General features: G+C 40.1%; 1 protein-coding gene across 6 annotated transcripts; it reads left to right on the top strand.

The window, feature by feature from the left end:
* The first annotated feature begins 9,237 nt into the window (after positions 1 to 9,237).
* On the top strand, positions 9,238 to 39,592 carry GPAM (glycerol-3-phosphate acyltransferase, mitochondrial). Of its 6 annotated transcripts, none has more exons than XM_056494698.1 (22): positions 9,238 to 9,363; positions 10,519 to 10,674; positions 12,044 to 12,174; positions 14,089 to 14,211; positions 16,740 to 16,813; positions 19,668 to 19,781; positions 20,974 to 21,123; positions 21,835 to 21,931; positions 22,911 to 23,047; positions 24,324 to 24,423; positions 25,156 to 25,368; positions 25,736 to 25,849; positions 27,788 to 27,873; positions 28,808 to 28,923; positions 29,690 to 29,760; positions 30,872 to 31,136; positions 31,633 to 31,775; positions 33,101 to 33,178; positions 33,964 to 34,104; positions 34,779 to 34,968; positions 35,077 to 35,135; positions 36,298 to 39,592. In XM_056494698.1, exons 3-22 carry the CDS (start codon positions 12,073 to 12,075, stop codon positions 36,412 to 36,414), a joined length of 2,490 nt encoding a protein of 829 aa, XP_056350673.1. In that variant the 5' UTR covers positions 9,238 to 9,363; positions 10,519 to 10,674; positions 12,044 to 12,072; the 3' UTR covers positions 36,415 to 39,592. The 6 variants fall into 6 exon arrangements, with proteins under 6 accessions (XP_056350673.1, XP_056350670.1, XP_056350674.1 ...); XM_056494695.1 differs by having other exon boundaries at positions 10,516 to 10,674; XM_056494699.1 differs by having other exon boundaries at positions 9,239 to 9,363; positions 10,516 to 10,674; positions 33,967 to 34,104.
* The last annotated feature ends 22,779 nt before the right edge of the window (positions 39,593 to 62,371 follow it).

Below are 62,371 nucleotides of genomic sequence, written 5' to 3'. Positions count from 1 at the left end.
TTTGAAGGTACTGCAAAGATAGATACTCTTTTTTCAGTTTAGAATAGAGATGTGGATAGCCATAACTGCCTGACTTTAGGCACACCCTGTAACCTAAGTTAACCTCTGAGATGAAAGTACTGCCTGTAACAGTTTTAATTAAAGGACGCTTGTAAACTTTGTGCACTAAAAAATGGAGTATGTTCTACCCCTGTACTAAATTGAGAAAGTTGCATTACCCTGGCATCATGAAGACAGGCAGACATCAAACTCTTAGTGTCTGAACAGTGAGTGAAAAATGGGATGAGAGCAGGAGAGAGGCCCAAGTAACCTCAGTGCACAGAAGTACCTTGTTTGCTAATGACATGTTTGTTTTAGACCAAAAGTTTATTATTGCAGCCAGTAAAGATATGAGTTGAATTGCACACACATTTTCTGGCAGCGTTGATCAAAGTTTGTATTAACAGGTTTTGAAGGATAGAAACTTCACAATGAAAATCCACTTTGTGGCAGACTATTAAGGCTACCAGCAACAGAACTACCAAGCATCTCAGGAAATGGATTTAATACCAAAAAAAAGTTTTCTGCAGGTAGAATTTACTTTCTGGCACTGCTTTGATGATTACTCAAGATCCTGTCTGTGCCATGGATTTTCATCTGCTGGTGGTGTTTGCATTAAGTTGTGTAACTGCTTCTTAATGCCTGTTACGTAAGGATGCATAGATTGCAGCTCCTGAGGTGTCCTGCTCAAACCACAGCTGATAGTGTGAGCCTGGTTTCAAAGGTTACTCTCAGCTGAATAAATTTTACATTCATTAAGTCCTCCCTGCATAAGTTAAGTGCTTGGTTAATACACAAGTGTGGAGTATAAACTCAATAGGGCTCAGAAAGTGCCTGTGGTTGTCCTCTAACAGAATAGAGAAGTTTTGGGATATTTGTACCATACACCACTGTGATGCAGCTTTCCTGGTTGATTTTACCCCAAGGATCTCAGGCTATATAAGCTGAAATACAAATAACATGTAAATGGAGAGGAGATCAGAAGACATAGTCAACATTCAAAAGAGGGATTTTTAATTTATTTTATATTAAGTTTACTGTTTTAGCCCTTTTATTTAATTTTAATTAGGCTAAGTCAGGATCTGTACTGAGGAAAAAGTCTAAAGATATCTTGGACATTGCACTAAATACAGAATGTAGCATAAAATGGAAAAAGTTTAAGAGAATGGATATGAGAAAAGGAATCACAGTTTAGCAAAAATGAAAGTTTAAGTCTAAATCAGAAGGATTGTAGACACAGTTGGAATTTAAAATGTTTTAGCTATAACATTACCTCCTTCTCCATACTTAATTTAACACCATTCTAAATGATTCATTTGAATTCTCATAGCAAACACAAGTTACATTTAAGGCACTTCTTCACTGGAGGGCTCCATCAGGATATATTTTCAGTGTGGTCCTCTGAAAATGCACACCTTACTTTGTACGGAGCCTCTTAAAATTCTGAATATTTACTGACCACAGGGATATCACATATATCTATGGTCAGGAAACATCTTACATAGAGTACCCAGAGGAACAGAAAAAGCAGAGAAGCAAAGACAGAGTGTATCATGCTACTGGCCACAACTTTGCAAAATGGCACACAGATTCTTTAATTGTTCTGCTTCCAAATATTCTAAGTACAGACATGGATTACTTTTTCTCCACATCTGTCTTTTTATGAGATTTTAAAATGCCCAGATTAGAAAATAAATAATATTTCAAAATACATTGGCGCTTATTTTGAGGGCTGATCAGAAGCAGATAAGATATCTATGCCAGTCCTTGAAGTATTAGTTAAAATATAGTAACCAAGTTATTTTTAGTAGCAGGTATTGCTTAGGTAAACAAGCTATGAAATTTTACTTCATGTTTCATCACACTGGGTGGGATTACTGATGGTACCTCCTGGCCATACATACTAATGATCTACCAGAGGAGCTGAAACTGAATGAGGAATGGTCAAAAATGTCAGATGATGCCATGATGTAGGTTGGACTTGAGGCTGATATTTGCAACATAATTCTCTTGGAAGATTGTTCCAGAAATTACTTGTTAAGTGCACAGGAGCTTTCTCCAGTTTCCAACCTGGCCTCCCAAGTACAAACTTAATTAGCACCTTCTAAACATGTGTCATGTAAGAAATACTAAACACTAACTATCCATAAAAATGTATCTGAGAAATGTCACAGGTGCAAATGAACAGAAAGTTCTTTTGTGAAAAAAGCTGGTGGGGAAACACAGCTGAGCTTGATTGAGGAAGTTCAGTTTGATCTCAAGAGACACCACAGCAGCTCAAGACGAGAAGAAAACTTTTTGCAAGGAAGAGCCAGAGGCAGATGCATGCCCAGTATATTCTAACCACTAAAGCAGTTTTCTGAATGCACATTGAAAGTGCACTTGTCTGCTCATTACTTTTGGTATTTCATAATATAAATATAATATTTATAATTTATTATTATCATCATAATCATATTTACAAACTGGAAGAGGAAACTTTGGTGAGATATTAGGGAAAAGTTCTTCATGTGAGGGTGATGAGATATTGGAACAGGATGCTAAGTGAAGTTGTGGATGCCCCAATCCTGGAAGTGTTCAAGGCCAGGTTGGATAAGGCCTTGAGCAATTTGGTCTACAGGGACATGTTCCCTGCCCATGGCAGGGGGGCTTGGGACTAGACAACCTTTAAGTTTCCTTCCCAACCCTTAAGATTCTATGATAAAATTACACCAGTATAGCCAATCCATACCATTAATTAAAAAGTTCAGCCACAAAATGCAGAGTGGTTATCAGCAGCTTGCTAATGTTTTCCTCAGGAGAAATAAGACACTGTGGCTTCAGGAGGCTCCTCTTCTTGTCTTTCTACCTGATTTCTATTGCCTGTTAACATCAATTCTAATTTACCTGAACTACTTATGCTTTCAGTAAATTATGCTGATAAACAGGTGCTCAAATTTGCTCAATTTTTTTATGCTGGAAGAAATGTTTTTTCTTTGTAGCTTTGTGTCTCTGAAAGACAGGGTTTTTAAAGCCAATATCTGATATAATCTTTGCTTGTACCTCAGGTTAAGTTGATAGCATTAAGCTGATGACAAAGGTGCCAGTCACTTCTCTCTCTCTAAAGACCTGGCTCAAAACATCCCTGTCCTACAGCCTGGGGTGCTTTCCTTCAGGAAATATCTAGTCTCTTTTTGTAGATAAGGGTAAAATAAACAACAATCTTCCAGAAACCACTCTTGCTTTATTCATCCTGTGGAAATAATGAAAGGGGAAAGTGTAGTAAGAATAAGGTAGGCATGTATGACCCTTCATTATACTAAATCTGAAAGAGCTGTAGGGTGACTTAGCCCACAAGCAGCTTTATGCATCCAGCCTGTCATGCTGTGACCCATGTCATTTTCCTGAAGCAATGGCTGGTCATGTGTGAAACACCAAGTTAGTAATATGTTCTGTTGTTTTATAAAGGGGAAAAACAGGACCTGCAAAAACATCATCTCTAGAAAGAGATTATACCCTTTTCAAGGCCTCTGCCACTTCAGGTGAATAACCTGCAATAACTAGGAAATTTAAGAGTTTAGGGTATACAAATAAAAAGATTTCTGTTCTCATGAAGGTATAAGGTGAGCAGAAAGTATTAGGTTATGCTTCAATCAGTGAAAAAAGCCTGTGTAAGATATTATCATGATATGAGTTGAATATCTGTAATTTAGTAACTGAAAAAGTATGCTTTTGCTGGGTCAATGGTATCAGTTTGGTCAAATGATCACCCATAGTTTTTGAAATCTAGCATTGCAATACAAGTTCAATGGTTGGCTGGATTTTAGGACTTCAGGACATTTTTCTGCAGTTCCCAGATGCAAGAGACACATAAGTGGGAGTGAGAAAAATGCCTTTGTTTGGGAAACACACTGTGGGAAAATTGCTCAACATGATTCGAGTGTCAGAATTGGAATGTAACAACTGGTGTAGCCAGATTAGTGCAGAGAGAAGGCCAAAAGCAAAAAACTTCTTTTTGTCAGGGTTTTTAGTTAATTTTGTCATGCTGAGACAACATTTATAGTTTACTTTTTGTTGATTGTGTCATAGATAAAATTTCAGTTACATAAAATAAATTACATATATCTATGGTAAACTAAAGCCTAGAGACCTTCTATTTTTTAGTGAGACTGACTTACAAAAAAGAAATATATCTAGACATCTATGGGGATTTTTAGTTACTTTGTGCTTTTTGCAAAGCAAAAAATCAGTAAATCCATTTTGTTTGCTTGGATAAATTGGGGAGCAGCGAGTGTTGCCCTTTGGAGGTATCTCTCTGCTTATCTGTATAAGAGATAATCACATAAAGGATTGGAAAATACTGAGAATGTAAATCCTTCATTGGAATATATGGCTGACTGCATCAGGACCATTGCATCAGAGCAGAACTGATGCCCAAACAACTTTCATAACACTCCCAAGTTGTTTCAGAAGATGCCTCCAAAATTCTGTGAAAATTTCCCAGTTATCAGGTCTTGTGTCTTTCACAGCAAAGGCATTAAGATTCTTCCAGTGTCACACCCAGCAGTGCCTTGATTATGGTCCCAAATACCTGAAAATGAGGGAAGGGATGGGATATCACTTGATTAAACACCTGGCTGGGTCACACAATCTGTTGCAAAGCCTCTTGTGCACTGTTGTTGAAAGAGCTGTCTGTGATCCCAACTTCCAATATCTACAGTACTTTACAAGATGTGACAAATTCTTCTAAAGCCAAGAGCTGCACAATAGAGCAAACCTGAGCAGTGAAAAGTGCCTCATTTTGAGATACTGATGAAGCACTTACCTAGAACCTCATAATAATTAGGGGGTTTGTTTTTCTAGAACAATTCACAGTTCTGTGACTCAAGGATGAGTCACAGCAATTTCACTATTTTGTGATTTTTCTATGAGAGGCCATCTTTTTCCAAATGGCCCATACTGCCCTTCGCTCTAAGATTTCTCTGTTTTCTATTATATTCCTTGGTTTCATTTTTGAAAGGGTATAAAGCAGTTCTGGATTCCTGGAGAGGGAACTAGATTAGAAGAAAGTCTTTGCTTTTTGCAGAGAAATTGACAAGTACAAGTTTACTGAGTTTGACAATAAAGTTAATAGTGAAACTTGAAATACCTGCAAATGCAATGTATCCTTTAAACACCAGAGTCCCCTGCACATACCAATTCTTAATGATTTACAAATAGATAATAATTTGGAATACCCAACAATATTTAGGGCCTATATGCAGTAAATTAATTGCTTCATCTGTTGTTTTTCATGTATAATCAGCTCTTGGAGAGAAAGCTTTGCAAATATCCTCAAGAAACAAAAGAGGAAAAGTGTAACCACCCTCCTAACACATCCCCTTTGCTCACAGCAGCAGGGGGAAGCCTGCATTGTTATAGCAGATAATTGCTCAAGGCACAAGTATGGGAAAATCTTGTTCCAAATTCTGCCACTCTGCATTGCTAAATTTAAAATGGTGGCAAATCCCTTTGGATAGTTAAGATTTTCTGATTTGTACAAAACACAAGTATGTATGTAATTTCTTGATAGAAAAATAGTGATAAGGTTGGAAGTGTAAAAGTTAGTTACACTGGTTTTAACCCAGTTATACTGGATCTTTCTGTTAGAACAAAAGAGCCTTTTTTTTTTTTTTTTTTTTTTTTGTACTAATGTGAATAACAAGTTCAAGGGAAAAGCTAGGAGCAGCTTGGGAAAAAATGCCCTTATCTTTTCAAAATTACAGAAACATAATATATTACATAGGAGAGAGTCACTGTACTCTGAATGAATTTTCTATTTGTTCTCAAGATAAGGGGGATGAAATAGAAAAGAAAAAATCATTTGTCTTGAAAGGAGATATAAAGTATACCCAAACCATTTTTACATACAATCTTATCAGTCCATTCCGTGGCCACTTGCCACTCTCAGATGCTCTTAATATATTGTACACCAAAGGCAATACTGCTGACACTGAGTTCTGCCACTGCCAAACTGCATATTCATTATTGTTCATAGTCATGTGAGGTCAAGTTCGGTCACTGCAAACAAAGAACCTTTGTCTGGATCTTTACTCCCTCCTCACACAGTTTTTGGTTTCCTAACTTTTGTAATGCTCCCCAAGTTGCAAGTTTCTTTTTAAAGAGGATGCTGTGTACTCTTTTGTAAACATGTCTCCATTACTAAAAGTGACATCATGGGAATCGCTGGAAATGAGCTCAGAGAACAGACCCAGGGTAAAGCCGATGTAAAAAGAAGTGCCCTTGTCCCTGCTCCCTCCTCCTCTGCACAGAATCGTCCAGCAAACAGGTACTTTGTTGAACTCCACTGGAAGCTTCATGAGGAATTTAAACATAGGAAGGACTAATCATTATTTTAGAAAAAAAGAGTCCTGCCAGCTCTTTCTCCTCTGCAGGCTGCTATGCACGAATGTGGTCAGCAGCTTATTCACACAAAGCCAGGGTTCTGCTTGTTTGCCATCATATGCAAATCACCTCCCTGGACTCATTGGCACGGCAAACACTTCAGTTTAAGGACTTTAAAAAGACTGATTGCAAAACTCAGGCATGCTCCCGCTCCTACTGAGATCAGTGGCAAGCCTCCCATTGGCTTCAATGGAAGCAGGATAGAATCTCCCTTTTCTGGAAGCAAAATCCAGCAGTATTTGCAGCTCTGAAGGTCTGTTCCTTCGGGGCATTCCAAAATTTTTCCCATTTGCTTGATTCCATGGCAACATAACATCACCATCAAGCTTTCAATCCTGAAATGAGATTTTACAACTAAGCCTGAGGATTTATACAAGTGTAAAAAGATCTTGCTCAGCTGCAATTCCCATTAGACTAATTCAGGATCTTTTCCAAACGAGTGACAAAATTATCTCTGTATTTATTTTACAATAGGCCAAGAATTTTTTAAGGTTAGAGAAATGGGAAAACTGCTCCACTTTCATACAAGAAACATTCTTTCATTATTACACAGAATCACAGTTTAAGTAAAACACTGTATCTGTTTGCTTTTCACTGTATCTGTTTCCTTTTCAAAACAGTCTAAAGAATAGCCTAAGCAGTTTTCTCATAAATTATACTAAAATCAGACTCTAGAGACTGCACAAAATTATGACAAAGCCATTGAGACTTTTCTTCTGATTTTTGTGTTACTTATATCACAGAAATAACTCTTTTGCAACCAGTAAAAATATACCAGTGTAAAAGCATTCAATGAAAAGACATGCCAGAAGTTCCATGTTAGGTTTTAATTGTACTACAATTCATCTTTTATAGAAGGAAGCAAAGCAGACAAGCTGGCTTTACAGTCAGTGGCTGAGAGTTTGCTTGGAGTTACACCATAGCACACTGAAAACAAGTGCCCTCTTTGATCCCCTATTTTCATGAGTGGAAGGGGGGAAAAATCAATGTGATTCCACACCTAGAGAAGGTTAAGTTGTGTGTAAGCAGTATTAAAGGTCTTTTATAAGTACCTACTAGGAAGTTCCCAAATAACAACACAAGTGCAGTGAAACAATTAAATTATTTGACATTTGTAAGGATTTTAATGGCATTATGTTTCCTGCATTTTCTTAGACTCGATATCTAAGCATTCATTGCCATCTGTTATATTCAGTTTTCATGTAATCCAGCTCTTGAATCATCTCCTCCACTGTGATTTCTAAGATGATTCAGGCTCTGACTCCCCTCATTGCATGTAGACTCACGCTGGAAGCAATGATGAGGATGTGGGCTGCAACATTTTATTGGGACTTTGCTTCTGTGATCTGCTCCTTATACAAAGAGAGTTACAAAATCACAGGAGGTAATACTGGATTTCACTTTTCTGTGTGGAGTTCTGAGCTTCCCCTTTTGAGGCTTTCAACACCTCTGGGTCAAACACCACACAACCCTGAGTGTGGGATTTGGCCCTGCTGCTGGTCACCAGATCAAAGACAGGTGTTTCCTTCTCTGACCTCCACTAAGGTAATGAGATGTGCACTGAGCAAGCAAAGGGAGCACAGATGTGACAGTAGCACTGTGACTGTTGGTGATACACAGACTCCTGCCTTGGCTCTGATTAGAGAAGCCCCCACAAATTTTCTCTTAACTGCAGCAGAGCCAGCTGAAAGCAAAATCTGCCTCCTTTCCCAACTGATCTTCAATAAATCACTCCAAGAAAAAGTTGATGTCAAGTCAAAAGCTTTGTTATAAAGCTGGACAGCTAAGGGCTTGTATTTTAGAAGTGGCCAGAGATTCTGGGTATGTTCCTTTGCAAGACCAAAACTAGAAAGTGGGTGTTTGGCACTACTTCACCAGCTCTCCTTCACCAGAACTGACATATTTGGAATTCCTGACACAGATTATGAGAAAATGGGATGAAAACTTTACTATGTGAATGTGCTCTAAGAAGTACCGTTACAGATTGTCCTTTCTTTATGGAAAAGTGATGTTTTAGAAAACTATTTGATATACACAAATATTGGACTGCTTATTGAACAGAAATACAAACTTTCTATGAGTTGTACATTTCACTAGCTCGTATGTTTTTATATTTTTAAATTTGAAAGTTAGGTGTTTTTCATTCCAACATCCACAGTGCAACAAAATATTTTTCCTTGCTGAAGGAGAAAAATTTGGACTCAGAATCCCTTCTAACCCACAAACTGCATAATGCTCTTTGTAAACTACCAGCACTAATACTCCAGTGGTATTCCCTGGAGGCACTCAGTTGTGGGAACTAGAGCAGTTCCCCTATGCATGCAGCAGTTAGGTTTCTGTCTATCACATCTCACGCCTTTTTGTTTTATGTGTGAAAGGCAATTGTAATTCTTACTTTACAATTCTCATTTATAATAATTTCAAAACAACATATAGAAGGAAGACCTTAAGGGGAAAACTAACTCCTTGTGCTATTTAAATCTCTGAGCAAAGTATTTGCATTAGCATAAGCAGTATCTTTTATTATGTCACTTCAATACTGTATTGCACTGCTGTGATTTGGACAATCAAAGAAGAAATGTAGGCACGAGCCTTCCTGCCGGGCTGTAACTCAAGCCGCAGAGAAACTGTCTTTAAATAGCCCAAGAATGCCAAAGCCAAAAAACACTCTCGCCCTTGTTTGGTTACATGCAGCAATCTCGATCAACATTTACTTTTGCGCTCAGTAAAAGGCAAACTGGTACCGCTGCAAGGCCGGGCAGGCAGATCGATACCTGTCCCGAAATTTCCGCAATTGTTCTCAGCGGCAGCTCTGAGTCGCTGCAAACCCATCTGAATACCATTTCACATCACTTTTCCAGCGTTTCTCGCTGGGCAGCTCAGATTTGAGAGTTACGAGCCGTGAGTCGCTGCTCTCTCTCTGGGCTGGGGCGGCGGGAGCGGTGTTGAACCGTGCGGTGGCGGCGGGCAGCGCTGGGCACGGGCCCGCGGCGGTGTGAGGGCAGGGCTGGGCCGGGCATGGACCCCGCGGCGGTGTGAGGGCTGTGGGGGCAGCGAGAGACCCGGGGCCAGGCAGGCTGGGCTGGGCATGGACCCCGCGGCGGTGTGAGGGCTGTGGGGGCAGCGAGAGACCCGGGGCCAGGCAGGCTGGGCATGGACCCCGCGGCGGTGTGAGGGCTGTGAGGGCAGCGGCGGGGCCCGGAGCCGGGCAGGAGCCCCGCGGTGGTGTGAGGGCTGTGAGGGCAGCGGCGGGGCCCGGAGCCGGGCAGGAGCCCCGCGGTGGTGTGAGGGCTGTGAGGGCAGCGGCGGGGCCCGGAGCCGGGCAGGGCTGGGTTGGGAAGGAGCCCCGCGGTGGTGTGAGGGCAGTGGCGGATCCCGGAGCCGGGCAGGGCTGGGCTGGGAAGGAGCCCCGCGGTGGTGTGAGGGGTGTGAGGGCAGTGGCGGATCCCGGAGCCGGGCAGGGCTGGGCTGGGAAGGAGGCCCGCGGTGGTGTGAGGGCAGTGGCGGATCCCGGAGCCGGGCAGGGCCGCGCTGCGGGCCGGGCGCTCAGGAAGTCGCGTCAGGCGCGCCGCCGCGGCGGGCCCGGCGGGAGGGCTGTGGGAGCAGCGGAGCCCGCGGTGAGCGCGGGCTGAGGCCGGCGGTGCGGGCGGAGCGGAACAGAACAAAGCGGAGCGGAACAGAAGGAGGCGGAGCGGCGGCGCGGTGCGCACGGGGCGGGCGGCAGGCGGGGCGGTGCTGCCCCCGGCGGCGGGGCGGGGCAGCGCAGCGGCTGCCGCGTGGCGGGAGGGGCGGCGCGGCGCGGCCGGGGCAGCGGCGGTGCGGGGGCGCGGGCCGGCTGAGGGGCAGCGCGGGCCGGCCGAGGGCGCGGGGCCAGGTGAGCGAGGGGAGCCTCGGCCGGCCCCGCGGGGCTCCGGGGGCCGCTGCCTGCCCTGCCCGCGGCTGGCGCCCGCCCCTCGCGGCGGCCGGGGTGGCGCGGGGCGGCCCCTTGGCAGCGGCGGTGCCCGGGGCGCTGCGCACCCCCCAGCGCTCTCAGCGGCACGGTTTTATTTATAGCAGGTGTGGTGAGCGGCGGGGCCGGAGCCCGGAGCGCTGCCGAGGGAGCCTCGGAGAGCCGTGTGAGCCCGGAGCGCTGCTGGCGATGGCGGTGGCCGGCAGGTGAACAGCGCCAGCGCCGCAGCGGAGCGGGCGCTCGGGGGGCGGGTTGGCTCACAGGTAGGTATGCGGCTGCTGCTGCTCAAACGGGCTCTTAACTGCGTATTTTTTAAAGTTCATCTTTTGTGTATACCGGTGCAGCCAAGGTCACCTTGAGCATGAGGGGGACGCATTTCGATTCCAGCGTTTGATGTTTCAAGGCTTTTTTTTTTTTTTTTTTTTTTTTTTCTTATTGGGAGGGTTAGATAGTAATTTACCTGAGGACTAATTTAAATAATAGGCGGATTGAATGTAAGAGGCAGCAAAGATAAAGGGATGGCTCAGGTACTTAGGCTGTGCGAGGACATGCATGGTCTGCATGGTTATACTGGCTCAGACTCCGGTTTGTAGTGGGAGCTCTCTGCATGCAGGTATCACGGGGTGGCTTGTGACAACTTGGGGAAGGCACTGAGAAAGGCTAAAACCTTGGACTAAAGTTTTAGGTCTTGCTGTTGCAGGTGTTATCTTAGCACTGTTAGATGGGAACGGTCTCATTCCTGATGGCCCCAGTGGGCCGTGGTAGAACTTTCCTTACAGTGACACATGAAGAGGAGGTATTGCCTCTCTACATTTTCTCTTTCTGAAAATGCTGGGATTCCTATTTCAGCGTCTCTCAACAACAAAACAGTTTAATTTGCAGACTTTTGCAAATACACTGTACAACACTAAGTTGTTTTAGTATGTTCGCTTTTCCTTTTTTCTTTGGCCAAGGGAGAATTATTTACTGTGTTCATTATATTATCTACAAAACTTCAATTTCAAAATAATAAGTTTAGATTTCTTTGCTGCCCTGTAACCTCACAAGACTGAAATGTCACTTGTCAGCACCGTGTTCACATTTAGAGGTGTGCTTTTTTTACAGAGCACTTCTTCCCGAGGAATTTGCAAAATGGTTTGACTACAGCTAGACCAGACACATAAAATATACTGTGAGATAGGATTAGGTGAGAACATTAATGACTGTTTTTGTGGGTCATAGGTGTCCTTGAGAAGCAAATAATGAAAGAGCAAGGTCACAGTGCAAGAGAATAGTAAACTTATGAAAGTGTCTGACATGCATATCCTTGTGGCTGCAGGCTTTAAACCATGCAGTAAAGAACAGTGGAAAATTACAAAGGCACTGTAGTGACCTGTTATGAGAAGAAGAGCAGGGAGAGAAAAGCATGCAGGAAGCTGTGTTTATGGAAGTCAAATGTGCTTTAGCATATTAAAATAGTGCTGATTTCTAGCTGCAAGGAAGCATCTTTGGAGCTGAATTTTTACTGAAGAGTGAAAAAATACCAGTTTGCTAATTTATTGCTAGATGCCCATCTCTGAAATTAGGTGTGTGTTTCTGTGCATGCATATAAATGTATGAATATACAGATATGCATGCATTATTATTTTGCAGCGTGTGATCTTCAGTTCTACTCCTGTGTCATGGATGAAACTGCTTTGTCCCTTGGAACAATAGATGTTTCCTATTTGTCCACCTCAGCAGACTGCAGCATCAGTAGATGTAAGCATTCCAGTGAAGAGTGGGTAAGTAAAAATTGGGAATGTTACTGGCTGTATTTATTTTATTATTTCTTCAAGTTGAAGGTGGACTTTTTATTGTTATGAAGATAAGGAATATTGTCTCTCATGCATGGTACAGTTTGGTTTTAATTTAACTTGTAAGGAGGAACCAACAGTTCAATTTTGTGCCAGATAATAATGTTGCTAGAAAAGTCCTATCAAACTCTATTGATAGTCTTCTAGTGTATTGTTGCTAATCATTTTATATAGCAGTAAATGTACAGAATCCCATTCTAAAGTGGCCAAAGTCAAACAGAAAGTCATATAAGAAGCTTGTTGCTCTTCTGGGTGATGTAGTTTAAAGTGTGCAGGTGGAAAGGAGCTTGATGCTGAAGTTGCACAGTCATATAGGCATTGAACTTTCCATGGAGCTTTCCATGCAGTCCAGGAGACAGAAAAAAAATTGGTGCATATAAATAAGGAGCCTATTAAAAGTCTGTGTCCTCCATTGAGTGAGTCTTGGGATTTGAAGGGGACAAAGAAGGCAGTGAGCAGAGTGGTCTGGGTGGAGCCAAAGAGCCACATGGGGACTGGGGTGATGGTAGCTGGTTTAGCAGCATAGGTCAGGAGGAATTAAACATGGATCTGGAGAGGAGGAGTTTGAACTTGATACAGAGGAAGAATTGGAAACATGGTCAGAGTTGAGGGAAAGGGCAGATGTCTTGACGGCTGGGATTTCTATCTAGCTAGATCTAAATTCCATGGAACAGCAAGCTCACAGACCAAGGGGTCTGTGAGAAAGTGGAATAAGGGCAGGCAAGTCAGAAGAGATAAAAAGGAGATTTTGTAAGAAAATGCTGGAGGTGTACATCAAGGGTTGGAGGCAAGCAGAAGGAAGATGGCATTGTTACAAAGTTGTTTTGGAGTTAGCATTAGCTGATAGAGAAGGGATTATGGCAGGCTTAGCATCTTGATACTTATTTCAGATGGAAGAGTTAGTCTTGGAATATTTGCCAGTTCATGCTGCTTGCCAAATGTGATACATGCACAATTTAGTTTTTAAGCATATTCAGCATTGCTTTTGATTTTCTGGGAGTTTATCACTGGGCTGAGTATGTGATGGTCTGTATTTGTGTCTTCCAATCTTGGTTCTACCCTGCTGCTCTGCCACTTAAATGTTCTATTTTAAACAACATTTTGGGTTTGGTTTGATTCCGTAACTTCTCTTTTAGTAGTGAAAGTAACTTTTCCTCTCAATAAAATATGTGGTTTAAAATGGCAACCCAGTTCTCATTCTCAGGCAAGCAATAATTCAGTAGACTTTAAAGGAAAAAATCAAGGTCTTTGAAAATATACTTAACTACAATTTTTGCATTATGTCCTAACACAGAGAATGAGTTCTGTGAATGCAGTCACTCTGGATTTTTTTTGTTCTGTAATCTTTAGATAGACAGTGTAACTTTGGAGAATGCACTTTTTGGTATCACTCTGCATGAAACTGTTGCAAGTGCCTACCGAGTCCATGGAGCTAATATTTTGGATACACTGAGTCTTCTTGCAGTTTTACAGGGTGATATTCAGTTGAACCTTAAAATACTTTGCTTTTATTGCAAGCACCTTTACATTATTGAGAATGCAGTGTACTGTTAATTTCTTTCAGTTTTCTCAGCTGGCAATTTCCTTGGTGTTTCTTAATTAGTTATCATTCCTTTTAAAATTTTGTTTATCAGCCCCTGCAGCAGTGCATACATAAGTGCAACACTGAGATTTTGCTTTTATTTTTTTAAATGTTAGCAAAGTGTTGGAAAAAAATTGTGCTTTATATAATTGAGGGTTCATTTTTTGTGTGTGTCTGGCAACTCCTCTTCCTCAAATCTTTCTCATACAGAGTAGAACACATATTTCTGCATATTAACACAGTGGTCTTTTGTTCTGCAGGGAGAGTGCAACTCTCGTCCCACTCTGTTCCGATCTGCCACTTTAAGATGGAAGGAGGCTCTGCTGAGCAGGAAAAGGCCGTTTGTGGGGCGATGTTGCTATGTATGCACTCCCCAGAGCCGGGTAAGGAGATTACTGAATGGATTATGTTTGACAATAATGCATAGTTGCAGCATAGTGAAGTTGCAGTAGTTTCCTTACTTTCAGAATTCAGGTCACAATGTTTTTACTCCATTAAAACTATGCTGTAGTTTTTCACTGTTGTTTGTGATTGCATTTAATTTGTCATGGAATTCCATGATGGCACACACCTGTTTTGATGCTTAGTCTTCCACCTCTCAGTGCAGACTTACTCCTTGCACAAAACTCTCAAGCTCCTCAGAATTATTACTAGGAAATGGGATACAAAAGTTTTCTTGTGTATTAGATTAATAATGGGAATTTGAAGCATATAAAAGTGTGAAAGTTTGTTTTTAGGACACTTTAATTCTCTCCACAGAATAAATACAGTTTGGAAGTTAAGCAGCATGGTTCCTTTCCAACTTGCTCAGTCCTGTACTTGAGAGAGCAAGTTAATTTTCTACACCTGGCTGATTCCTTGCCTCTCTACCCAGCCTGGAAACCAGGACTGCCAGTTGTAGTAGTGGGGATATTTGTCTGCTGGGAACAGTGTCAAGATGGTGGCTCTAGAGAGGTTGCACAAGCTGATTTAAAATGTAAACTTTATTGAACAGCGTTGGGCAGGCTTTCTGTAAGCTCAAGATGCAAAATGCTGATAAATGGCACAGTAAATGTAATCATGTAATTTGGCTATGTGTACACCCCGGGCTTTAGATTGCACTCAGTTACACCTTTGTTGGCTGGGCTAGAGGGAAAATTTGCTTCTCTCTTTGACCAAAGAGAGGTTGTTATTTCACTCTGTTCCTCTCCCAGAACAGAAAATTGCAGCAGTGACGTACAAATGTGGTATAGAAATCCAGATGTACTGTGAAGGCTGTGTGTGATATGGGCAACAAGACAAGCAATTAGATAAACTGAGACTACTTCAAACAGACAAGTCAAGTGTTTTGACTTATGGAAAGGTGTTTGTGAATCCTCAGCTTAGGTCTTTATGCATTTAGTAATTAGCCTGCTAGTAATTTAGCTGTTACTCTCAAAATAGGAATTACGCTTTAGAAATATTAATCTTGTTCTGTATCTTGTCCATTTAATAAAAGACTAATTAACTATCCTGAGATCCCACTTAGGAAAGGGACATGACTTATTAAGCTGTTTGTTGACTTCTGTAAGGAAAAAAATACCATCCTTGCACAGACAGTAACAAAAATAATCCTCTCATTAGATTCCAAATGCTTTTTTTGCAAAGGAACTACCTTTTTCATTATTCTTCTTAAAGAAAAGGAATTAATGAAGCAAATTTCTTTAAGTGTGCTGCACAAAATAACAACTTGCCAATGCTGAGAGTGGGAAGTCTTGCTTCTCCCTCTCGTTTTCCTTCTGTTGTCCTGCTTCTCTTCATGACAGAACGTGTCATCAGCTTAGAAGATCCACAAAAATTCAGCAGTATATAGTCAAAGAAATTAGCATAACATTGAAGTTTCCTCTTAAGACCTTACAGCAACAATTGACTGATTGTACAGGACAGTTGTGCTTTAGCAGGGAGCAGAAGACTCTTTACTCTCACTGTAGCACATAATTTCTACCTGATTTGCACATAACATAGGGCAGTCATATATTTTAATTTTGTGGCAAATGGTGTGTCCTAAACAAAATACAAACAAATGACTCCTACCTGACTCGCATTGCAGAATTGATGGTGAGGCTGTTTTGCAGCTCTGCTGTTGCTGGTGACCATCTTTCTCCTTTGCTGTCCTTTTTTTGGTCTTCTTTGACATGTACTGTTCCAGTAGTTTTAGCTGCAGTTCACTGCTGGCAAGGTACCAGTTTTATAATTATGTATCATTTGGATAGAAAGAAATTAGCCTCTTGGTCAAGGTATTCACGTGGACTATGGAAGAGTAGAATTTAGATCTTCCTGCTAAGGAATATTTGTTGTGGAAGTGCTCCTAAACTCATCCTACTTAATAGCTTGGCATGTAGAGTAACAAGGCTCTACAAGGCTGGACTGAGTTTATTGTTCAGGCAGAGCAGGAATGTGGAGATTTGCCACCTAACCATGGATGGATATCCTGACCCTTGGGCTGTTGTTACATGATGCTTGTTCTGCTGGCAAACTGGGTGCTACAGACTGAGCGTCAAATACTCGTGGTTACACTAATGCCCAGTGTGGCTTAATGAAGTTCTGTCTCAAAGATGAGTTCTGTATTATATACAGACAAGTCCTGGTTTATATTACAACAGGATCTGATGAAATGTTGTGGCTTGAAGAGTGTAACCAGTACAACCACACAGTAAAGCCTAGAGAATGCTTTGAAAGTATTTGACTTGGGAATAGTGATTTGAATTCCATTTTCACTTTAGAAGTTTGTGTACTGTATAGGCAGGTTCAGCATTTCTCTGGTTTTGGCTTTGCTTATAATACAAATGAAAAACATTGCATTGTCTTAAATGTTATGATGAATGTAACAGACAAAGCTATTTTTATGTAATAAAATAATCCATCGATCGTTTTTTTTTTCTTGGTTTTACAGGATAACTTCTTCAATTCTAGTATTCCTTCTTTGGGTCTACGTAATGTCATATACATCAATGAAACACATACAAGGTAATGTAGCAAAGGTTTCTTTTGCTTTTAAAGTTCAGCATGCTCTGATTTTATGACAGAGCAATCTATTGTGATGTATATTGAGTTGATATATATTGTGGTCCTAAAATGCAGAAATTTGGTGCTGACTTCAGTAATGTGCTTGTTAAGTTTGGCTGTGTGCATTTAGGAACTGGGTGAAGTCCTTTGGGGTTATAGACAAGGAGTGTAGGGGTCAAACCTGTTTCACAAAAAGCCAAGAATTTTTTTACAAAATAAATTCTTTCTCCTTTTGTGCAAATGGCAGTATCTGTAGCATAATATTGAGGGGACCTGATTTATTCCCTTATGGAGAATGACTTCAGGCTGCACTTTAATTTACTGAGGAGATCTGGCTCACAATTTAGGTGTTGACTATTACCAGTTATGGCAGTTAAACCTGGATATGTCTTATGAATCTGTCTCTTCTCTGCCTTAGTGGCAGAGTGCAGCTTCTGAAAAGTGTGGTAGAAATGAAAAAAATCTAAAAAATGAAGATGTCTTTGTGCTGTTGTGTTATATCTTGTGTTCTGGGGTGAAGATACTGAAATGTTACAAAAATATTCTGTTCTTTGGAAAGATAATAATGCTTGCTAAGTTTTTTTTTTACAGTAATCATTAGCATAAGCAGGTCCTCCAGTGTTTGTTGTAGAGTCAGAGCAAACAAAGAGAGGCTAACAGCCTGAAAGAAATGAGCCAAAGTGTCTGAGTGAAAGAAAGGCAGCATTGTGTGTGCTCGAGAGGGAGAAAGCTAATGTTAGAGGCTGTTCTTTATTAAATTTGAATTAATTACCGGTTTTTGAAGAGTTGAACTTGTAGTTTGGAATACAGAAAAATAACAGAAATACTGTTTTAATTTTTTAAAATTAATTTTGGAAGTCTAATGCTTGAATAGTTTTGAATGGTCAAAGTTATTTGAATTGGAAATATAAGGAGAAAAAAATATGGATTAATGAATTATTCTGAAATAAACACATATAGCTCAGAATAGTGAGAAATACAGTGTCATTATAGTGTGAAAATGGACAATTTTGATGAAGTTCTGAGGTCTCATGGTGCTACACAGTCACAGTTTCCTGGCCTTAGAAAGCAGGAGTGGTTCTCTGACTGCCAGCATGCTGTAACTGTATTGACAGCCTTTATCTGAGTACAACTGCCAGCTTTAAATGTCTCTTGACTGGTCCATTCTGTGTTGTTTTTGTCTTCTCTCATTGCTACATGATCAGAAAACAGATGTTTCCAATTAAACTACTTTATGTCTAAGCTGTAAAATGAGTGTAGATGCCTTCCTACCTTGACAGATCCCTGCAATAGCTGTATGCTGTTCTGACAGGTTCACAGTTACCAAAAAATACAGAAAGAAGCATATCCTTAGTCTTTGCTTTCTAGAAAAATTAGTAAGGCTCTCAAATTCCAAAGAAAAGGGGGATAAAGGAAAAAAGCAATTAAAACAGAGTTACCAGTCTTCTTCTCTGACAGCATGAATAGCTGGTCTGAATATTTGTGTAATCGTTCCGTGCCACTCTGTGCCCATGGCTTGTGCGTGTGCACCCATCTTAATTACAGTGCACTCAAGGGCTTTGGCCTTTTGCAGTGTAAAAGTTCTGTCTCGTCTTTCCTCGCTGTTTGTAACACATGTATAAGTTTACTGAAATGTGCTAGGGAGGTGTAACAGCCAGGATCAGTAGCTCGGGTGATGACAACGGGTGAGATGTTGGCAGCGTTCCAGCCTGGAAACCACCATGAGCTTTGTCACCCACATGTCAGTTTGGGACACTCACTGGAGCAGCAGCCAGGCATTGCACCAGCAGACCTCAGGGCAGAGGTTTTGCACAGTACTTACTGCTCTGGGCTTAGGAATTGCCAGAATTTAATTTTTCATCCAGCTGGTAATTCTGCCCCATCTCATCAGCTCTGCTGCTTGGGGGTCAGTTGTTTGGTTTGTGTAAGTGATGGCTTGTCCACTGCTGGCCTGGTAAATGAGGGAGGTGAGGAGAGGTGATGAATATCCACTGTGGGGAATGTGGTGTAAGCTATTTCTGTGTCACATGCATTTTTCTGTGATGTTTTATATTCCAAATAACATTTTCTCAGGTGATTTCTGCTTGTATGATTGAGAGAGTAGAGGACAGGGTTAATTTAAAAAGAAGAGATTGTCTTCATAAGTTACCTTAAACACTTGAGTTTGTAGTGAGATTTACTGATTACTTTGTGTTATACTCTTGCTAAAACTTTGCTGGGAGAAGGTATGGAAAAGACACATAGGACTGGGTGTTTGAAAACTGTAAAGGAAGAAAAGCTAAGAAAGTGGGTTTAGTTTTGATGGCTAATGCAAACATATTTTCAAAAGTGTTTGTGAGAGTTTACCCTGCGCTTACGTGAGCAGCTTTTCCAAGGGTGCTTGGTGTTCTTGAAGAAGTGGACAAATCTCTTAGCTGGACATTTAATTTCCTCAGTGGAAAGGGGCACCACATTGGAAATCAACACTTTTGGCCTCTCTGAGCTGGCGAGTTGATTCCAGGGGACAGATGAAATGTATATGTTGGTTTGTTTGCTACGTTCCTGGGATTCTGGGGGTGTTTAAGGCCAGTGTCACCCTGGATTGAAGGGATGCAGACCCCTGTTGTCTCAGGTGTTTTGTGCTATGCATCAGTTGTTTCATCTATAGCATGAAGATATTGGCAATTTACTAGAAGATGCAGAAGCTTTTAGACAGCCATTTATAAAATTTTCCTTACTTTTTCTTCTTAATTGTATTTTTAGTTATTTTTAATGCTATTATTCTAGCAGCAAAATATTTTGAGGATCACACTGAAATACCCTTTGTATTTTGTAGGTACAGAGGGTGGCTTGCGAGACGCTTTTGTTATGTCCTTTTTGTGCAAGAGAGGGATGTTCATAAGGGTATGTTTGCCAAGAACCTGACAGAAAATGTCCTGAATAGCAGCAGGTAAGATGACACAAAATTAACTGTTTTTAAATTACTAGCACATTACAATATGCCTTAATTTAGAAACTGCAAATTTTGAAAGTCAAGACTATTTAAAATACTAGAAGATGCAGTAGCTTTACCACAGCTTTTCAGGAATGTAGCTTTTAATTTCTGTTGGAATAGTAAAAGAGGGGAGTCTCTAAATAAATAGTGTGTAGTTGGGGAAGAGCAGACAGTACACAGAAAAATAAATTGCTACATGAGAGCTCTTCAAACTCCTGTTTATCTAATTCATGTAAATCATTACCACTGAAGTCATACTGGAGTCACCAGAGATTGTCAGTGTTTCAGAAATAATAGGAAAGAAGCATTTTGGAGTACCCTGAGTATATACCCGGACAGTGCAGCAAAAAATGCAAAAAGGCTGTAGAATGGAGTACCCAGCCTTAATTTTGTGGAGCTTGTTTTGTGTTTCATATGCCTCATTTTAAATGGCATCTTGAGCCCCTGACCAGCTGTTCAGGTATCAGTTTTCCTTGGACACAAAGAAATTCAGTTCCTTGAGGCTACTTTTGTCAGAGGACACACACTGCCTACATTAACATTCCTAATTCTCCTGAATTTTTAAAGCTCAATCCCATGTGAAGCTGATAGTGTTGCTTTTGAAAAGTAAAGCAGACTGTGTTGTGCTACAGTCATGGTGTTTTAAAGCTACTTAGTGTCTCTTGAATATGTTTTAAAGGGGGAAAATAGCCCTTATAAAATTTTGTTGGACTTGTAAAACTGAAAATTCGAGGGCAACAATAATCTAGAAGTTCAAAATAGCAACTGCATGAATCTGTCTAAAGAGGTAAGTGAAATTGCTGTGGCAGAAAAAAGAAAACATTAGCAAAAAAACAGATTGCACCCATTCCCCTGAATTGTTAACTTTATTAAGCATTTCAGAAAATTGGCAGTCACTTAAGTACCTGTGAACTGTTTGAAATAGTCACCTTTGAGCCCATTCAATCATCACCTGCCTCTGAAATTAGGGTTTATAAAACTGAATTAAATTTAATGGATTTGGAGTATGCAATAGTTCAGTGTGGATGCTTTTTATGTTTGCAAGTTACTCCTGTAGTAATACATAGTTCATTCCGAGCTGTTGTTGTCTGTGTCTTGGACTCTTCTGTTGTGGGGCTGTTTTCTAAACTTTACTTTTTAATGTTAGAGTCCAGAAGGCCATTGTAGATGAAGCTTCTGAAGCAAGTGCTCCAGGTAGTTTTGTTCAGACGGATCCTAAAGCTATCAACAAAGTGAAGAAAAAAGCTAGGAAAATTCTCCAGGAAATGGTAGCAAATGTGTCACCTGCTTTAATCAGGTAAGAAAAATGTCTCATTGATATTGTCAGTGAGTGGAAGGATGGACAAGCTCTTTCCGCATAGTACCAACAGAACTTGTGACACATGATGCAGGAATAATAATTATTCTAAAAATACATTATTCATAAAAATCCCATTTTTAATGTCAGCTAATAAAAATAGTAGTTATTCTTTGTTTCCAGATGCAGTAGAAATCCTCTGCCTTTCCAAGGAATATATTTTAAGATATTAAATACAAACTTTTCCTTTTCTCCCAAAACTAGTTTTGATGCTAATGCTTAGACCAGTATTGGCATCATTTGTTACTTCAGGCTCATATGGGCAAGAGCAGCTATCTGCAGCATCATAGACTGAAAGACAATTTTTCCATCAGGCTATTCAATATTATTATTTGTAAATATAAATATCTCAGGGAAAGTCTTATTTTAGATAAAATCTTCTTCTGTGTTGTGTACATTTACTATTAAGGAGGATTTTGTCTCTGTCATATTCCTAGTTCACAGCCTTCACTGAGGTTGATACAAGATTAGTGTCATAACTACAGGAGGCTGAAATGTGGCTACTGACTTGTTTAGCAATTGCATTTTATAGTAACTTTGTTTGAATATAGGTTATGAGATGAACTGACTTTGCCTTTTGTCATACAGAAGCAGTATAAAACAGAGGCAGAAATAAATGAATCTTTTTGGGTTGTGTTTGTTTTCCTTTAGGTTGACTGGCTGGGTGTTACTAAAGTTGTTTAACAGCTTCTTCTGGAATATCCAGATCCACAGAGGTCAAATAGAAATGGTCAAAGCAGCAACAGAGGTAAGGGAGGGTGGGAAAATCCAGTAAGGTAGATTTCTGAAGTGGTTTTCTAATAGTGTTTGCAACACTTCTCTTTCTGTGAGAGTTCTGCTAAGTCTGTATGAAATGCGATTGTAGGTAGAACTGTTTCATATCTTGAAATACAATAAGAACACTATGAAACAGTGTTCTTAATTAAATATCTGCTCCTTGAGTTGTGCAACCTAAAATACTATGTGAACTCTGGACTTCCCTTTGATTCAGGATCAAATTTTAACTATCAGGCTGAATGTTTATCTCAGATAACTTTGCATCCAACATAATTTCCGGTTTTCTGAGGTGAGACAGCCAGCAAATAAATTAGTAGATCTAATCATGACTTTTCACTTTTGCTGTGATTTGGCATAAACTTTTAAGAAAAAAACTTTTCCTATTTCTTACTAGCAATCTGTTTCCTGTTTTTCAATATTTATTGAAATTAGTCAAATGAATTAACTCTTCTTGCAGGATTTATCTTAGAAAAATTGATTAGCTAAATGAAACAAATAGAAAAGTTTCTGTTCATTTCTGGTTTTTTTTTTGTTTTTTTTTAATACTGTGTTTCAGAAACCCACTATTCATAAATCCTTGCTAATAGCTAATAGAAATATCAGTACTTTGGTGCAGTGAGGATTTTTCCACATCTCTTTAATTGTTTGAGTAGTATCTCAACACTGTGAATCTGAAGAAGCTGGGTGATTAATCATTGTTAATGTAATGGATACAATTGAAAACCACAGTCCATGAAAACTAAGACTGAGGATAAGTTGATTAAAATGTTCTCATTGTCCTAGCTGAAGGAAAACCAGGAGTAAACAAACTCAGTTATGGTAACTGGAAAATACCATCAGTTCAGATAAGATGATGCTGGCAATCTCAACAGTGGATTTTAGAAAAGGAGTAATATTCCATGTTTCTTACCAACTGACTTGTTTCTTTTTTCATTCTCTCCCCAACACAGATGAATTTGCCTCTTATCTTTTTGCCTGTTCACAAGTCCCACATTGACTACCTGCTTCTTACGTTCATTCTTTTCTGCCATAACATCAAGGCACCCTACATAGCTGCAGGGAACAATCTCAACATCCCCATCTTCAGGTAATAACTTCTTGTTATTTGAAAAAAGACTGAGGTGGTGGGATCTGACCTATAGCACAAAATGTCCAAGTGTAAAATTACCTTGCTCTTATTGGGCCATCATGCAGAACTTCTTTGGTTCCTATGACATGTTCAGAGAGGGAGCATCACAGCATCCTTCTGAGCAGCTCTGTTACAACCTTAGTAGGGTAAGGAGAAAGGATATTCCTGTTTTGGAGACTCAGAGTGGTTAGGTGACTAAGGAAAAGATGTGGCAGAAAGAGTTGTGGATGATGAGCTCTTCATGCAGTTCAGTGAGCTGGCTAATGAGCAGCAGCAGTATTAGGTGAATAATACTTTGTGGAAAAATATTCCACTTGAGTCTGTGTTTAAATGATATTTCTGGTGGCTGAAGAACCTGAGGTATTTTAGATAACATTTTGCCATTGAGACAGAATTTGGGCATATTTGATACCTAAAACTCCACTTTCCATTATAGGAAATTAAGAGGAAAGAAGGGGAATGCCTTGACTTTGTGGGTGTTTTACACCAGTAGATGCTGGTCTGTCATAATTCCAGTGAAAGAGGCATTGATATAAATTATCAATTAGTTAGCTAGTTCTTAGGGCCAGCAGAATTAAGAAAGTTTAGCATGATAATGCTAACATTACTTTAGGCCCTCGGCACTCTGAGTTCTGCAGCATTCAGCAGGCCCAAGATCCACACATAGCACCCTGTCTGCAGAAAGGACTACTCCTGTTTGGTCTTTTGAGCCAGTAAAAAACTTTCTTGCAAGAAAATAGCCCTGTCAAGCAGAAGGGATGTTCTCATGAGAACTTCTTGCTACACTATGAGATAAATGCAGGACCGTGCAGGTGGTGTAATTGCTGGTGCCAAGTGGGAGCTGCCTGCAGATTGCTCTGCTAAAATCAGCTGGCTGAGCTGATTCTGTAGCTGAGGGAAGTGTGCAGCACACCATGAGCATGCAGCACAGCACAGATTAGGGCCAGCTCAGGTTAACTCTTTTATGGGTCACCAGCATCTCAGTGTGCAAGAATCTCCTGATCGGTGGCCTGTCAGAGCAGTGAAATGGAGCAAGACACTGTAAAGAAGCCTGTTCATAAGTGAAATAGAGAAATATTTGTGTAGTCCCATCATGTGCAAGTAGTGTAATACAGTTTAGTTTTAAAAATTTCAAGTTATTTGAATGCCTGTTGTGTGCAAGGAATTATTTGTTGGGGGTGTAGTAGTTCCTACAAACTGAAATCAATGAGTGTGATCCTTCTTTGGTGTGCAGCACATTGATCCGCAAGCTGGGAGGATTTTTCATCCGTCGGAAGTTGGATCAGAGCCCTGACGGTCGTAAGGATTTCCTGTACAGAGCTTTGCTCTATGTGGTGTGTATTTCTTGTCTGTCTTTCTGTAGGTAGCTTTTCACTTGGTGGCAAGTGGGAAAGTGAGTTCCATCACTCTGTAAATGTATTTATTGCTTTGAATTTGTCTTAAGTTTCATGCTTCAAAAAGGGGATTAATTTTTGTACGAAGGTTTTAATTTATTGTGTAAAGAAGATTGCGTGCTCAGCACCTTTGAGGATGAGCAGATATCCACCTTGCATAATCCTTATGGAAGAATGTGGAATTAATGCTCTCTGAGTTAACTTGTGCTTGTTTCACTGATGTCTTTTGTTGTGAGGCATCTCTAACTGATCCACTTAACACAATGGAAGTCTCTGTTCGTGATGGGTTGATGTAATGCTTTGTGCCATTCAGTGTAGTAGCTGTATTTGCATCTTGGAAGATGGGATGTGCTGGTGAACCAGAAGGAAAGATGAATGCGAATCAACTGCACCAACCAACCATTGCTAGAGATGCTTTTTGAACAAATGTCATTATACTGCTCGTATATTCATGCAAATTCATTGCACATAGGTCTGGGCTTGTGTCAGGCATTAATTAATTACTGGGGTTTTTTTCCACAAGTACTCATGCCAAGTCGTGATCTTCCAATGCCTTTAAAAGGAAATGGTTGCCAACAATGTATTTGAAATATAATTGTATGTTATTATACATATATATGCCAGTATGATTCGATACTTATTTTTTCTCTTTTCCAATCTTTTTGGATTCAGCACATAGAAGAATTGTTGAGACAGCAGCAGTTTCTAGAAATATTCTTGGAAGGCACACGGTCTCGAAGTGGAAAGACATCTGGAGCTCGAGCGGGTCTTCTGTCTGTGGTGGTGGATGCCCTCTTCTCAAATGCTACTCCTGATGTCCTAATTATACCTGTGGGAATCTCCTATGATCGCATCATTGAAGGTCACTATAACAGTGAGCAGCTGGTAAGAGCAATCAAACAACTTGTTTTGCCTAGGGGATTTTCTGCTTATGTGCAGAAAAACGTGCTGCATAGTTAAAGGTTGTGCTGGTCCTCTGTTCCATGGTCTCAGGGTTCGTGTTGAGCCATGAATCACAAAACAGGGAGTGCTGAGGTACAGGTGACACACTTCTAAGTGCAAATTCATGACATGACAAGTAAAATGTTCAAGGGGATATCTATGGAGAAAAATAATTCTCTAGATTTACTTGAAGTTAAAAGGTGTGTCAAAGGCTTGGCCTTGCTTTGTCTGCTGTCACGTGCATTTTAATTTTAAATTTTTTTTAATTGCAAAGTGGAAGAAAAGCAAAATAACTACCTATGTTTTCTAGGGCAAGCCTAAGAAGAATGAAAGTCTTTGGAGTATAGCTAGAGGAGTCTTCAGAATGCTGCGGAAGAATTATGGATGTGTCAGAGTAGATTTTGCACAACCATTTTCCTTAAAAGTAAGTTTGGTATCTTGAAGGTCTTTTTGAAGGTTTGGCATTTTTGGTATTTCAGTAGTGGGGCACATTTATTTTGATTTTATCTTTGTGGGTTATCATCACTAGCATTATCTGTGTCAGTCCATTCTGGCAGTATCCCTGTTTTTGATGAATGTGTGAGTCTTTGGACACATTTGTTTTAAGCTGAAATAGTCTCACAGTTGATACATTGGTTTTCAAACAGTATTCTTACTGATGGGGTTCTTTGTTTAACAAGCAGTCTGTAAAATGATCCTTATACTATTTAGTAATTCTTTACATTGTAGAGACATTTGGAGTTGAAGGAAGCTGAATACTGTTTTCCAGTTTAATTTAATGACATCTGCAATAGTTGAGGAAGGGCATTTATCTCACTGGATTTTTAAAATTGCTAAGCAAATTAGTAGCTATAAAAGTGTCGTGCGTAATATATCATAAAAATCTGTATATTCTTTGAAAGTCATCTTTCATTATTAGCTCCCAACTGTTACCTACAGTCCTTCACCATATACTGTTCTGTAGTTTCTCAGAGAATGGGGTAGTGTGGCAGTATCTGCCTTTACTCTGAATTTTCTCTGATCTCTTTGCAGAATCTGCTGGTACTAATCTACATTTCACTAATCTGTATTCTGTCACAGTATACCTTATTTTTAGTGTGACTTTAATAAGATTAAGCACTGCAACAGTAACTTACTAGAACATTATTCAAATTAATTAGGTGTTCTTCTTTCTGCCCTACTTCCCTCAGAAAAAGCAGTAGGGTTGGAGAGCTTTGGAGGGTTCAGTTACCACAGCATGAAATTATTGTGACCGGCTGCACTGCATTATAATTAGTGTAGTAGGAAAGATACTAATTCACTTCCATAGGGGAAGGTTTGGGCTATTCTTGGTAGGGAGTTAACAACTCTTCTTGGCTCAGTGTAAGGAAAAGAGGGTTATCTGCCCTCTTAATCTAGTGAAACGCTAATCACTCTGTACCTTCCCAGCAGCTTCTGTCAAGTCTTATTTGTACCTGTGTTCCTTATTGTGCTCTAGAACGTTGATAAATGACATAAATCATTAACTTGTGCCTTAGTTCAGATTTGCAGAAGTATAACTGTAGTTGTGTCATTGCAGGTTTTTCTAAAGCAGATGAGCTTTGGGGGTTAATTTTGGGCATCTGCAGTTCTATGAGCACAGGCTTGGAAACAGAAGAGAGTGTGAAAGAGGCTGTGAAAGTCTTTTAAGCAGCTTTCCTGGGAGGGAACTGTTTTCCTGACCAGCAGGTTAAGTGGCTCTTTAGTTTCCCATTCTGTGCTGAAACTGAGGGAACACAGTGTCCTGAAAACAGAATAGTGTAAATTTTAACCTATAAGGAGAGGAGTTTGGCTTTTGAGAAATTTGGATTCAGGAATTCCAAGCATGCAGTACCCTGCCTGCTTCCTGGGGGCTTTAGTTTGTGTCTTGCAACTGGAGTTTTGTACACTAGTGTTTTCCCTTGGAGAAGTTCTCTCTCCTGGCATTTGAGGAAGGCAGGAGTAAGCAATAATTACAGTCTCCATGCTGGTTCTGAATGGGTGCTAGGCTTTGCTCTCACTCATGTTAATGAGGCAGTTCTCATTAATTTAATCGTGGAACTCATCTCAAAGGAGTTGTTCTCTACAGGGTGCTGACAGAGGTTATGTGTTGTTTTCATTGCAGGTTTTTTTATGAAGTACAGATTCCTTGCTGTAGGAAGTCTTTCTGCATAAAATAAAGTCAAAAGTGAATAAGCTGTTGAAAACTTTTAATATCTCTGACCTTATTATGCTTTTTTAGTGTGGGCTATTTTTAATCAGTTGCATTTTTGAATAATTGCCTTTTTCCTGTAATAGCATTCTCAATTGAATGCAGGAATAATGTGAAAAAAGTAAAAAAAAATAACAAATCTTTTTTTAACAGGAATATGTAAACAGCCAAAGCCAAAAACCTGTGCCTGCTCCTCTTTCTTTGGAACAAGCTTTGTTACCAGCTATACTTCCATCAAGGTAGAGATTTTTTTGGGGTGTTGTTGAAAGGGAGGACAGGTTGAGATTTGTTTATTTATGTTTTTAGTGTTCTGCGTTACATTCCAACCAATGTTTGAACTCCCCATGGATAATCTAATTGTTTCTAGGAAAGTGCAAAACTTAAACAATTATAACTGCAATTTATTATAAGAGTTACATTCTTCCTGATGAGTTCTGTTCAAAGAAATTCAAGTAGATTTTTCTCCTCTTTTTTTTTTTTTTTTTTTTTTGTGTTAGTAACCTTTGTTGGTTTTATAATAAATTTTATAGATTAATTTGGGGGGGGAAATTACATGCATTGTGAAAATTAAAGGATTTTGTTTTAAACCTCACAAACATTTCACAAGGTTTATGGAATAATTCCAAAGCAAATGGGACCTGTGAGTGAGTACTCCTTGTTTTCAAGGGTCAGAACTGCTCAAGGGTTAGTTCTGCATTTGTTACTTAGATACCCATTTTAGTTGTTATTTTCAGGAGTTATACAAACCTTTGTGGTCCTGGTGGGGACAAAGACAGTCCTGTACCTTTAGAAAGCTGTAAGTCCATACAAAAGACCATTTCGAGTTTGTGGAGAGACAAGGCTCTGTTTTTTTTAGGCAAATTTGCTTTTTCTATTGTTGATATTCCTTCAAGGAAAAAGACCAATTGATGTTACAGCAAAGTCCTGAGTAGCCATAGAAAAAGCTTGCAATTTTTCTTTTGGTACTCTTATCATGGATTGTTGTACAGTGCAAAGAAATAATCAGGAAAAGTTGGTAGAGCTTTTTGCTAGTAACATTTTCTGCCTTTACCAGACTGTAATGGTATTTTGTGCTGTGGTTCAGTTACTGTATATAAAAAAAATCAGTTGATATTACTTTACATTTTGATCAGAGTGTAAATGTCACCATGTTAATTTTTATTCTGTGTTCAGACCTAATGATACTGTGGATGAAAGTGCAGAGGCCTCGCTGCCCAACTCCAGGGATATCACCAGTGAACCCTTCAGAAGAGAGCTGATATCCAACCTGGCTGAGCACATTTTGTTCAGTAAGTGCTGAGGAGTATCACTGCCACAGAATGATAGTGGTGTGGATAGGAAGGGACCTTAAAGATCATCTCATTTCAACCTCCCTGCCATGGGCAGGGACACCTTCCACTGAGGCAGGTTGCTGTCAGCTGCCTGCTTGGTTTTGCTGACAGCAAGAATTTTCTGTGTGGTAATGTCACACTTCCTAGTTGTCTCCATTCAAGTGACCATTTCATGACTTACATAATCTTGACAATTCTCCATCCTTTGCCTCCCTCCTTCCTCTTCAAAGTTTAATAAACTCTTTTTTCTGATCAAGCAGAAGATTTTTGTTCTCTTTGTTGGGCTAAACTTTCTGTACTCTGAAGTGCTTGATTGTCATGTTGGTACACTCATTGCTTCTCCCTTCAATGAACTATTGGAGTGTCTTAATGGCATTATCACAAATGAGCTCATCTAGCTGCAGGGACCAGTGTTGCCAGGTTTTATAGGTTATGTGGTGTATGCTTCAGTCAGTAGATCTGTGGTTTGTGGTACCAGAGATGCACAGAAAACAGTACTTACCATAGTAAATGTATAAGTTTTATTTGGTCTTCTTAGTCCAAGTTATTTTGATTACTTTAATATTGTTTCCAGACAGACATAATACACTTTGTATTTCATTTGGTGGGTACAGTTCTATGCCCACATCACTGTTATTATTTTTTAAATAGTGGGTACTCTTTCATTTGTAATGGTGTTATGAATGTCTCAGGTGCTTAACAAGTTTATTTTGTTCACCTCTAGCTGCTGACAAGTCCTGTGCTGTGATGTCTACTCACATTGTTGCCTGTTTGTTGCTGTACAGACACAGGCAGGTAAGGCTTCTGTGCTGCTTAAATAGCCAAACACTGCTTTGTCTTTGTTAACTTATCTAAAAAGAAAAAAAAAAAAAAGTATGGATTTTACTATTGTGTGATACTGATAAAAAAAAGAAAGATGCATTTAAATTAAAATGGATTTCAGATGGTCTGAGTGCTGATACTTTAGTTAGCAGTGGGAACTTGAACACAAGCCAGTATTGATGGGATGATAATAAATGTTCATGTGGAAATAGATCTTTATAATTCAAAATGTTATTTTTTCTAAAGATTACATGGGTTTCGTTTATTGTATTAGGGTTGTTTTTTAGATCTCAAGTCACTGTTGAATACTCTAGAAGCTGTTCCATTAATTTCCAAACAGATTTTTTTGTTCCTCAGTACTAAAATACTATATCACAATGGCAGAATGATGCCAATGTTTACCTTAAGTCTTGTGCATGAGAGTTGGAAGAAGTTTTCTTTTCTCCTACAAGTTTGTTTTGCATTTTTTCTGAAATTTCTTTAAATCTAAAGCTTTATTGCACGTAAATGAGAACAAATGGAAAAAACATTGGTCAGTTGTATATTCCTGTTTGTGTAGGAAGTGTCACCATTCTTATCAGTCCAGTCTTTCCAATTTCCCTAAAGCAGTGGAATCAAAGAAGCATTTTATAATGTAATCTAACTCCATCTTGACAGAAAACAAGATAAGGAGGTGCCTGAGGAAAGGCTTTTCCTCATGTTCCAAATCAATTGTTCAGTTCTGTTAAGTCCAATATTCCCAGCTAATTGATCATTCACTTTATAGCATAGGTAATGGAAATATGGTACCTCTGACATGGTCTTGAGGTAATTCAGGTCTCTGCAGGCTGTGAAATAAACCAAGAAGCAAAGAACAACCTTGCATTCCCAAATAGTTCCATGACTGTAAAATATAATTGCATGTAATTCAAAATATGGAACTATTTCATCAAAACCTCAGTGAAAATTAGTTTTCTGATATGACTATTGTGCTTTGAATTATTGGCAGTTAGTGTATTGTGTTTGATATATTGTGATTGTGGTTTATTGATAGACTCCTGTGCAGAAAAATTATTTAACTATGTGATTTTGTGTTTATTTCTAGGGAACTGATCTTTCCAGACTGGTAGAAGATTTCTTCTCCATGAAGGAGGAGGTCCTAGCCCGTGACTTTGACTTGGGATTTTCAGGGAACTCTGATGATGTTGTCATGCATGCCATCCACTTGTTGGGGAACTGTGTAAATATCACAAACACGAGCAGGAACAATGAGTTCTTTGTCACTCCCAGCATCACAATACCTGCTGTCTTTGAACTCAACTTCTACAGCAATGGACTACTTCATGTATTCATTAAAGAGGCTGTTATTGGTATGTTTTGGGGTTTATCAAGGAAAGACTTCCTTGTAACCATTAAAGTATCTGCACAAAAATCCCCATCATTTTCTCATGTTACTTAATTTAATATTTTTTTTGCTTCCTGTTTCAACCCATGTTTACCTAAACAAAGAGTTTTAAAGCAAACTTGTATTTTGTTTGAGGAATGTTTCCATTCTTATTTCCCCTCATCCTTTATCTTTCTTGGAAGTATTTGTGTATTGGTCAGTGCCATAGGCAAGACACTATCAGAGTTCTGAGCCAACATGGCAAAACTTGTGCTTTGGTGAGCAGTAATTTAATGAGATTTTGTTTTGATCTGACATTACTGGACACAAAGTAGTGGTTAAATCTGTCTTTATTCTTGAATTGCATGTGTAATATTTGACTGCTTTTAGACCCAGAAGTGGACAAAACAGAAGTTTAATGTTTCCTTTGCCATGAAGCTCTCTGGAAAATTAAACTTTGCCTGTGTTTGTTTCTGCTCCAGCCTGCAGTCTTCATGCAATTCAGAGCAGGAGGTGCAGAAATGGTACCAGTGGTGCTGCTCCCAGTTTAATCAGTCAGGAACACCTGGTCCGAAAAGCTGCCAGCTTGTGCTACTTGCTTTCTAATGAATTCAGTGTATCTTTGGTAAGTAATTCCATGAACTGTTCAGTTTTTGTTCTGCTTGTTACTTTAAAACTACAGGATGCTTTCTGCAAGTGTCGCAGCTCTGATCTGTTCAGTGTCAATGCAGTGTGGTGGTGGTGGCTGTCAATGGCTGTCACACACTGAGTGCCACCTGCTGCTCCTGCCAGTGCGGAAGGGGGTGATGCTGGGCTGGGCCTGGGGCATTTCTGCTGTGCTTAAGGCCTTTCCTGAGAAAGGCAGCATTAAGAAGCCTACCTGGAGTTGTGGGAAGCTGAGAGAGCAGCTTCTCTAACAGACTTTGTGTCATTCCTGTCATTAGATCATCACAGCTGTATTTGCATTCTGCCCAAACTATTTATTTATTTATTTTTACTTAAAGAAATAAAAGTCTTTGTGACTACTCAGCTCTTAGGAGTTTGCAGAGGTGGTAGAAATTGTTGGGAAGTAGGGCTCCATATTCTAAAGATATCCCTTATTTGCATAGGTGTGCAGTACTCATGCCACACCTAGTACTTAGTGGCAATTTTAAACATGGCCTGACTTCAGTTTTAATGGTTGCAAAACACTGATGAGAGCTGATTTTATCTCACTTTTCAGACACTACATACTTTCAATTTTAAGTGCTAGGTGTTCTTTTTCTTGTATGTAGAAGTTACTTAAAATTCTAGAGATTCTTGTATTAGTTCTTACATTTGTACTCATATTTGATTTGTGCTTATGCACAGAAGCATAAGTCAAATTTAGTATTTTTGTCTAGATGGTAATGTTAGTTCATATACTGGAGTTCTTTAGTAATACTATTCTTCTGCTTTTTGGTTATTATTTTTTAACCAAGAAAATATTTCCTAAATGATTATGAATAATGTAAAAGAGGTTGGGTTTTCTTATTCAGTTTCAAAACATGTAAGAGAATTTTTTGAAATTCTCTTGAAATAGTTTCCTTTAAGTTCCAAATAGATTACTGTTAAAAGTTTCAATAATTCTAATTTTATGATTATTTTATTCTAGAATTGTTAACAAACTAAAATTTGATTAGAGGCTATTAAAAAGGGAGAATACTTAATGTGACTTTCTACCAGTTGTAATGTATTTCGGAAGAATCTTGGACATGTTTTAAATATCCTATTTCACTATAATTTTTTAAAATGTCTGCCAGGATAAGCACAAGAGTGGTGTTTTGGGATTATGCTGATAAAAGCTTAACAGCTTGCATAAAAGAAATAATACTGCTGTATCTAAAACACTCATACTGAGCAGGGAATGATGCTGCTGTAATGGATGTAATGGATGTGACTTTTTCATTGCATTCCTTTTATGTTGTGCAGCCTTGCCAGGTGATCTATCAAGTTTGCCATGAATCTGTGGAAAGGCTGATCCAGTATGGCATTCTGCTGGTGGCTGAGGTAAAGTGGCAGAGATACTGTAGGAGTAGTGTACACTGTACTATAGGTGGCTTATGCTTGGTGGTGAGACTTGTTGTAAGTATATGTTGTTACTGAAAGCTTGTAACAATGTGCCCAGGACCAAGACTGCTTCATTCCTGTTCATAAGCCTCAGACAGTTGGGTACAGCCAGCCTGTGATGTTTCATGATGTTTCAGTGTGTAATTTCATTTTTCCAGTAAGGCTACTAAGGAAGACGTGTATTTTTTGTACTGTCTTGAAACTTTTGATTTATTTTATTATTGAAGCCCTTTCAAATGTAGCATAGCTACATCCATAGCTATTAGATTTTTACTTTCTACTCTACAGGAGTCAGGAGTCCAGACCTTTTGTGATTTTTTTAATTTCCTATGCATTGATCCCAGAATTACTGTAAAACTCCTCAGCCTGCAGTTTCAGGGCTGTAGGGGAATTGCTGTGTGGTCCCGTTTGCCAGAGGTGCACAGTGCAAAGAAAACCTTAGGAGCAGAGGCAGCTGATTCAGCATGTCTTTGCTTCATAAACTTCTTTTTGTGCACAGTAAATAAACCTTGACACCCAGGAGGAAGCAAGAGCAAAACCCAGTCTTTTTCACCAAATATCTCTTCTCTCTCCTTTTCTCAATGCTATAATTGAGTCTCACCTGCTTCCATCAAATACTGGTTAATAAATGCGTTGATTAAGTCAGATGAGATTATATAATAAACCTATTTCTTGCCTGGATTTGGAGTTTTACCTATTTACCACCTTGTTTTTTAAAATTTAAGCAGGATGATCAGGAGGATGTTAGCCCCAGTCTTACAGAACAGCAGTGGAATAAAAAACTCCCTGAGCCAATATCTTGGAGAAGTGATGAGGAAGATGAAGACAGTGATTTTGGAGAGGAGCAGAGGGATTGCTACCTGAAGGTAATATATTCCTTAGGCTACTAATGTTGAACTCTTAGTATTTTTGTACAGTCCACTTATCTCCTTCCCTTGAGGAAAACAGCTGGAGAAACATAAACCCTCTTTACAGGGAGGTGGGAGAGCATGGTTAGAGTCCTGAAAACTGATAAAGACTCAAGTATCTTGGTTTTTTTTAGTTTTTTTTTGGTTGTTTTTTTTTTTTTTTTTTTTTTTTTTTTTTTTTAATTTATTTTTTGGTTTTTTTTTGGTTTTTTTTTTTTTGTTGTTTTTTTTACATGCAGTCTAAAAGGGGCATATCCAGCTGGTATTTATATTCAGCCTATATATCACTTCATAGATTCCTTATGTTGATATATTACTAGTTTTCTCAGAGCTGACACAAACACTCTTTAGGATATCTTGTTAACACTTGGAAACTTCTGTCTGTCTCTGTGAATGTAGGGCAGCCCTTCTGTTGGCTGCAGAACAGTATGATGTCTTTAATTTTATCTTGGAAAAGTAGTAATACTCTGGAGGAGATAAAAATAGCATTGGTCTGTGTGCTGTGGCCCCACACTCGTTTTTGTATAAGTTTTTGTGCTTTTGTTTTTATTTTGTTTGCCATGTTATGCCTTGCAGGTCGTTTCTGGTTTCCACTGGTCTGTGTCACTGAACCTTTTGTTGCCTTTTCTTAGGTGAGCCAGTCTCAAGAGCACCAGCAGTACATCACTTTCCTGCAGAGGTTACTGGGACCATTACTGGAGGCATACAGCTCTGCTGTGATCTTTGTGCACAATTTTAGTGGTCCTGTTTTAGAGTCTGAATATATTCAGAAGCTACACAGGCACTTAATAAACAGGACAGAGAAGAATGTTGCTGTGTATGGTATGTTAAACTGGTTTTGGAACTGGTTTGATTCATTCTGTTCTTTCTACCACAAGGTAGCCCAAATTGGACTTCAGTTTGTTTATCTCTGGGTTTTCTCTCTTGCAGCTGAGAGTGCTACCTACAGTCACGTGAAAAATGCAGTGAAAGTCTTCAAGGAAATTGGAGTAAGTGTTTGGTGCTCAGAGCTGGCGACTGTTTAGTGTCATTTCAATAATGAGCACAACTTGGACATTTCAAGGGATCTGTTCAGTGTCAGTTTAAAATCGGTGAATGTATCTGTGGAAATGTTTTGTGAGTTTGGAGCATTTTGGTTTCCTTCAGGCTGAGAGCTGTAACAATACAAGTTGCAAAACAGTGCACTTCTTGCCCCTGGGAAGGCCTGTCTGGATGGCTGGGTGACTAGACATTTTTATTCACAGCAAATGAAGTTCCTCTGTTACACTCTGTCCCTGTTGAACAATATTGAAAGGCTGAGAGCATGTTCCGTGCTCAGTGACAGCTAAATTTAATTTTGAAGTCTACTTAAATCTTTGAAAAAGCATTAGATATTGAATTTTGGCTTAGTGGTGATTGATGCTCCAGAAGAACCATCCTTATACACCTTCAGTGTTCACCATGAGGATACAGGTGTTCTTTAAGATAAACATTCAATTTTGTACTTTACCACTAGTATTTTAAATTATAAATCACTCATCTCGATTTTCCAAGTGAAGTGTTTTTCTTTCATCAGACTGGCACGGCTTCCTGAATGCCAGATAAGATGCAGTGTTGCAATTTTGAAAGTTTTGACATTTAGGCAAAATGTTGCTGGGTATGGGTTTTGAAGTGTTTGCCTTTAAATTCTGATACATTGCATGATCCAACAATAGTTGGCCTAGTAAAGGTGTCTTCCTGTAGACTCTAAACAGCTGTGAGGAAAGCACATATTGAATCTGTCCTTTTCCAACAGCAGGATAAACTAGAATGAAAAGTGGAACTAGATAATGTTTGCTGGGCATCTATTACAGCATAGCATCTGAATTCTTATTTTTAAAGTGCTTACACTTCCAATTGGATGCCTTTGATTGCTTCTTTTGTCCTTCACTATTAAGATTTGGCTGTACTTATTTCTCAATTTCTTCTCTTCCATAACTGTTCAATATTGGCTTCAACATTGAGTAAATTCTAATAATACCTTAAGGCACTGCCTCTAAGCCTTCAAGAAGTAAAAAGAAAAAAGTCTTGTAAATGAGGGAAAACTTAGTATAGATCATAACATTCTAATCTCAGAAGAAAGGAGATTCCTTTAAGATGGTTATGCTTACATGTGTTCATGCTGTGCTTCAGGTTTTCAAGCAGACTCAGCAAAAGAAAGATGTCATTTTGGAACTTGGCACTACGTTCCTACCTCAGCGCAACAGGCAGAAACTACTGGAATTCGTCATGAGCTTCATGGTGTTATAGACCACACACAGCACCTTTGTCCAGGGACACGAGGACAGGTTTTGAGACTGTGGCAAAGCCTGGGGACATTTGCTAATCCTTCAAAGTATAAGGTGCCACTGTCTGGGTAAGGCCTTCTTTGACTTGAACTACTGGAAGACAAGTGCCTTCTTACGTGTGCATTTATGGGTTTCTTACAGTCCCAGTCCTGTTGTAATACAGCGAAACTCAGATGACACTTTCGATACAAGTAATTAAACATGTTGCAAAAAAATAAGATAAATTATTAGAATTAGATTTAAAAAAAAGTTTTATCAGTGTTACATTTTAAATGAACTTTTAAAGACTGTACCAGATGAACAAGTACAATATTGGTGTTCTGTAGCTAACCCTGAGATCTTGAGTTTAGTGGCAACACAGCTTATGGCTTAACCAAGTAACTTTCATTCCAATTCAGTTTTATTGTTTTAAATAAATGGTTTAAAAATTTTGCTTAGGTAGGCTATATACTTCATGGATAAAGCCATAGTTTTTCATAAGTGTTAACATAAATGCCAAAATTCTAATGAAAATTACAGGTACAGACATCTGAGAATAACTATCATGTAGCAGGTGATTGTTAGAAATATCAGCCGGCACACCTTGCACTATTAAAATTGTGTAGTGCAGTGGTAAATTGCACTAATCACTGCTGTCAGGAAGAATGTGAGAGTAGTGTTGTTTTTATTATTGCATCTGTCATTCAGCCAGATGAGTCAGGAGACAGTTGCCTGAATGTGAATATCTTGTAAAATCTTAGATTATTATTTAATTGAAAAAAAACCCATAGTAAGTTCAAGGGGGTGTTTTTTGTTTTGTTTTTGATTTTTTTTAATTAATAGGATGTCAGATTTTTTTTAAGTGGAGTATAGACTTGAGTTGGTGAAAAAAGTTTTAATTTTGTCCCTAAAAAATTTAGCAATAATTTCGTCAGTTGTTTGGAAACAAGTGTTCAGATTGTTTTCTGCTGTTGAGCAGACCTAAATTGGCATGAAGCAGTACCTGTAGAAACACAGAAATATAAACAATGTGCTTTTGACTGTGATCTGACTTAAAAAAAATTAATTCATAGGCAAAACTGAATGATGAATAAATTCTGTCCTATGGAACAGGACTCTGGTGTTGCAATTTGATCCTTTTTCATGGAGGGACTTGCACTGTAGATTTCATCTTCTCTTCATGTGAGGGCAGATTAGGTTGCAACCTGAAGTCCTGTATTTTAGTACAGCTGATTTAGCTGAAGCAATAACTTGGTGGTATGTGAAGATGGTTTGCTTATGAAATGTGTTTTCCCTCCTTTCTGCCTTCTAGATGAGGGAAATTAAACATTTCCTTTGCTGCATTACTTTGCTTGATTCTCACATTCTCACCTTGTGAGCAGAAAATCCCCCAAACTTCATCATGTAATCTCTGTTGCTTAACACAAACATGGAAAAGCATACTTGAATCCCAGCACTTGCACTGTTATGCCAGCACAAAACTGATGCACACAATTGGAGTTTGTGGCCAAGGAGCTTGCATTTGTACTACACATTTGTCAACAAGAATATTTCTGTAAATTTTTTTATTAAATGCTATTAATATTGGAAAGCTGCAGTTTATAGTTTATTAGCATTATACTGTTAGCACTGTGAGATGCATGTGTTTTGTCACTAAACCAGGTGCTCTACAACACTTAAAAAATTTCTGAACCAAAGCTACATTAATATGGATAAACACTGACCCTTGAGTCGCTTGTGTTCTTATGTCCTTCTGCTGTCTCAGCAGGACTGACTACATCACACATAATTTGTTTTGTGAAGGCTACCAGCTGTTTAGAAAACAGTTTCATCTCATACTCACTGATGTGCACTGTTCATCCACCTGATGAATTCTCCATACAATGTTTGTTGCTGATGGCTTCCATTTAATATAAAAAAACAAAATCTAGGTGCTTCTGAATAATGAGCTGTCATAGTTTACGGCACTTCAGCAAATCTGAAGTGTACTAACAGCAAAGATTGTACATGAAAAAAAAATTAAAAATGAAGCAATATGAAGCAAACAAAACTTGAGTCATTTTATTAAGAATGTTTTGCCAATGGAGGTATTAGTTACCATAAAACCCAGGAGTACTGTGGTCACTGGAGTGTTCTGGCTAGGTGTTGCAACTAAAATAATTTATGGCTTACATTAAAAAGAAATTAAAAAAATAAATCTGGTTAACATAAATCAATGAGTGGGTAATAATGCATGTGAATACACATTAATGGATACTTATATATGCAGGGGAAGGGGCACCTCTAAAACTGTTTTGGTTTTGTATGAAAAAAAAAGACCTGCATGTGATAGATTGGTACTATGAATCATATGCCACTGGAAGCCCTTGCATTCTGCAGCAAGTGTGTATGTATACGTGTATATATGCTAGTGTGTGTGTTCTGACACACAACATCTATGCTTTTTCCTGAAATTAAAGCACAGAATGTAAAATTATCAGGCTGTAACAGTCAAAAAGACTAAAACCAACACTTGCACTGTATTTACACCTTCAGTGTCTTCTGATTTTATTAACTTCTCATGTTTGCTTTGCTGTTAGAATTCCAGGTCGAGTTGATTTCAGTAAAGTTAACCAGTAAAAGAGAAAGGACTGGCCCTGAATTACCACAACTGTATTTTAAGACTTTATAAAGACTTACATGAGTCTCGTAATTCTTATGAGCATCATACTCAGGTGTGCAAATCTTTTTGGGCCAGTGTCTTTCATGCTGTGAGAAAACCTCTCCAGACACATGCTGGAGATGTCCCGTTTTTAGAGTGATGGAAGGGGAGCTTGCACTCCCTGTGCAGCTGCAGCTCCATGTGTTCACCTGCCCACAGTCTGGGCAGCACAGGCTGCACTCACACCTCTGATCAGGAAGCATTGGCACACACTTGCATTCAGCTGCCTGCCTGCTCCTCAGAGAAGTGCCCCAAGCACCACGTGGAAGAAGGTTGAGCTGGGAGGTGATGTAAGATACTGTTGTTTCTGTGTTTCTGTGCTGATGAGCCAGGAGCTGCTGACTGGAAATTGTTACTGTGTTTTACCTGTTATGTGTAATCTGTGTCTGTTGTAGAAGCACAGAGGTGTACTGGAGTCATTTTAATAAATTAAACTGTTTGCTAATATGACATTTAACAAGCTCTTCTAGTGTTCTTCTTATTTATTTATTTTTTATTTTTCATAACTTGCTGAGATAATTAATTCAATAATTTTGTCCCACTGCAGGTAGTTTCTGAAATGAAACCATTAAAATCTCTCTTTGTAGATGTATCTCTACCAGTGTGTGGCCTGGAGCAGAAACACTTTAAAAGCAGTTTGAGGTGACATCCCAACTCCTGAGCCACTGTTTTGTTACAAAGTGGAGGTGCCATTTTGCCTCTCTGTTCCCCCATCCCCACAAGATTCTTGTACATGGAGTTCTTTTGCAGTTCCTCTCTCTTGGGGATGTTTGTGTGTCATTCAGGAGCCTGGGATGGCTCTGATGCTGCAGACTTCCCTTCTTATGGTGATTTCAAGCTGACCTGGAGCATGATAAACACCTGCCAGCAATTGTGACAGCACTGGCAAATGTGAATTAATTGGAATGGGACTTTAATATAATAAAACCTGCATAGATGATCATTACCTAAATTGAGAAGGAGGGATGCTGCTTCACTCTTCAGGAAGAAAAAGTTCTAATCAGCTGATTCTGTAAGATGCCTCTAGCAATGTTCACATGCAAGCAAGGCTCAATTAATTGACAACTTGAGGCTGAAGCAGGAAGCTTAGAATTCAATTATTGTCAGTAGCTTGAATTAAACCCAATTCTTGTTGGTGATGACCTTATATGTTATTTCTGTAAATGTCTTTCTATTTCTCAGTCTTTTGAAATCCCAAATGTCAGATAAACACTTATCTCCAGTTTTTTCTTAATTCGCTTTTTCTACAATAAAAGCTTGTCATGCTTATTTAGAAAGATCGTTGCTTTGAGCTCTCTGCTTTGTTCTCTTATGGTACATCGTGTTTTCAGTAGCCCTGTGTTTTCAAGGTAAGATCCACATTGATCTTGAGTTGCTGCTTGAAACATTTTCTTTTCAGCTTTTATTTATAGATGTTCCTTGTGTTTTGCAGTGCTGGGTGAGAGTTATTTGCCTTATTTATTTTCCTGTAAGTTGGCCAACCTGTTAATGTAATTATCTAAAAGGTATGATCATAGTTGGTGCTATCTTTAGAATAAAGGACTTTCTGAAAAAACATGCAGGAAATGTTCATCACTGTGTATTGTGCCAGAGTTCAGGCCTGAGAGACCATAAACCCCAAAAAGATTTTTGACTTTCATCTGTCATAAAGCATTGGCAGTTAGAGAAACAAAAGCTATTTAATTAATTGCTGAGTAACTATTAGTTTTACAAATCTATGTGCATTTAATTATGCAGTGCAAAATTTCAGTAAAAGATGCATAGCATAATTGCTATTAGTAATTTGTGTGAAAAGGTTTGTCTTCAGCACAGTAATAGTGTTGGTTGTTAAACTGATAGTATTTGCAATGTCTTGGTCTCAAGTGTTTTCCAGAGCAGTCCCTGTGAGGAGGAAACCCAGACATGGAGATCAGATGATATGAATTAGGCTCAAAGATTCACTGAACCCGTGCATGGCCTTAAACATGTCACTTCTGATGATGTTCTCTGTTCTCTTTAGGAAGTAATTTGAGGAGCAACATGTGTACAGGTATGAAGTGGATTTTTTCCTCGAAACACAAGTCATAGCCAGAATGAAAGAATTTTGGAGCGGGATGATTACTATTAGGAGTGGACACAATTTTAGATCTGTTCTATGTCTTGTCTGTTCAGTATCTTCATTAGTGACCTTGGGAATGGAAGAGAATTTGCTCTTTACATTTGAAGGTAGCAAGGCCTGGGAGAGCCAGGTAGTCCCAAGGGTAATGACATATTTTGGAAAGATCTGAAGGCAAAAAGGAGAAAGCCATTCCAACCAGGGCAGTACAGTGCATTACATCTGAGAGAAGACAACTATGTACAGCCACAGGAGAGGAAATAAAGCAGCTGTGTAGTAATGCTTTGGAGAAAACTCAGTTTACTGGCAGAACACCAGCAGAATGTGACATAGAAGGGTCCTGCTGCCATGGAAAGGGCAGGTGTCATGTCATGATGCTCCTGCACATGAATGACAAACACAGGGCAAAACTTTGCAGTCCATAAGGTCTCAGCTGGGATACTGTGTTCTGTTTGAGGAGTTTGGCTTGAAGGATGCTGCAGACAAGATGGAAGGGGAAAAAAAAGTCTTCCCCTCAGCCCCTTGTATGGAGAAGAAAAGACTCTATATTATCACCTGGTTATGGGAGTACCCAGATTGGATAAAAGTAGTGAATTTAGTCTTTAGTTGCACTGAAAAGAACCAGGGTAGATAATGTAAAATATTTTTACTGTGAGTAAAGGGAAGTGCTGAGGTAGGTGGCCTGGGAGGGCTGATGTTTCCTTTTCCTGGGAAACACTGGGTCTCTGTCCCTGTTGGTTGGACCTTGCTGTGTGGTGGTGAGCAGAACAGACAGGTGAAGCTCTGCCTTCCTGCTCTGGACATCTTTCCTGGGCAAAGTAGAAATGGGTTTATACAGAAGCAAATTGGTCTGGCTGCTTTGGCTGGTGGTTTGGCTAATATCTTTATGTTTGAGATCAGGAGCAGCTCTAGTATGAATTATACTTCTTGTCCCTGTAATCATTGAGGAGGAAAATATATGAGGGTTTTATTAAGATCGTTCTGTGAAAATGTTTTCTTAGTGTTTCTGCTGGTCAAAAAACATATGGAGTGCCAGCAGGGAGCAGGAAAGGACTGGGGAAGAAATCAGATATCACATTGTCTTACTATGAGCCTTTTCACAGAGAGAGGTGTAGGAGTCTCCTACCTCTGCCAGTAAAATCCCTGGTGATTGGAAAAGGGGTGAGGAATCCTGCCCCTGGCTTTTCGTTTTCCAGGGTGTTCCTGGCAGATAACAATAATAAATTACAAATTAACCCTGTAATCTGTTAACAGTTTACAGTTTAACTCTGGCACTGCTTTGGAAATACTGAAAGCCAAGTGATATTTCCTGAGCTTTAGGTTTACTGCTGGCTTGACTATTGCATTATCTCAGAAGTTCAGGTTCCAGTGATTGTATCTACACAAAGAAAATAACATTTATAAATGCCAGAGAACTGACAGTGGCACTCTTTTAATGCATTTTCACTGGCAGAGTTTCCAGGATCCCCCCACAAAGTACTTCAGCAGCCTCTTTCAGAGAGCTCTGTGCTGTGTGAGGGCTGCTGTGTAACTGGTACCTGGGATGATTTGTTAACTGCCCACTGTGGTGTGTCTGTAAAACCAGTATCACACCTTTGATTGGGTGTTCCTCTTCAGATGAGGCTGAGGGAGGGCTGAGGTTTTGTTCCCAGTTAAACATTTGGTATATATGTGGAAAGTTTCAGGGGCTCACCTTATGGCCCTGTTAATGTACTTTTTTCAAATTTAGCTGAGCCTAATTTTAACCATAATGTTCAGCTCTTTTTAAATCAGACTTCCTCTTGTCTCTGCAGGATGGAGAAGGCCAATTAAACTATTACCTGTCGGAAGGCAGTAAAAGCCTTTTTCTGTGTTTAGATTTCCCCTTCATTAAACTTAATTATTGTAGTTCAGCACCTTTGCCTGCAAATCTCTCCCTTTGTCTCACTGCCTGGCTGGCCATTTATAGCCTCTAGTTTGTTAGTTAATCCTTAAAAAAATGTTTTTTAATTCCCCCCAAAAATAATTGCATGTAATAAAATGAATGTTTCCTTTTCTAGGAGATGAGGAAGTTTAAACACATTTTGTGTTTACAATTTTGTAGTACTTAGATATAATGTGATTTAATTCTGGTACTGGGCTTTAAAACCTCCTACATTCTTCCCTCAAACCTGCAGATTCTGTCCCTTTTACCCCAAAATGTTTCTGCTTGTCCAAGAATCTAGGAAAACTGGTTTAGATATTTGGAGAATTCCATCCCTTTACCAGCTGTAATCATTAACCCAAGTTGTAGTTTACAGAAGTCTGAAGCAAAGAAGCATAGAAATATTAGAAGCTGGTATTTCTGGATTTAATCCCAAGAACTGGGAGAGCAAACCAGGGCAGAAGGTTGGGTGGGTATGTTTTTGTCTTTTAATTGGTTTATATGAAATTATCCCTTTGTCAATGCAGAAGGCAGTAAAAATGAAAAATGTTGGAATCAGTGACACATGTAGTTAATTCTCTGAACTAAGTAAATTAAGTACAAATTGGTTATTAATAATTCAAAGGAAAATGCTAGATAAGAAATTGGAACAGCTTTTGTATCACTTTCAACCATTAAAAGATTAGTCTGAGCACAGCAATCCAAAGCTCCCTTATCTCTTATTAAAGCCTCTTTCCTTCACCTATTAAAGAATTAGATCTAAATGATGCAGCAGGCCTGAGACATTGCTGCTGCAGTAGCCTGATGTGTGGTGCCAGGCTGCAGGTTCAGCTAAGCTGGAAGGGGGGTTTGTACAGGAAATTTTGGGCATGCAGGACCTCCTGGGGGTAGCTGGCACACAGTGAGGCTCCTGGTCCAACTAGCTCAGGGTGATTTTCCTCAATACATTCTCTCTGTTTCTTCACTTCTCCCTGTTGCTGCTGTGTGACTACAGCAATGTCCTCTGTCCTCCCTGGGACACGATTTTTTTCTCCCAACTCATTCTCACACAAAGGGTTAACCCAGAGTCTGGTTGCTCACTGCTGTCTAAACACAAGGGAATTCTCTTTAAATTGCCTAAGAAAACACTCTTTCCCGACACTTTGCCTGCTTTAACATTCAGGCTGTATTTTTACAAATTGTGTCTCAGATCTATCACAGCCACCATGCAATTAAATAAAGCCAGACTTTCCAAAGGAGATATGTAGTTTCCACTTATGTCCATGGGTAGAAAAAATTCCTGATGGCTGTAAAACCGGATTAAGGACTTTGCATTTTAAACTTTTTTCCTTTAGAGAAGTGTTGTAATTTTGCTCGTAGCAGAACCCGGCGGAGCCCAGCTCCATCCCCGGCGTGTCCAGCAGATGGTGGTGCAGTTCCACCCACAGCTGCAGCTCCCTCTCAGGACCGGGCACCACCATCCCAAACCTCACTCCCCGGACTGTCCCGTAGAAACAAAACCTCGTTTCCTTGGCAGCCAGCTGCAGTATCTGCTGGCATAGGACTTCACTAGGAGTTGGTTTGATCTGTTGTGTGACTGATTTTTACAGTTTCAGGGGTCGGGCTGTGTTCAACACCTGACACAAACACCCCCTTGAAAGACCATGTGGAGTTTACTCCTCTTCAAGTGAAAATGTGCATTAGGACAGAAGCTCTTCACCCACCTTCCTGCACTCTCTGGTGCTGGCAGGCATTTAAAGAAATGAAACCATCACTCCAAGACCAGACCTGAGTATGGCTCAAGTTTGGAAGGATGCCAAATGGGTTAAAGATCTATAGGTTATAGGTTAAAGACCCCTGCCACTATTACTGTGTAAACCAACAGCTGTGGGAGGCAGAGAACTGGATCTTCTGCAAGGTGGGTGGAAAAGAGAGGGACTGGAAGTGCTGCCAGCTCAGCTTATCCCCCTTTGGATATAAACCTTCCTCTGGTGCAGCAGGGCAACTCCAAGACTTTGTCTGAGTATGGGTATAAGGTGTTATCACAGTATCACATCATCTTAATAAATATTCTGCAAAGCATTACAAGCTATAATTTAATTTTAGAGTATTCTGCAGGCTTTTCCTTGTGAAGATAACCTTCTTGATCTCAAGTGTCCCAGAAAGAAGTAATTAAAACACCAGTGAGCACGCTAATTCATCAGCACACAGGTTTTTTACTTAAAAACTTCCTGATGGTCTGTGTAGTGCAAAGCAGATTTGAACCTGCCCTCAATAGAAACTGAGGAGTCTGCTGAGTTTAAGAAATGTTTCAGGTGGGGGGACAGAGCTATTCACTGCTGCACAGCTCATGGTGTGGGGCTGCACAGGGAGATGGCTGGGGCCCTGCTGAGCATCTTTGTCCCAGGGTCCAGGTGGCTTTGTGCATCTCAGGAGATGTGACTCGTCTGCATGTCTTGACAAGACTGTTCATCCCAACAAATCCTGCTCTTTCCACTACCCTCTCCCTCCTTAGCTCCTCCCCAATCCTGTGTCCCCTGTTCCTAGGCAGCTGGCTTGAGGCTTTAATGGGAGCACTTCTGAAATTCTTTACCTTCACCCTCTCCATCCTTTTTCCTTATGGATTATTTTTCAGGCAAAGTCCCAGCTCAGCTCCCTGCAAAGCACCACTGGTCACTGTCAGGATGTTTCTAGATCAGAAACATGCTGGAGCTGGCACCAGGGGAGGAAAGTGAAGGCAAGAAGGGCCCACATGTGTGCCACACTCCAGAGTGTGCTGCCAAGGCAGCCACACCCCAAGGAGCCCTGAGGAGCCTTGGGAAGCCTTTCCTGAGGGGCTGGAGGATGTCAGCATAGCTGCCTATGATAGCCTCAGGTTACTTGCTGAATTACACCACATGCCATTGAATCATCCCACATTAGACAAATCCATGGGCTTGATGATTTCCCTTTTCCAGCACAGCTGAGTGGAGATGCAAACACACACACAACACTCTCACTTTATAATTTTCCTCTGCATGGTAGATGTGACCTGGAAAACAAACACGTTTCCCTGTGGGCTGTGATGTTTCTGTGGCTGGTGTTTGTGTTTGGCAGCTGTAACACATCCCTTCCAGTCCAGTGCCTCTGCTGTTGTCACTGTGATCCCCACTGCATCTCTTTGGTAGTGCCCTGCAGCAGGGTGGGATTGTTTCCACTCTGCTCCAGCCTAGTTGAACAGTGCTTTATTTCTCTGCTGGCACCAAGAGCTGTTTGCAAGTGAGGCAGAGGTAGAAGCTTGACATCGTTGAGAGGCCTCAAGAGCCCCAGTCTGGTCTGATCTGGTTGTGGCTGTGCTTGGCAATTTTAAGAAATGAGGTTCTTCAGACAGTTGGAATGTCTGTCTTCTTTTCCAGACAATTTCCATCCAGCTTGCAGAAGGCAGGGTGATTGCAGATGCTCTAAGGAGCTCTCCTGCCATCACAACATGATTCAGCTCTGGATGCAGCAGTCAGGGGCAGAGCTGCCCACGCTGGCCAGCCCCCAGTGCCCTTGGATCAGCTCCTGCCCCAGCCCCCTGTGCCTCTGCAGACGTCAGGGGCTGTGGGAAGATGTCTGGTGAGGTGGTGGTTAGAGGAGACAGAACATGGATTCACAGGAAACAACACTGCACTGGGTTTGCTGTTGGTGCCCTGCCATCCTTTACAAGTATAAATAGGTTATCCACTCTTTTTAAATTCCCTGTGTTACAGGCTTCTGGGCATTGACTGTTTCCACACAACCCATAGGGGACACAATTGCTGCTGGAAAATGAAGGGGAAAAATGAGTCTTTAATTTGACCTGCAATATCAGAGAATTTGAAAAATTGTGAGTGTTTTTACAGAGCTCTTATATCATCACCCTTTTCAACTGAGCATCCTGAATGCTTTATAAATATTAATTAAGTCTCATGTGGCTCCTCTGAATTACGTAAAGACAGAATTGCCTCATCCATCAGGAGAGAGGATTCAGAAACTGCTTAACAATTTGAGACACCATTAAACGACACCAGTTCAGTGAATAAGAACCTAACATGCACTTGAAACTTCTGGGTAGGAGAAAAAAATGAGGCAACTGGACTACATTTTTCCACTCTTGCAAAAAAGTAGTGTTGGGTCATGAAGGGCTACATAAAGATGTCTCTTTCTCCTCTTCTGTCTCTCCTCTTTGTGGGGAAACCTCATCTCCCTGGGTAAACTTCATCTAAGTGTAGGGTTTCAGAAAGGAGGAACCCAAAGGGAAAATACTCATAAAATCCTCATCCCTTCTCTCTCTCCTAGGATGTTATTGATGGCTGACACCAGGAGCTGCTGGAAGAGAGGGCTGGTCCAGCAGGGTGGAGATGCTGGGGTAGGGCAGGAGCTCAGGGAGCTCCATGGGGCAGTGCAGAGCTGGGGCAGGATGGTGAGGCCAGGCATGATGTGTGAATCTCCTTGGACAGCAGAACAGAGGGGTCTGAAGCACTGCCAGTGATATCAGTGTGCAGGGGATGCTGCTTCTTTGGGGAGGAGTTTCAAGATTATTCCTCAGAATCACAGAGGCTCACCCAAAGAGATGAGCTCAGAGCAAACTGCAGGCCAGTTACATTCCATGAGTTAGATAAATCACTTACCACAGCCAGCTGAAGAACTTGGGCTTGAACTCTGGGTAATTAAAACACTTAACTCATAGTACAGACTGGCTTTTAATGCATTCAGAGAGCCATCAGATATTTACTCAAATTTCTCATATCCTACTGCAATTATTCTCACTTTCTTTCTCAAATGCTTGAGAAAGGTACTGGATTTTTTCTTCAGCTGGACTTTTTCAGCTTTGTCTTCTGAATCCACTCTGGATAAATATTTTCTCAGAAGACAACAGACCAGGATAAAAATAAAGTACAGAGTAAAATATTGTACTGGAAAATCCAGGGATTTTTTTTTTTTTTTTGGTAGTATACCAGATACACCAAGGCAATTTTGAAATGTTCTAAAATTTCAGTGAGTACAGAGACAGCAGACACAAGCTGCAACAAGGGAAATTCCAATCAGATACCAGGGAAAACATCCCCAGTGAGGGCAGTGAGATCCTGCAGCAAGGTCACAGAGATGGATCTCTGCCTGGGGAGGGGGCAAACACCAGACTGGACAAGGTCTGAGCAGCCTGTCCTAAGCTGGACCACCTGACTTCCAGTGGTCCCTCTCAGCCTAAATGATTCCATTATTTTGCTCCTGTTGGGAACTGGAACAGACCTGTGGAATCTCTGTTTTAGACCCCCAGGCCATCCTTAGCCAAATGAAGAGCCACAGCAGCCTCTGAGACTTAATTTTGTGTTGCTGTGAGAATTATGATCACTGTAAGGTCGTGATTGCTCTGTGCTTTTAAAAATGTAAAAGTGGAACCAGTTCTCTTATTGTATTTCCTTTCTTCACCACACATGAATTCACCCCTGCTGAGTTTTAATCTATTGTGAATTTTCTGGCTTTTTTTCCAGCAGAACTTCTTTAGAAGAGCCCTTGTAAAGAATTTCATGGACTGTGAATGGAAATGAGAAGTAATTCAAGGCATAGATCTGTTAATCCTGAGAGCCCCAGTGCTACTTCTTCATACACATCAGAAAAATATGCAAAATTTCAGCAATCAGTTGCAGCATGGCTGCAATGAATCTGTTATTAGCTCATGCAAGGCACAATACATGAAGACTGATGCAGGAGAGAGGAGGTGAAAGTGAATTTTTTTTTATTTAAATGGTCCCAATTCTCTGCCTTCTCTGCACAATAACCCAGCCATGACTGTCTCTGGGAAACAAAAGGATTGACACCACTTTAATATATTTCATTTTACAGCAGTTGCTTTCCTACACATAATATTTTTAAAGGAAAACTAGCAAAACTTAACTAAGTAAAATAAAATAAAGTTAATTATTATGTAGATTTCTATGTCTTCCTCTTCTACAGAATTTGTATGCCTTTTTTGGTTTTTGCATTTTTTTTTTTTAATTTTTACTTTTTAAAGAAGTGCTACATAAATAACATCTAATAAACACCAATCTCTTGCCTTTGCAGTCAGGAAAAAAAAAGGAATGTGTCAGTACCTTGCAAAGAAACAAATGGTAACAACAGAGTGCTGGGAGCAGCTCAGTCAGGTTATAACTTTTCCTCATCCAAAGGAGATTGTGAAAAGCACTATAAATTTCCAGTGACATGAAAGAGGATTTCAGCAATGACTTACCATTTGTCTTGTTTCAATTAATGGTTTGGCTCCCAAGTAAAATAACAGAAAGCATAGACATACTTAGAGTACCCCAGAAATTCTCTAATTTCTCTCCCCTTTTTGTTTTTTCATATTTTGAGCATCATGTATAGTTAACAATGTGTCAACACTGCCATTAAAACCTCTGGTTCTGTTTTTATATATGTGAACTGTAAAAAAATTTGCTTCAGGCTCCAAATTTACAGGGTCTTGCTCATGAGATCCTGTAAAACATTTTATGAGTTCATAAAAATATGTTAGATTTTGCTCCAGCTTTTGGATTCAGTCTCTTGACTCTCCACCACAAAACTTAAATAACATGTTTTCAATACACTTTTATTAGTGAATTTCTTATAGAACCTATTATAAAATTGTGATCAGAGTTTCCTTATAGCTTTGTTTCTTCTTCTTACAAATTAAAAAGCAAGCTTGCTGTTTCTGCTGTGTTAGAAATTGATTCTTGACTCAGGTAATCACCAGACCCTTTTTCTCTCAGAAGGGTTATCACATACTTGCACAACTCTCACATTTCCCTCACTTCAGCCTCTCCACTCTGTTTGTTTTAAATAGTTCCAGAAGGATTTTGGATGGCATGGGCAGCCTGGCAGGGATCTTTAAACAGTGTTACTGTACTTACAAAATCTCCCTGGGGAGGAATTTATTTCAGCTGAGTACCTCTCCAAAGTGGTTGAGGGAATTAGGTTTCCAGAAGGGAAGAAGCAAGGATTTTCATTTGCTCTGCAGAGCTGAAATAAAGTGAATTATTTGTGATATTGTAAAGTTAATAAACACAACATTTAACATGACTCCAGTTTCTGTGGAGTGTCAAAATGCAGGATTTGTCCTGCTGTGAGAAAACCATCCTGTGTCATCCTGCCCCTGACAGCAGCTTGGGGCATGGCATAAGATGTAAACCAAAAAACTCTCACAGTTAAATAACCTACCTTAAAAATTAATTTCCAGATTTCCAAGTCCATGCCTCAGAGCCCAGGCTGAAATGCAGGATAGATTTTATTGTGTGATCTCCTGCATCTCTCAGTGGTGCAGCATCAACGAGTTTCAAAGGCTCATTAGTGCATTAATTGCTCCTGCACAGGGAGAGGCATTTCCTCTGACCAGCTTGCAAAGGTTTCCAATTCACATTAACTAGATTCTCTCTTTCCTTTCATAAGGATATGTGCAGGAGAGCTTTATTTCTATAGCCCACTTGATATTTTACAAGTGTATCTGCCCCTCTTCTCTTTTAACTGCTATTCCTGCTCTGCAGCTGATCATTTGGATTAGATGTTGGGGTGTCCCTCAGGATATGTGAAAGAGATATTTAGTATGGAATACACCTTTTGGTGATCTGTATGGATGTGAGATTTATTGTTTATTGATTCTGATATGAAATGTTGTAAAGTTTATTTTTTCTGATGGTCAGTTCTGCTCATAGGCTTCCTTTTAGTTGAGGGGCACTGCATCACACTTTGTGTCAGGATAAGTTTTCCTGCTGTGGGATAATTTTTAAGCAAATATCAATATTATCCCTCTCTTCTACAGCAGAGAAGGATATAAGTAGTGGTAGGCAGTGAGACTCAGGAAACATAACAGGAATCAGCTCCTGCTCCATGGTGAGATTTGGGTAGAGTGGGTGTCCTGTATGTGGGATCTGTGTGTGTGCAGGAACAGAGAGTCCCTCCTAATCCTTCCTTGGCAGGCTGTGCTCTGACCTCGTGAATGAACTTGGGCTATGTTACACTTCTGCTTTCATAAAGCTGCTGCCAGATTTGGGGAAGAAATTAGAACTTTCAAAATTAGGATTTTCCTTCAAACATAAAGTTAAAATTCAGAAACAGGTTGTTGTTTCATCCTTTTATTCCCCTCTGTCCTAACAGGCTGCAGAAATGCCTCTCCTCCTTCCCAGGGAGGATTGCCAGTGTTGCAGGGTCCCATCTCTGCCCAGAGCCAGGCCAGAGCTGTGAGTGCATCCCTCCTGCTGAGCTTAACACTGTCCTAAAAGCCTGGAAGAGATTTTTCTCTCTACTCACTCAGGAATTAGGCTCTTGGGTTACTTCATGTCTTGACCACTGAACTGACATGTTCAATGACTGTAATTTTTCATGTAGAGAACTCTGAAAAGCATCCAGGACACTGAAGGTACCTTGAACCCTTTTTCCTGAGAAAGAGCTTGTGTGGCAGAAAGATGGAGTTCCCTCGTTACTTTGTTCTGTCGTAAATCCCTGTTTGGATGTTTTAAGAAAGGAGTTTTACATTTTTTTTTTTTTAATTTCAGTATTGCTTATGTATGAAGCAGCAAGGGAAATGACCCTGAAAGACGTGGGAGCAGATTTCTTGTTACCTGAATAAGGAAGGTGACAGGAGGAGGTTGCTGCCCTTTCCAACCTGTGTGCTAAGGTTAACAAATGCTTCAAACCACATCCCAAGTTTGGTCTCTTGCAGAATATTAAAAATCACTTAACTGAATCCTGTGGAAGCTGTGTTCTTTAGCAAGCTCCTGTGATTGCTGGCACCAAAAAAGTGCCCTCTTCCTGCAGGCAGAGGGAAGATTGCCCTGGAGAGGGACCCCAGGGTTGGAGAGGAGGCACAGCACTGCTGATCAGGGCTTTGTACTTCAGACTTATTTGTGCAGAGCTCTAGTGCAGGAGCACTCCAGTGAGTCTCTGTAGTTTGCCAGGCTACACAGCAATCCAGAAAGATCTATTTGATGTAGGAGTCATCTCTCTGCATCTGCAGTGGGACTGACAAAAGTTTCACAGTCTGAGTAAAGTCCTGTGAAATCTCCTATGACTGACCTGGCAAATGATGCTTACCTGGCTAATCCTCATCTTTAGAATAAGATGAAATAAAATGTGAGGCTTGAATGCTTGTGTTGTTTGAATCATCAGGATAAGCATCTGAAGGTTGTGGTAGTGCCTTGGGTCCATCACTAATAAAATATGTGTGTAAGCTTGTGCTGTCATTTGTTTCATTTCTAGTAGCACTTTACCTGGTAGAAGCAAGCAGAGAGACAGAATGGCCAGGAGTGATAAACTGCTGTGTCAGAGAGTCAGTAAACCTTAGCCACAGAGTCCTTCTGCTTGTCATAACAAGTGATTTAGAACTTGCATGGTTGGCTACTGCCAGCACATTTTGCACAGATCGTCTTTCTTCACCCCACCTTGCAGCTGTCACATCCAACAGAGAGCTTAGAAGGGATAAAAAAATCACCTCTACAAACAAGACTAGACTAAGAAACCACAGAGAAAACTCATTAACTCATTGCTCATTGCAATCAGCTCAGCAAGAGCTGCAGACCAGTGTTTTCCCCATGGCATCTCATACCAAAAGCTTTCCTTTAAAGGAAATCTTAGACATGAAAATGGGAGTAAAATGCTTGATGGTCCCTAAGGTTTTGGAGCATTCAGTTCCTTCTACAGTTAGTGGAATTTGGGCCTGTAAATGCCTTATGTGGCTTTGAACATCCTGCTTGACTAATGCTGAAGCTGCCAGAGCTGATTGCAAGCTCCAGGGGTGAGCCCTGCCAGAGCCCCCCGGGAGCAGAGAATTCCAGCAAGGAGGAGGATGTGCTCCCTCATGTGGGTATGAAAGGCTCTGCTTTCATAGCTGAGAAGCCACAGCACCTACAGATCTTCAATGGCACCTTCAAGTCTTCAATTTCATGTCTTTGTATGTTCCAGAAGTCTTCAATTAATTAACGAGGCAATTATCTTTTAATGGCTCTTTTCTGCCTCTCTGGGCTGCACACATCCCTTTGGTTGGCTGCTACGTGATTTTATCCAAGGGCCAAACATTCAATTCCTAACTTTAGCAGTGCTCAGAGACCTCCTTCAGCCCAAGACCACCTTGCACTGCTGGCTGTGTCTGCACAGAGCAAAAAGTGGTGTTGGTGGTGGTAACTGTGGTCTGCAAGGTCTGGCTCCAGCTGGGGGAATCAGTGGGCATGGCAAGCAGTGGGACAATCATTATTATTTCATGTAAGCTCAGGAATGAGAGCTCATATTGGGGGTATTTAGGTACCTATTGGCAACTCTCTCATAGCTTTTAAATGCCTGCAATAATGGTTAATATAAATGCTCCAGCTGATTCCACGTGCAGTGGGAATACTGAGTGTTTGTTGTGACTCCTGCTTTGAAGGTGTGACTGAACAGATTGTGTCTTGTCTGGTTCCCACTGCTGGAGGCTGCTGCAATGAGAAATGTGATGCTCAGAATCACTCGTTGCACAATGCAAACTGCAGAATAAATCCTGGGAAAACTTGGCAAAAATCACGGACTTTAATCTCCAAGCTGAAATGTGTTTGTTTTAATAGCTGCTCCAGGAGGTGCACTTTGAACTCCTTCTTTAAAAAGGCTTGTTTTAAAATTGTGAAAGATTGTATTTCTGCAGATTTCATGTTGATCTTCTGTCATTTGAGGGTTTAAAAATAGAATTGTTTCTTTTTGCTGGTTCTAAAAAATAAAGATTTTCTACTTCCAGAAAATCCAGGGGCAGAAAAATTCAACAGATCTAGGATGGATCATGCCACCAATGTCTCAAAATAGGACATTTTAAAAAGTGAGTTGTTTGGATGCATTAAATTTATTTGCCCATCCCAGAGAACATTTTCTTTGGTGCAGCTCACTTTTAGGAAATCTTACAGTATTAATCTCACAGTGATAGACAGGAATTTTCTCCATCCAAACACTGATGAACAGTTTGAAAAAAGCAAACAGACTGTGATGAACTGCACAAAATTGTCCCTGTAGCTGACAACTTTGTGCTCTGCAGAAGGATAGGACAATTAGAACTAGATAATATTTTCCCTTTCTTTTCTACATCTCATGTTATTTGTATATCTAAGGTTTCTAAAGTATCTTAGGAAAGGAAAAGCAAATAATTAAATAAGCATTTAACTCATGAACCAGAAGAGTAGCAAGATAATTACAAAGTGACAGTTCCACACATTTAAAAAAAAAATCTGGGCAAAAGACTGAGAGGAAGGGAAATGTATTTGGGATTTTTGTTTATTTGCTTGTTTTCACACTAAAAATCAATTTAATATTTAGTGAAAGATCACACATAAAAAATACACCTTTTTCTTCTATGCCAAAGCACATCTAACAATCAATCTCCCTGCCCAGCTGTTTCCATAGATTTCCTGGGAAGTTGGAGAGCTTCACTTTGGTCCAAACTCAGACAATAATATCTGTATTAGCAGGGTGGAGAAATACAAGTTTTTTGTTGCTTGCCTGCAGCTGTTGGAAGTGTCTCTGAGCTTCCTCTTATTTTCTAAGAAGGAAAAAACTACAGGTGCAGGAGATTTAGACTGTGCAGCTTTGTGACCACAGGCTGATTATTATCATTGCAAATCAAAGAAAGATACTGTTTGCTTTTAATTTAATTACAGTATATTCCCACATATGACAATACTTTAATGGGAGCTCACACTCTGTGGTAATTTTCTTTGCCTCTTTGGGCTCGAGATCTTATGAAGATTTAGGTGATTTGTTCCAAAATCCATTCTCTTGTGGACTTGGAGGGTTTTTGTGATGTCAATTGCTGTACTAATTCCTACTCGCTGTACAATGTGCTAATTAGTTTTGAAAACAGTTTCACACTTTACTGGGAAAATAAAAAGGAAATAGTTTTAGTTACCTTTAGAAAATAGTGTGGACAGGAATGGTGGCAGGAGATTTGTCCATGATATTAAAGCAACATGTGCACAGCCTTAAGCATTTCTGCTAGGTCATCAAAAGAGTGCACCCTGTTTTAATTCAGCAGCAGTAACAACAAAACAAAAAAAAAAGCCAAATTCTTTGAGTAATGCATAGTGTGTCATGACTTTCCTAACTGCTACAATACTAACAAGTTTATATTTGTTATCAATTCTGTTTTGTGGTTCTGTACATTTATCAGATAATATCCAGAACACATAATGCTATTCAGTAGAAAACAGCAATAAAATTACTGTATAGCTTCCTGCTTCCTGTTAATTAATCAAAGAAGACTCTGGGTGGAACAGAGCTAATTCTGGCTAAGGGACAAGGATGAAACATTTAATTACTCCATCAGATAACCTCTACCAAAAGGCACTTAAAGCTGAGTGAAAGAAGATGGGGAAAGCTTCTCTGTAACCACAGGGAAAACTTAAAGTGGAAGTTAGCTGAAAAAGAGAGTTGTGTGGGCTGAGTGTAGAGGAGCAAAATTGGTAACTATAGTTTGGGGAGAGTGGGGACAGCCCTAACCAAAACCAGGTTCAGTCTGATATGAAAATTCATGAACTGCTCTTGACTGTAAAAATAAACTTGCAAGGAAGAAAGAAAACATCTTGGTAGGAGATGAGAGAAAAAGACCCACTGCCATTTTCACATTCACAGGTGGAGAACCTGAGCCTTGCTCTGAGATCCCACAAGCAGCAGATAGGGCACGAGTTTAGGGAGGTTGCAGGGTCCCAGAAAAACTGTATTGTTTTCAAAGAGTTTCAAGGACAGTTAGCTCAGAAATCCTCCTGGTTTATTCTGCACTAAGGATTAGGAAAGTGTATGAAAATGTTTGAGTTTTCCGTAGTGGATTCAGAAGAATATCAAAAATATTTTTTTTACAAAACCTGTTCATGGCACATAAAAAGAAAACATGCAGCTGACTGTGAATAGCCAGCTGTTGGAAGTGAACCTGGATGATAAGGACTGACAGGGGTGAATCACAGCCTACCCACTGCCAGCCTCCTGTCTTTGATTCTTGGGCCTTAATGTCAAAAATATCATCAGACCACCTAACCTGAGCTCTGTCATCCAGCTATTCTTATCGAGATTGTAAATTCCATCTGATCAATCAGTTTTGTCACATTAGTCTGATTTAGCTGATAACTTCATTAAAAGAACATCTTTCCTGCAGAGAAAAAAACATAAAAAGATTTCTTACTCCAGTTTTTGAGTGATCAGCTGCTCTGGGAATGTTTTTTCCCTTTAGTAAAAGTTAATCCTATACCTCTTAGGAAGGGCATACCTAGCTCATGCATCCTCAGTGCTGCAGATATTGACAATAGCTGACCCAGTCCTTTTCCACTAAGATCACCTTCCAAAGCATTTTATCCTTAGCTCTGTAAAAACACTCATGTTTTACCAATGTTACATGATTTGTGTGACTCATTGCTCACACCTGGCATATGAGACCTTCTCCATTTCCTCGAGGGAAGCTGCATTGCTGGCTTAATTAGCCAGTTCATGAAGAAGGTAAGGCCCTGCAAATGTGGCAGAGATTTAGAGCATTGCATTTTGTTTGTTTCTTAATGTGGAAGAGATTCTGTAACTAAAATATATTTGTCTCCAGGTGCTCTTCATGGTCTATTTAATGTCAGCATTACATTACTGCCTGCCTCTCTGCACAGTTCCAAAATAGTGATTAAAACCTGTAGTAATTCAAGGCTTTTCTCTGGAAGAAAAACCAACTAATTCTAATAAGACTGTTTATACCAAGATTTGCTGAAGTAGTTCTGAGTCCTAGTAAAGTACAACTGTGTAGAAGATCATGAGCTTCACCCAAAACTATGTGTGTTGGAATCCAGGACTAGATGTTTTGACTCCTCCTCTTAGGAGGGTGTATAATTTCTGGAAGAAAATCTTGGATTTTTAATAAAAGTAACAGAATTATTTATCTGCAAAGCACATGGCAGGAATGCCATAGGAACTTCTTGCTCTCCCACATCCTTTTATTGTCTCTGCCTGACAAAAACTGCAGAAGTTGCTCTATCCAGAGATTTACCTTACTTTTGCTATACCTTGGTGTAACTGCTGGATTTGTGCTTCACTTTTGATTGAAACCTTTGCTTAGAAGACAAAAGATGCTGGAAGATACAGGATGAGTTCTGACCTGGAGATTAACATAGTTCCTTGCATCATATGCTGTCCCCTGACCTTGGCTGAAACTTATTCTAGTTTCATAGTAAGGGCTGTAAAACAGATGAAGTTAAGCTTTATAGGACATGATGAACAAATAATACATCAAACTTCTTTTCAAAAAGTGAAGGTAGAATTAATTTGCAGACTGCTTAATTAGTGATAGAAAGTCTGTAGTGTAATAGAGGTACAAATTTTGTATTTTGTGCTGCTAATTGTTTTTCCCTCTTGTATATTAAATGACACTTTGCTTTCTTGTCAATTTGTTTGTGAATCAAGAATTCATAAGCAACTAAACAGTTTGTTTTGTTGGCATGCTGGTTATAGTAGCATCCTGAAGGTTTTGTTTAAATGAAATATGAGGAGCCAAGATTTGTACCCAAGTTTTAGTTTAGGGAAATGTAATAGACATCTTTCATATCAGTTCAATTTGAATTTTCAGACAATTTGCAGATGAAAGGTGATATGTTAAACAGAGGGCACAGTACATGTATTTGCACTCCCCTGTAACCTTCTGAGCTGACAATGGGTTGCTGCAGCACTGAGCCAAATCCTGATGCAGGGTTCTCTGCAGGTGGTGATAAATGGAGTGCATTACTCAGCAGGGAGTGGGTCTTCCTCAACGAGCTGAAGGATAATGCAGTGAGAGTGGAGGGAAAAAAAAGCTTATTTTTGTGTGTGTGTATGTGATACAGCTTCTTTTATTCTGGTACATATGAAGAGGCCTCAAAAAATACATCAAAAATCTCAGCCTTATGCCCAATTTCAGGAAAATGCTAGACTAAGTAGGAAAAATGAGGTGTTGGAAGGGTGAGCTTGACTGAATGGAATAACTGTATGAATAATGTATTGTTCTGGTTTCCAACAAACACTGCTGTGTGAATAATGGTCTTTCTCTGGATGAAGACCTTATTCAGCAACCCAGCTTTGGAAAGTTGAGAAACAGGCAAATGCTCAGCAATACCTATAAACAAGTGTGCTGCATGAAGAAGTGAATGTGTGTGGGTGTGGGACCTGCACAGGAAGCTTGGCAGATACTGACATGTCATCAGGAGGGGCTGGCAGAGCTGCTGGGTCCTCCCAGATCTCTGTAAAGATCACACTGGAGCTCTCCCCTCCTGTCCCATGCTGAGGGTCTGTACCTATTCTGGTTTATCTACATGACATCTATGCAGCTGCTTCCATCTGATCATCTTCGTGCTCTTTCACAAAGAGGGAAGAATTAAAGCCTTTTCTTTCTGGTGGAATACTCTATATTTTACTCTTAAAATACAGGTTAAAGTATTCTGAAGTATTTGAATGATTCTCCTTAAAGGAGTGTAAGGCACCAACTGGCATATGAAAAACTTAGTGGTGGTGACCCATGAGGCCTGGCTGAACAGGGAGAGGACATAACCTGCAGGAGTATCTCCAAATCCAGTGTTGGCTCTTGGCTCAACAATGACTCTTCTGTTCCAATGCATTCAGACCACTCTAGCCCAAATATAATGATGATTTGCTGGTATCCACCCTGCATGTGCTTCTTGTGGCTGCTAGGCTCAGCTGAGTGTCCCCAAAGTGTCTGTGGAATTCTGGGCACAAATTCTGCTCAGGCATGCCCAATACCCACTGTTAAACTCCAGTGCTTCTAAACTGTCCTTAGTGCTCACAAAAAACATTTCCTTAGGGTGATGTGTGTTCCTGCAGGCATTCAGGCCATTCCAAGGACAAGTAAAGCCTTGCAAGTCTGACTGGGAGAATACAAACACCCACATTGGCTTCGTTGCTTTGGTGATGAGAAATGTCAGTTCCCTCTGTTCTTTGTGAACTCCAAGGTGCAGAATTGCTGTATAGGATATTTTTATCTTGAACAGTCTTTTTCATTGTGGGAGATGGTCCTGCCCATACTGAAAGCAAATGTGACAGTTGCCTGCAAGCTGTTGGAGCTCTTTGCAAGTGAGCTATTATGGATTTCTTTCCCCTTGTAAAAGGTGCTGTGTTAAGGATGCATCATGTACCTTTTGTCAGACAAAGACCATGAAGTGACTCATGAGAGTTCTGCTCTGACCTGCTGAGCTGATGTGATGGCTGGGCTGAAGAAATATGAAAATAAGTCATTGTGCTCTGTAATGTTTTTATTTTAAATCAGACTGCCCTACAGATTTCCTTTCCTTGTTTTTTGAATCTGGGCTATTCTCTTTCTCATCTGGAATTACTCTTATACAACATCACACTTCAGATTTATGTATCTTTGGAATCCTTAAGCTTTCTTGCAGCTGATTGTGTTTTGAGGAGATGCAAAATCTGCTTGAATACATGGATGCTTTAGGGGGTTTGATGAGAGCTGAGGCAGCGTGTGGTGCTGGCAGTGATGTTCATGGTCTGCCTGCACTGATGGTGTTTGATATATAATTCTGTTGTAGTCCTCTGCTGGGGACTCTATTCTCTTTCTTGTTTTCATGCCCTAAAAATCTGTTTGCCTTGACTTTGAGAGCAGCTTTTGCTTGTTCATTTTTTAGTCTCTTTCATCTGATTCACAAGTGGTCTGTTGTTACTGAGATACTCTGGTGGCAGGGCCCTGGGGCATGTGGTTTTTAATGTATGACAAAACCTTTCTGTGTGTTTAAAGGAGTTATGTACTTTAAAGAAATTAAAGAATTTCAGGCTAGTGTTGTGCCTCTGTGGGAAGGAATAAGATGAAGGGTCACTGAAGTGCTTGTTGGAAGGTGATCAGGAATTCTCTCCTGATACTTGGCAGCACTGGGTGCATGGAGGTTTGCTGTGAAGGTCAGGGATGATGTTTAAAGTTCTTGGACTCTTCCTGACAATGCAGCTCTGTGTCTGAGGAGAGGTGATCACCCTGGAACAGCCTGGTTGTGTCTGGGTGCAGCACTGAGCCCAGATTGTCTCAGTGGATGTGCAGGCAGGGGGGATTGATTCCTTCCCAGGTCCTTCCAACACTTTTTGTGCTGGATTGCTTCAAAGTGAAGGGATTCATTGTGGGGCATATTTGGGGATTGTGTGGGTGTGCTCCCCACGTTTAATTGACATTAAGACTCGTGGTCTGGGTGTTCAGTAAAAGGTTGCAACAGGAACTTCTGAGTCTGGGCTGAGGGAATTCTGGTACAATTTCCTCACACTGACTGCCTTGGTTTTGATGAAGTTGCTTGTTGGCTTTAATTGCAATAGGATGAAATGATGTCAGCTATGCTTTGATCCCTGTTGTATGGGTTTGTTACAGATGTTTAACAATGCAGTACCAGTATCTTGTTTGCAGTCTTGCTTCTGCTGTTCTCCAGTTGGTCTCAATCGTATCACTGAATAGAGGATTCTTTTCCCTTTTTCCTCCCGAAGTAACTGGAAACACTTGCTCAAGTCTTCTTAGCACTACAGGTAGAACTTGGGGAAAAAAACAAACCTGCAGAACAGCAAACCCTTTTATTTTTTCCTAGCCTTCAATATGAGAAATTGGCCAATGGACTGTGTTCTGAAAAGCCTATTTGTCTTTCCTTATTTTAACCTACCTCATGGGGAATTTAGGTACTTGTCTCTTGTGAGCTAAGCAATGTGACTCAACACTAAGCAACTTAGAACACATCGTGCTTCAGCCTAGTCCACAGTGAGTAGACAATTGATGGGGCTTCTTAATTTTTAAGAAAGTAATTGTCATGAGAGGTAGCCCTTGCTACTTGGCCAGGGGATTGGTCTCTACTTGTTTTCATCAAAACACTCAGACTTTCTGAATAATGTCCTGAAGGGAAATGGTTCTTGGCAAAAGAGTTCTTAATTACATTCTATTTCAAATTTATTTTACATTCTGATCTTTATAGCAAGCAAGTGTAATGGGTTACTTCTGAGAAACTGGCATTGTGGCCTGCCCCTTGGGGACTTCTGGGGCGGCACAGAGAATTACAGCTGCTATTAAACTTCTTGCAGTAATCACAAATTGAAAACACAAGAAGCCAGGAAAAGTGTCTTGCAATTATCTTTGAGTCACAAACTTGCAGCAATGCCTAATTCACCTCTAAATTAGAAAGGAGGCATTCTAGTGCTGAGAAACATGCCTGCATATTTTAGTGACATGATGAATTGCTTAGATGCTTTCAATCTGCTGTCATTTAGTGTTGATGTTATCTGCATACAGTATTTTAATTAGTACAAACAATAATTAGGTGACAATGGTGAAGTCTTCAGCAAGAATGAATCAGGATCTGTTTATATGCCTTACTAGATTGGCATGGGAAATAGTGTAGGGAATACTTAATAATCTCTGAAAGAGGATTAAAAAAATCCTTCAGTTTGTATATATGTACTAATAGGACTGGTGGTGATGCAAAATGTAAATAATGGATGCACTACCTTGTCTTGACCAACTTGTTTCTTGCTCTGCTGGTGGGAATACTTTTTTCTGGCAGCTGGTTGATGAGCATTATTGTTGTACCTTCCCCCTTTGAATGCTGCAGCTATGCCATGGAAAACAGTCTGTCCTCCAAATGCAGCTATGGTTCTGGAAAGCAGCATTGTTTTCCTTGAAGGTGGTCAGCTGGGGCCAGAGTGGGAACTTGAATTTCCTGGCAGGGGTCACCTGGCTGTTCCCAGAAAGGTCTCTTTGCCTGGCAGGGGGTGGTGCAGCTCAGGCTCCTCTCTGGGAAGTGCCTGGTGGTAGCAGTGGCTTTGGTGGGGGGCAGAGTTTGGCTTTGGCTTCAGCTCGTTCTGGGCACCAACTCTGCTGTGCCAGCAGCAGAGCTCCTGTGGGTGCTGGGCTCAGCCTGGGGGTGTGGGAGCCTCAGAGCTTGGGGTGGGCTGTGTCTGTGAGCTGTAAGCTGGTAACAACCTGTCCAACAAGCTGGACATGATGACATCTGGAATAACTCCAAAACCTGAGTGCCAGCAGCTCTGCTTCCACCTTAAGTGATGGGAAGCCATCATGGGAGAGTTTCCTGCTCTTGTTCCTCTGCAAAGACCAATTCCTGCTGGCCCTGGATTGTCACCATTTAATTTCTGCTGCATGTGTGGTGCTAATGAAATCTTCCCAAACAGAAAATGCCTTCTGATATTGAGAAGCACACAACCCCTCATTGCCATTCTGTAATGTGTCTGAAGCCATGCTGCCAGTCTGTGTGCTCTGTCCCTGCATGAAACTAAGTTTTTTAATA

Source organism: Oenanthe melanoleuca, chromosome 6 (genome assembly GCF_029582105.1).
Source record: "Oenanthe melanoleuca isolate GR-GAL-2019-014 chromosome 6, OMel1.0, whole genome shotgun sequence".
NCBI classification, from domain to species: Eukaryota; Metazoa; Chordata; class Aves; order Passeriformes; family Muscicapidae; genus Oenanthe; species Oenanthe melanoleuca.
The sequence above is the reverse complement of the archived record's forward strand: the minus strand, read 5'-3'. Positions and strand labels throughout refer to the sequence as shown.

Bases quoted from the DNA above. Each gene is read 5' to 3' on its own strand.
- GPAM (XM_056494698.1), top strand. From the start codon at position 12,073: ATGGATGAAACTGCTTTGTCCCTTGGAACAATAGATGTTTCCTATTTG. The intron at 29,761-30,871 runs GTAAGGCTTCTG...GTTTATTTCTAG, and splicing joins TGCTGTACAGACACAGGCAG to GGAACTGATCTTTCCAGACT. The intron at 34,105-34,778 runs GTAATATATTCC...GCCTTTTCTTAG, and splicing joins AGAGGGATTGCTACCTGAAG to GTGAGCCAGTCTCAAGAGCA.